General features: G+C 39.0%; 1 protein-coding gene across 2 annotated transcripts; it reads left to right on the top strand.

The window, feature by feature from the left end:
- Nucleotides 1-44,403: 44,403 nt before the first annotated feature.
- Nucleotides 44,404-57,995, top strand: LOC307162141 (uncharacterized protein). Of its 2 annotated transcripts, none has more exons than XM_079877242.1 (3): nt 44,404-44,459; nt 53,116-53,320; nt 55,578-57,995. In XM_079877242.1, exons 2-3 carry the CDS (start codon nt 53,236-53,238, stop codon nt 57,203-57,205), a joined length of 1,713 nt encoding a protein of 570 aa, XP_079733368.1. In that variant the 5' UTR covers nt 44,404-44,459; nt 53,116-53,235; the 3' UTR covers nt 57,206-57,995. The 2 variants fall into 2 exon arrangements, with proteins under 2 accessions (XP_079733368.1, XP_079733369.1); XM_079877243.1 differs by having other exon boundaries at nt 44,426-44,459; nt 53,119-53,320.
- The last annotated feature ends 2,953 nt before the right edge of the window (nt 57,996-60,948 follow it).

Below are 60,948 nucleotides of genomic sequence, written 5' to 3' on the forward strand. Positions count from 1 at the left end.
GGGTACTGCTTTAAATACAGGTGATTTATTTAATAAATAATTGCATTTAAATTATGTAAAAAATACATTTGATTGTTATTTGAAGCAATAATTATTTTCTTTTTTTTTGTGCCCTTCTTGGTCTTGGGGGTCTGTGCACGCCACTGATTAATATATATGTATTTACCTGTGTAAACAAACCTGGAAAGAAACGTGAGGATCTGAGGAGAAAACGAGAGATTCTTCGTGCAGTCCAGTGAATTTTAATGGAATATATAATAAATTAAATTGGGAGAATAGACCTCAAATGTGCAGTATATGTTGTCATTTTTCATACTGTTACAGCGGAATGCAAAAGAAAAAAGAAAATCACAAGGAAAAGAATACAGCGACTGAAAATAGCTCTTGCATAGATATTCTTGTTATAACATGTCACGTTAAAATACCAAGTGTTACATTATTCTCGTGATGTCTGAAAATAAAACATGAAGGAACATTGACAGCTCATTCAGTCAAACTGACGGATCAGCTTTATTTGTAGGGCAACCTTATGATTTGAAATGATTATTTTCAGTCTTTTTGAATGGAAGATTCCCAAATCGGAAGTGCCACCCATAATTCAAAACGTAGTAAACTTGTCAGGAATAAGGTGGATAAGGGCGATTTCGGACACAGCCATGGTCAAGACGATCTGCTGAAGTTCAACCGAGATCAGAACGGGGAAGAATGGTGATTTAAGTGACTTTGAACGTGTCATGATTGTTGGTGCAGACGGACTGGTCTGAGTATTTCAGAAACTGCTGATTTACTGGGATTTTCACACACAAACATCTTCTCAGTGCAGTCTCAACATGTCTGTTTATTTTCTCTGAACCCTTCAACCAGTGTTGCCAGATTGGGACGGTGATTTCCAGCCCAAAAGCTCACCAAAACCCGCCCACTACAAGAAAAAACCGCCCAAAATTTTACTGCCAAAATAATATGATATAATTTCATATCATTACCGTCATTCAAGGTTGATAAGCACAACTTGTATCTCCTTAAAACAAAATAACAATGATAAAATAAAAAAATAAAAAAATTCCAGGAAAACAGATCAAAACAGGGCAATAATTAAGAAGAATTAGCCAATATGACTAAAATGTCCAGGTGGACAGTCAAAACGGCAATCAAGAAATGAACCGATGACTTTAACCCTCGGAAGTACACATTGCAGAACATAACGCAGAATAGTAGTCAAAACGGATTCATCATTGATTCAAACCTTTTTCAGCAGCTGTCACGGTCTAGTATAGTGCAGTCTGGACGGTGTAAAAGTTGCCGATATCTGGTAAGGTTAGGCTAGTGTGCACATGACCATGGACATATTTCACGTCCCATATTTGATTTCATTTCAAGTCATTCAACTGTGCTCTCCTCCTCTCAGAGTTATAGTATAGTCACCATCGATATCTCCCACCAGGTGTACGTTTTTAGAGTTGCTCACTACTGTATCTCACTCTTTACTTTACTGCGTAGATACAACTTACTGTTTAGTAGACTATATCACTTTGGCATTAGCGATCACTTGAGTATACAGCTACAACTTATCGCGCTCAATCGCATCTGCCTGCTGATCGCTGATTGGCTAAAAGTGCGTGCTCGTCGGTGATGTCAACACCAATGCCAGCTGACTCTGCATGGGCGTGTGTGTACAGTAATGTCATGATGACTGATTTTATGGACTACATGCACACTTTAGTTTAGTTTTTTAACCAATAGGCTTTATGCCCAGCTCCACTACTTCCTGAACTTCAGCCAGCTCCTTTGTTTCCTGTCTGCCATTATTGGACAAACTGATTAATCCAGGTGTGCCTGACCTCAGTAACAATAATCAGACACACCTGGATTAATCAGTTTGTCCAATAATGGCAGACAGGAAACAAAGGAGCTGGCTGAAGTTCAGGAAGTAGTGGAGCTGGGCATAAGGCCTATTAGACTTTAAAATGTAGATGTTTGAAAACCGCCGAACTGACCCCAAACCAGCCCAAATTTTGTCCACCCGCCCAAACCCTTTTTTACCCGCACAATCAAATTCAAAACCGCCCAATTGGGCGGGAACCCACCCAATCTGGCAACACTGCCTTCAACATGTGGTTTTATTCTTCGTTACTCATTCCATAGTAGGCTATTCGTCACATAATACTGAACACAGCGCTATCTAGTGACTTTCTTGAGTAACACACACAGTCACTGGATCTCATTACAGAGACTGAGGTAATAACCATAGACAGTAAAAGAAATGGACACAGCGACCCCATTGGATTCAACGGAGACAAAGTGAAGCCAATTAGAAAACCTTACTTCCTGGGGGTCCAGCGTACTGCGCAGACTCAAACTGAGCTCGACGACGTAGATGTGACGTGAGCAAACCGTCTGTCTTCTAGTAGCTGTGCCAAGATCAATCTGAATCATTACCTTCCGAAACTCGCAGAGACAGAGAGCGTGAGTAGGAGCTGTCCATGATCTTGGAGCAGGAGAAACTTTTTGTAGGTGTTCTGATTAATTATTTTGTCATTTTGCCTCGACGTCCCCCCGATTGCCCGCGAGCTTCTCCTCCTGTCCATACGGTAATTCTCTACTGTGAGACAGAGAGTCGAGTGGCTGTGACGCAATCGTTAGCCTACTTTTACAAAAACTGCTTCTACAGGGCCATAACGTAAGCTACAAGGTAATGGAGCGTTTTATACATTTTCGTGTTTCTTTAGAAATAAATAATGGACAAATGGAGTCTTTAAACGCCTCAGATGTAAAGTTATTCGCTGTCAAAGTGACGCCAAAATGAATGGGAGTCAATGGGATGCTAACAGCAGGTGGGGTTCCGCTAGCCAATGGCGGCGCCCGGGGGTACCTTCAAAATAATACAAATCCCTGCCCCCCTGGTAATAACTCTTGATAACATGTCAGTTCAGGGTGAGCCACTAGATGGAGGTGTTGCTCCTCAGACGAGACCACAGAGACAAATCACAGAGATTTAAAGACTATATCGTTCCCTGTTGGAGGAAATGGAGCATTGATATGTTGTGTTTATGTATTTCACTGTGATCTCAAAGTAAATTATAATGTGTCCCAAATCAGTGATTTCTCAGGTAAAACGACAAGATGGGGGAAGTTGTTTGTTTATTATTGTAGATAGACAAATAGTATCAGTATAGTTAAATAATATTTTAATAATGTAAAGCTTTATATGTTCCACACTTCTGAAACCTTTAAACTATATATAAAGTCTGTATTCCTCCAGGAGTCGCTCGACATAATAAATATAAAACATGGAGAGACTCTTACCTCAGAGTGAGAAACTTTATTGATAAAGGCAAGAAAATACATACAGCAAATATACAGCAGTAGTAAAGTGAGATCTGTGTGAGATCTTTATTCATTTTTGTTGTATCTGAGAGAAATATAAACAATAAAGCCTCACGTATAAGATTTTTCAAAAATCTCAAAATAATCAAGCTCAAATATTCAGTATTTATTATGAAAAAAAAAACTAGAACAAAAAAACACACTTGAAGAACCTTTAAAGTTCAGCGTTCTGCTTTAGATTTCGATACTTCCTGAAAAAGAAAAACATAAAAAGCCATACATTAATAAATCTCACAGATAATTATAAATGAAATCAGTTTGTGAGAAATGACATCATCAATCATGTACCTGATGTGTGAATATGTGCTTGATCTTGTTCAGCTCTTCTGGATCTGATGTCATAAACCACAATAATGACAGTAGCCACGCCCACCAGAGCAGAGAGGACCAATCGGATCACAGCTTCAGTAGGACCACAACAGTGGACAGAGTCTGAGGAATAAAAACATCAAACTGAGATCAAATCAATCAATAAACGCTAATATCAGCGCTGACATCAACTATATATAATACCTAATATCACCTATAGTATAATAAAATAATATATATAATATACCTATTAACATGATGTCCAGATGTTGAGTCTGGTTGCTGATAGGATTGGGATGAGTTGATGATGATGATGATGAAGGCCAGGCTGTGCTGATGACAGGAACAGGCAGACAAGCTGAAAAACATGAAAGATAAATATGAGCAAATCTAATAAACCATTTTATTTTTGGTTCAATCAGTGTGTTGTATCATCTCAAACTATAAAATTATTCAACAATTAATAAGTATGTAAATAGTTGGTAAAAATACGAATATTTGATGGACGGGACAAATGATCTCAACTCACCAGAGACAGAAACGCTGAATGATTTTGATGAAAATCTGTTTGAAAACACCTGTAGTTTATAATGTCCAGCATGTTCAGTTCTGATGTTTGTGATGGTCAGAGATCCAGTTTGTTTGTCCAGCTTCAGTCTGTCTCTGAATCTCCCATCAAGAACATCATCATATACAGTGATTCTGTCGGCCTGTTTAGTGATTTCAGCTATTAAAATGTTTTCATTCCCAAACCTCCACCGAATCACATCATTCTTCATTTCAGTAAGATCAGAGTTTAGAGTGACTGAATCTCCCTCCATCACTGACATTTCATCTGGATCACCAAACACACATGGAGAACAAACAGAAAAAGGGTTTGCAGCAGAGAGAGACTTTTAAATAACTTTTTGATTGTTTATAAAAGTAAATAATTTTATATTTAAATTTAAAATAAATGGACTTGACTAGTTAACTAAGGTTTGGGAGCGGGACCATGCCTCAACCAGTCTCCCGACTCAAAACCTTCTTACATCGGGCCGCCCCTTACAGTGCTGTTTGTCTCATTCTCTTGAAGTTCACTCACTACAGATTCAGAGATACAGATTAAGTCACCCGATTCAGATGACAATCATTGGATTTCAATTCCACCTCTTCAAGGGTTATCTGAAATTCTCTCCCCAAGCTTTTTCGTCCAAAACCACCTCAAAAAAACTCTCCAACTCTGACTCGTTCCCAGGCTCCCTCTTCTCCATCTCATCTTTCTCTAATAATTCATCATTCTTTTCTTCTCTGTGCTCACAGTTTGCTCAGAAACACCTATCACATACATCATTTCATCCCAAAATCCATCCATCCGTCCCTCCTTCCATTCAGGAAATCAATGGAAAGAGAAGTGTAGTGTGACCGCTGCTTAACTCTTCAGTCCAGATACCTCATCCAGGGCCCCAAGGAATTCTACTTCACGGGGGCCAATATGGATCCCTTTCAACCTCCGTTTCTATTTAACCGGTCAATCCCTTTCCCCCTCACTCCCTTCTTCACCCCAACCCCTCCCTCCCTCCCTCCCACCCACAATATCCTACATTCTGTCATCTAGCATCTAGCATCTACCCATCACATTCTCCAGTCTCAGCAGCTACGCTAGCAAATTTTAGCCGGTAATTTATAGATCTAGCCCAGCTCATCCAGACATCTGATCTTTCTTGAATAATTTCATCATTCTTCTCCATGCTCACAATTTGCTCAAAACCCCAATCACACACATCCTTTCATCCCAACCTCCATTCCTCTACCCTTCCTTCAGCCATTGACAGCAATATGGCTCCTGTTTACTCTGATATTTCAGCTTACTCTTCATTCCAGATACTCTCCAGTGCCCAAGAAAGTATACCTTGTCTGGGCCAATCTGGACTCCTTCAACCTCCATTTCTATGTTCAATCTTTTCCCCCTCCCTCCCCCAACACCCTTACATCCTACCATCCAGCAACATCCCATACTTCACAGCAGAGCCACCTATCCAGTCAGCTTCAGCAGTCCATCGCCCTTCTTTCTTTTCGTAAGCTACGCTCAAATTAAGCCGCCGTTCACAGCAATACTGCTCCTGTTTACTTTCGTATTTCTCAAACAGCTAACTCTTCAGTCCAGATACCTTCCAGTGCCCAAGCAATTCTACCTCATACGTGCCAATCTGGTCCCCTTAAACCTCTATTTCTATTTTCAATCAGTCCAAACTTACCCCTCCCTCCCCCATCACCCTTACATCCTACCATCCAGCAACACCCCATACTTCAGCCACAGCAGAGCCACCTACCCGGCAAGCTTCAGCGGTCCATCGCCCTTCTTTTCAGCAGCTACACTCACAAATTTATCCGCCGTTTAATAATAATAATAATAATAATAATAATAATAATAATAATTTTGATACATTTAAATAATGCTTTTTATGGGTACTAAAAGCACTTTACATGGAAGGGGGAATCTCCTCAACCACCGCCAATGTGCAGCTCCACTTGGATGATGCGACGGCAGCCATATTGCGCCAGAACGCCCACCACACACCAGCTTACTGGTGGAGAGGAGACAGAGTGATGAAGCCAATCAGTGTATATGGGGATGATTAGAAGGCCATGATGGACAGAGGCCAAGGGGCAAATTTGGCCAGGATGTCAGGGTTAAACCCCTACTCTTTTTCGAAGGACATCCTGGGATTTTTAGTGACCACAGAGAGTCAGGACCTCGGTTTAACGTCTCATCCGAAGGACGGACAGGTTTACAGCAATACGGCTCCTGGTTACTCTGATATCTTAAACATGCCTATCCACCCAGATTTCTGGTGCTTCTTTGAAGTCCTCTGGAAGAGCACCTTTTACTTTCCCGTACACCTCACCTTCAGTTGCATTGTAATTTTCAACAATGACTATATCACTCATCCCGGTGATTCTAAATTATACACTGACACAGCACCCTCCAGAGGTTTCAGCGGTTCTTACACTGCACTGTAAAAAAAAAAAGTGTAATTTTACAGGTAATTGTCTGTATTTTTTTACAGAATTTTACCGTTTTGTCATTATACAGCAAATATCTGTAAAATAAAAGGCATTTGCTGTAATTTAAAGGTCCACTATTAAATTTACAGGTAATTGCTTGTATTTTGGTTTTACATCAATTTTACTTTTTTTTAAAGGAACTTGTCTGTATTTTTACAGAGTTATGTGTAATTTTACAGAAATTATAAGTAATATTTTACAGATTTTTTCTGTGAAATTAGAAAACAAAGAAAAGAAGGTATAACTGCGGAAATCTGCATCTATTCAATATGTTTTCCTTACAGATTAAGCATGTGGGGGTTAAAGAGAGCTTTTTAAAGGTTAAATAATAGTATTTGTACATACAGTACCCTACATAGGCTACAGTAGGCCTGTATTGAATTATTTTTTATTTCACATTTTATTTTATACTCATTTTGATCATTATTTCATTGTCTTATTCTCCCATAATTTCCTGTATATTTTATGAATATTTTTCCAAATCTCCGTTGCTGCACATTCAGGGCTTTGTGTGTGTGAGTGCGCGCGCGCGATGACGCAGATTCAAATTCGCCGCTATTACTTTTCCGCTGTTGTTTACTCCCGCCCACAACGGTTAACGTTAGCTGAGATCAGTCGATTTTGGGCAAGCGGGAGATTTGAATTCAGTCTACTCTCGTGAAGTGGATTGTGAGATCAACAGTGGTTCAAAGCAATCGTATTCGTCAAGAGGCGAGCAGCCGTGAGCAGGAGCTGTTGTCAGTCAGTCCGTTTGGATTCTTCGGAAATAACGTCCTTTTCAGTGAGCCTTGTTCGTCACGGCGGACATCATGCCAACCGATCACCGGCTGAGGTAAGAGTCTCATTATACTAAGTAACATGTGAACGATATTTTATATTACATTTGTGTTACGTGTACAGTTTTCAAGCTAACGTTAGCATTCTTAAATTATGTTCAGTCATAACTGGCAAGAGCTGGAGGGCAAAATACTGAAAATGTAGCATGCGTCTTTACATTTTCCATCTGTTTTAAGAAAGATCAGCTGAACCCACATCTCAAAAAACATCTCGTAGACTTGTTATACATATCAAATTCTGTTTAATTGTGTATAAAATCTTCCTTAATACGCGATAGTAGGCTATCTGTCAGTAACGTTAAATCAATCTCTTAAATGGCGGGACATTTTGAAATAGGCCTACCATGTTTGTTTTTTTGTTTTTGTTTTTTTCTTTGTGGTTAAACCATAGTTAATTTTCGTAAGGGTTAACGTGGCAATCAAGACTGTTAAGAAAACGAGACTAGAATATGAACACAGCATGATAAATTGCATATTCTGGCTGCATCTGCTTGTTAACACATAACGTTAGCTATAGAATATGTGCATATATTAGGCTTATAAAATGAAAGTTGATAGAATGTTTGTGTTCTGATGAAGAAATTAACTTATCTACATTTTGGATGACCTGGGGTCATCATAGTAGCCTTTTTCATAGGATACTTTTGATCATTGGTTATGAAAATTGCATTGATCCAGATGAACAGACAGTTACACCCCTAACGTTAACGTTAGGTGTCTCCGCTCAAAACTTCACTGTTAGCCTTTCCTGCTCAGCTTCCAGATCATAGTCAGTTGAGGTTTTGCATTGTCTCAGTGGAACATATTCTTACATGTGTAAATGTAATACTGAGTTGTTAAAAAATATTTTTTTGTGATTTCAGGTCAAGTGGAAAGCAGAATGATCATGGCAAACAAGGTATGGGAAGAAGTAATTTAAAATATCATAATGGCCGAGTCTTCTGATTCCATATGATTGCACTAAAAGTGGCAGAAAATTGTATTTGTTTTATACTGTATTTTCCCATGTGAATATTCATTTGATCCTTGTGAGGCCACTGGAGCTGCACAAGGTTTGGTTTTACTACAGTAAGACCACGATTGTGTTAGATTCCACCCATCTATTTTTTTATTTTTTATTTTTTTTAGTGTAACTAGGCTCTCTCATTTAGAAACATGACTTTTCCTATCACTTAATGACACATATCTCTACCTTTCATTCCAGCTAAAGGATCTGACGGTTGCTGCTCGCATCTCAGCCTACCTGATGGAAAATTTTTGCTGGATGAAGGACCTTCACCTTTAACTCAACCTTGCCAAGGCATAACTGCTTATGGTTTCAGCCAAACCATCCTTGCTGTGTGATCCTGCTGATTTGCCTTATACAACATCAGAAAGATCCGGCCCTTCCTATCGGAGTGACACAACTCCTTGTCTAAGCTCTTGTTCTATCCAGACTGGACTATTGTAATGCTCTCCTGGCAGCTCTTCCAGCATCAGTCAAACCTCTGCAACTGATCCAGATGCTGCAGCAAGACCTAAACTCACTGCTTCAGATCTATGTGTCTCCAGAAGCTTGTGTTCTGCAAGTGAACGGCGCCTTGTGGTGCCATCATCCCAAAGAGACACAAAATCACTTTCACTGACCTTACCCTGGACTGTTCCCTGCTGGTGGAATGACCTGCCCAACTCAACACATTTTCAAGAAACTGCTAAAGATCCATATTTTCATAAACACTTGACCCAATAATACTACATTTTTGTTTTAATAAAAAAAAAAAAAAATTGTGCACTGTGCTACACTAACTGGGACTTGTTGTCACTGCACTTGTTGCTTCTATTGTTCTCTTAATTTTAAGTCACTTTGGATAAAATGTAATTGTAAATGTTTAAAATAAGTTATATTAGAGTATAAAGGTATACAGCAATTGTCTTTTAATGTGGATATTTTTACATGTTCTAAATTATATACTAAGCTTGTATTTCCTATCATTCACGTATCTTGATGTTCAGTGTTTGTTTAATGAGTAATACTGTAAATGTGCAGGTATTCCGTACTTGTACGTTTAGTTAATTTAACAGAAATTGACTGTACATTTGCTATTATTAAGTACTTAATTAGAGATTGGTCAAAGTTGTGAAACTGGATCTGCAAAAAATAAAACTGTAAATATACAAACTTTGTATTTGAATTTATGAACTTATTGCATTTTTATACATAACTTCATAGTTATTTTACACAGAAAAACTATATATTAAAAGATAATTACTGTAGATAGACAGAGCATTATTATAAAATAACTTTATAAAACCCTAAATTTACAGTTTAACCTTAAAGTTAAATGTTCTTTTTATGTAATTTGACATAATTTATCCGTTTTTCCACGGTTTAATAAGCCATTATCAACAGTAAAGTACTGTAATTTAAATAATTTTGACCGTAAAGTCAATTCTGTATTTTTACGGTTTTTGCCTGTAATTTTGTGAAATGGTTATTTGCTGTAATTTAACGGAATCCGTCTGGAAACTTTGCTGCCAGAGATTTACCGTTTTTTTACGGGATTTTTTTTTACAGTGTGGGCACCGATTTGCCCCCAAATGGCCCCCAAAGTTCAGTTCTCTCAACTCGCAGTCAGCGTGTTCTCCTCAGCACTTTGCAAAATATACTCCATAATCATAGCCACCATCCTTTAGGGGGTCATAAATGGTCTAGAAATTGAAATTCAGACTCTTGGCTCCAGAATCAGACATTTATCCAACACTGGTCCCGTCGTATTCATCATCCGACCTACTTAGCCTCTGCATCCTCTCTCTATGCTCAGACTATTTGAACCCCGCCATCGCCTGAGCATAGAGTCCATGTTCCTGGTTGCCTTTTTGGCTTCCAGTCATATTCACTTTTTGGAGAAGCAATACAGACCAATTTGGAGCTTTAAACCCTATTTACATCTTCTGTTTAAACTCCTTCCTCAGCCCATTCAAACCTAATTATGAATACGTTCACTCCAGGCATATTGCCAGAAACCGAAACCGAAAATTGGCCACAATACTCTGGTTCAGCAAGTACTTTTATCATTCCACCGTATCACCGTATCTCCAGAACACTACTCAATACATTCCTTCCACATCGGAGCAGTGACCTCAGTGGCCAGTCGAGGTCTCTCAAACGAGACGATCTGACTCATTGGCTGTTGATCTTCAGAAGCTCTTACATTCATAACAATCTCAACGACCTCCGTCAAGCCAAGCTTACCTCAGCTCTTTCCAATCTTTGGGGGTCCTAATCACTTGGCCTACATTTAACTGAGATGACGCCCCCACTCTGAGTCTCCGGGCCACCAACACCAGACACCCAGATCAACCTGACTACCATCCCATTCCCCCTTCCACTTCATCCTTTCCCTATTCATCTCCAACTCTCTTCAAAAATAATTTACAACATTCATGGTTGTGGCATGGCCCTTGCTCGTGAAATAATAACGTAAAACAAAAACAGACAGAAAAGAAGCAAAATGGTGTTTAGATAAATAATTGTATCTGGTGATTAAAACATAAAATGGTGAAACAAATATTTAACTCACCAAAGACAGAGAGGAAGAACTCAGTGTTCATAATGTTGATCTTTCGTTCGTAACGTCCAGCATGTTCAGTTCTGATGTTTGTGATGGTCAGAGATCCAGTTTGTTTGTCCAGCTTCAGTCTGTCTCTGAATCTCCCATCAAGAACATCATCATATACAGTGATGCTGCCGGCCTGTTTATTGATTTCAGCTAGTACAGTTTTTACAGACGACCACTCATCATCACCATCCGATAACCTCCACTGAATCAGATCATCATCCTTTATTTCAGCACGATCAGAGTTTAGAGTGACTGAATCTCCCTCCATCACTGATACTGACTTCACTCCTTTAACACCAAAAACACACACATAGAACAAACACAAACAGGGTCACAGATTAATACTGTAAAATTACTTTATAGTGTTTTACTAAATTAAATAGTTTAAAATATCAGTTTGAAATAAACTATCATAAAACAAAAGAAAGAAAATGGTTTATGAATTCATTTCAATTTTTGTAATTAAAAAACAGGTGAAACATTTTTTTAACCTCACCATAGAAAAGGAGACGGATCTGTCTCTTTCTCTCACTGTTGATTTGTAGTGTATAAAGTCCCATCTCTTCAGTTCTGATGTTTGTGATGGTCAGAGATCCAGTTTGTTTGTCCAGCTTCAGTCTGTCTCTGAATCTCCCATCAAGAACATCATCATATACAGTGATGCTGTCGGCCCGTTTATTGATTTCAGCTATTAAAATGTTTTCATATCCAAACTTCCACTGAATCACATCATTCTTCATTTCAGTAAGATCAGAGTTTAGAGTGACTGAATCTCCCTCAATCACATACTTTGATTCATCTACATGATAAAACCCACCTGAGGAACATAGTTTTTCATAGATTAAAGCTTTAAAATCACTTGATGTTGGTTTGATGAAGACAAATGTGATAAATGTGATAGTACTGTCATGATCCCACCCGTCTTTTGTGTGGACTTTTGTTATTTCCTGTCCGGTGATTTGTAGTTTTTCATGTTGATAAGTCTTCCCAGGTGTGTCTTGTTAGTTCCCTTGGTTACCCTTGTGTGTTTCCAAAGACAATTTTATTTTAATGTAACAAACTCTAGGGTGAATTTACTGTTGCCAGTTGTGGAGCGCTTGGGAACGGCCAAATAACGCTGGAGAGTGTTTTTTGTAATGTGGAATTCATGAATGCGGATAGAAGGTTACATCGGTCATTTATACGATGCACTATTTTAATCATAAACTACATCTACTCTAGTGGTTGTTCATGTGTTATCGACTGAGAGTGAAATTCTTTTTCACTTTTGTTTGTGATCTAATTTACAAGTTCATCAGAAAGCCCACAACAGCGGTGCATTACAAGGGTCAGAAGCTAAAACATTTCGTGGATCAGAAGCTAAAGCGTCTCTTGGATCAGTGGTGGATCTAGACACAGTCTGTGTTACTCCTTTCAGAGGTGTATAGTCCAGGGGTCGGAAAGTAAAAGTCCTGCCGTATGTTTATTTTACCCATGAACTCAGCCAGCTGATTTCACAAATTAGTTCTATCTTCAAGCTGAAAAACTGTGCTAATTAGCAAATCCAGGTGATTGGAACAAAATACTGAGGAGAATGTCACGGTGTGACAAATGAGGGCGGAACTAAAGTTCGCCGCAATTGTGTCCCCTCCGGTACAATAATAAGGAAACACTACCCCCCCCCCGTGTAAGTGTATATCTGTTGCCCTGCCAACCGGGATGAGGAAATTGACACCAGGTGTGAGCAATTAATTTGGAGCCATGACAAAGCCATGTGGGCATTGAGAAGGATATAAAAAGCCAGTGAAGAGAGACTGTTGGGTGGTTCTCTCCCGTGAGAAGTCGTTCTATTTGAGTGTTGCAGAGAAGAATTGAGGTGTGCAAAGGGAAGTGCTGCTGGAGGGGACTCGAGGAGTGTGGAAGAATTGTGAAAACACACCGTTTGCCTGGAAGGGAGAGAGATAAGTAATCGACCATCGTATCTCGTACCTGCATGTTTCAACACTGAATTTGAGGTGGATTGGAGTGCTTTGATTGTGCTATCTAAACGTCACTGAGTGAATTATACTGATTCATGTTCGATCTCTTACCCTCTTCCCCCGTGTTGGAACGATGATGTGAATCCTGTCTATGTCTATGGAGGAAAACCCCGAAACCTCTTTTTCCCAGCATTGAAGCTCGTTGCTTGTGGCATGGAGACCCCTGGGTGAGTGCTGGCCTTATCTGCACTTATTTGAAGTGGATTGCAGTGCCTAAATTGACGTTTCCCTCCCTCACGTTGTATGTTTGGAGTGAAATTGCCGTGTGTGTGTGGAAGATTTATTTTCTCTTGCCGTGCACTCTCCTCGTGCCATGCTGGTCTACTGTCAGTAACTGGAGCTTAATAATGTTGATCGGTTCCATCTGTTGAGGACTAGAAGGAACAGCAGCTGTAAGTCAAACTAACCCCTCCGTTTTGAAGTAGTGTTTCTGACTGTCTTAGAAGAAGCTCCGCTCCGCCTGTTGACTGGGAGTCTGCTGCAGCCCTAAGCCCACCTGTACGGTGTGAAGTTATCTGCCCCCTGCAACACACGTGAGAATTGTATACTGCTGTTGAAGTTGATTCTGTTTGTCTTCGTAGAAGCTCCACTCAGCCTGTTGATTTTGAGTCTGCTGCAGCCCTAAGCCCACCTGCACGGTGTGAAGTTATCTGTCTCCTGCAACACATATGAGAACTGTATACTGCTGTTGAAGTTGATTCTGTCTGTTCTAGAGAAGCTCCGCTCAGCCTGCGACTTTGAGTCTGTTACGGCCCCAAGCCCATCTGCATGGTGTGAAGTTATCTGTCCCCTGCAACACACGTGAGAACTGTATACTGTTGTCGAAGTTGATTCTGTCTGTTCTAGAGAAGCTCTGCTCAGCTGCGACTTTGAGTCTGCTACAACCCCAAGTCCATCTGCATGGTGTGAAGTTAGCTGTCCCCTGCAACACACGTGAGTTGTATATTGCTGTTGAAGTTGATTCTGTCTGTCCAGGAGAAGCTCCGTTTAGCCTGTCGACTCGAGTCTGCTGCAGCCCCAGAGTCCCAACTGTCTACTCACCTGTGGAAACTCACCTGTCCGTCGTAGGCCTCTGCGAACCTTGTATCAGTGTGGGAAGGGGACCAGCCCCGACTGTATACCCACCTGTGGAAACTCACCTGTCCGTCGTTGGTCCCTGTGGACTCTGCATCGGTGTGAGAAGAGGAAGAGCCCTGACCATTTACTCACTGGTGGAAACTCACCTGCCCATCGCATCCCATTGTGAACCCTGCATCAGTGTGAGAAGAGGACCAGCCCTGACTGTATACTCACCTGTGGAAACTCACCTGTCCGTCGTTGGTCCCTGTGAACTCTGCCTCGGTGTGAGAAGAGGAAGAGCCCTGACCATTTACTCACTGGTGGAAACTCACCTGCCTACCGCATCCCATTGTGAACCCTACAGCAGCGTGGGAAGAGGAAGGGCCCCGACTGTCTACTCACCTGTGGAAACTCACCTGTCTGTCGTCGGCCCCTGTGGACCCTGCATCAGTGTGGGAAGAGGAACACCCCCGACTGTCTACTCACCTGTGGAAACTCACCTGTCTGTCGTCGGCCCCTGTGGACCCTGCATCAGTGTGGGAAGAGGAACAGCCCCGACTGTCTACTCACCTGTGGAAACTCACCTGTCCGTCGTAGGTCCCTGCGGACCCTGCATCAGTGTGGGAAGAGGGACAGCCCCGACCGCATACTCATCTGTGGAAATCCATCGATCCACCACAGGCCATTGCGAACCTTGTACCGGCGTGGGAGTGGGCCCCGGAGACTGCTGCATTGCCTCGATTCCGGGGAAGAAGAGGAAAGGAAGATTTTAGCTTAGGTTATTCAAATTACTTTTAACTTTAATAAAAAGAACTGTTATTCCCTTTAATTCTGTTTCCGTCTCGTCTCTGACACGTTCCTCAGGGTGGTCCTGGTTCAGGGGTGGGCGCAGTCCGGCTTGGCCCATCCCGACCTGTGACAAGAACTTTTAATTTCTGAACCTGGACTTTACACCTCTGCTCTGAAGTCCCTGGGAGATATACGTTCGTTGTTGGTGGACGTAGGTAATGATCAAGCTCATAGCACAGACATTCGTGTTGAGGCTACTGGACTGGTGAGATCAGTGACAGAAACTATCTCCATCTTCATTGCAGTTATGGTACATAAGATACTGAAACTTCTTGAACCAGCAAACAAAAATGAACACAGTGACGGGACTGAACTTTGTTGTCTTTATCTCAGTGCGGCTGATGCTGTGAGCGAAGAAATGGCTGCACGGTTTGGAGACTGTAACAGCAAACTTATGCTGATGAGTGGACTGATGAGTGTTTTCTGAACAAAACTACACTAAAAACAGTTGTTTCAAGGATTACATTTTGCAGGATTTTCATGCATAAACAGCATATGTAAATAAGTTTGTCACCTGCTGAGTTTGGATTTTTCTGTCAGTTTGCATTTGCCCACCCTAATAATTTGATTTCCCCTTTATCAATACTGGCCTGTAACAGTGAATGTTGATCCTCTCTGACTAAATTAACCAGTCATTTATTACATGGTACCAGAACAGAAGCAACTGAAGCCATAAAAACACATTAAAACTCACCATCCAGACGCCAGAAACACAAGCAGAGCAAAACAGGGAGAAACATCTTCAACGATTTCAGTCCACAAATATGAAAAGACAAAGTCTTCAAAACTGGTTCAGTAATAAAATGACAGATGCGCCGATGTGAAGCTGCTCTGTAGTAAAGAGAAGGGAAACTCTACAATCAGTTAAAATAACTGCCTATTTATTCAGTGTTAATGCATGTGGCCATCTAACTCTACTTTGGATGATTAAGTCACACTCTGAACATTGTAAGTTTGACACTTTGAGCTCCAGTAGGCCTCCAATTCCTGTAAGTCAATGGTGTGATTTTCAATAGAAATAAACTGACCCATAACGTTTTAAAAGTGTCTTAACCCTTGTGTGGTGTTCATATTTTTGTTACTCAGCCAGTGTTCGTGGGTCTGGTGGACCCGCTGCATTTTTGGGTTTTTAATTCAACACAATCAAAAATGTTATGCTAAAATACTCAACAGATGTTTACTTCATCCCAATTACAAGCAATATAAACAGCATATATGGTTAATATTTTCTCTTTACCTTTGTTAGATCACATTTAAGAATTGCAACCTCGTGTGGGAATGGCAGGAGTAGAAGCACAAAACTCACTCTTGCACTCTTTCACACTTACACACAATCTCTCTCTCACACCCACGCACACACACACTCATGCACACACATACACACACCCACAACACACACGCCCACAATACACACACAGTCACACACACACACACACACACACACACACACACATACACACGCACACACATACACACGCACACACACACACACACACACTCACTTGGATATGTGGTGTACGGTCACTCTCCATAGGCATAATGGTTTTTGTAATGTACAAACTGTATAATATATCCCCCTACACTAACCCTACTCCTAAACCTACCAATCACAGACAACTTTTGGCATTTTTTGAATTTCAAAAAACACCATTTAGTATGTTTTAGTATGAGGACACAGATGTCGTCATAAACCATGTTTACGTTGTAATACCCATGTCATTATACACATTTGTGTCCTCATAAACCATATACAAGAACATACACACACTAACAGCAGGCCCTGACAGGAGGAGGACAGAGTAAAGGTACACAGGACCTACAATTTCCACACTTTTATTAGCCCCGGGTCCAGTGGACCCGAACATCCTGTGTGTAATATAAATGTGTAGGGGGGGTGTACAGTGTGTTTTCATTGAAAATGTGTTCTGATATATATTCCTCACAGAAAATGAGCCAAGGCCAATGAGTCTCAGTTTGAAAAAATAATTAATTGTATAATTTTTCTTTTGATAAAAAATGAAAACGGGTCCAACAGACCCGAACACCATACAAGGGTTAAAGCAACAGTTTGATCTTGTCATGAGATCCTGCGAGTGTTTGGCTTTTACACTTGGCATTAAAGGAGAACTGTCGTGGAAATTCTTTCTCAATTTTAAATAATAATTGGAAGACAGCTGGAAATTTAAAAAGTTATAAAGATCTTTATTTCTTGCAAGAAAGGCTGTTCACACATCAGTCAGAGTCTGATATGAGAAGGCAAAGGTTAGTTCCCTTTTGCCCAGCTATATACCCTTAACACATCCTGGTCTGTCTCAAAAGATCGCCTTGGTTTACCTTAAAAGGCAACACATCTTTGTTCGAGATCTCTTGTCTAACATAAATTCTATCTAGACAGAACAATACTGTCACGGTGTGACATGAGGGCGGAACTAAAGTTCGCCGCAATTGTGTCCCCTCCGGTACAATAATAAGGAAACACTACCCCCCCGTGTAAGTGTATATCTGTTGCCCTGCCAACCGGGATGAGGAAATTGACACCAGGTGTGAGCAATTAATTTGGAGCCATGACAAAGCCATGTGGGCATTGAGAAGGATATAAAAAGCCAGTGAAGAGAGACTGTTGTGTGGTTCTCTCCCGTGAGAAGTCGTTCTATTTGAGTGTTGCAGAGAAGAATTGTGGTGTGCAAAGGGAAGTGCTGCTGGAGGGGACTCGAGGAGTGTGGAAGAGTTGTGAAAACACACCGTTTGCCTGGAAGGGAGAGAGATAAGTAATCGACCATCGTATCTCGTACCTGCATGTTTCAACACTGAATTTGAGATGGATTGGAGTGCTTTGATTGTGCTATCTAAACGTCACTGAGTGAATTATACTGATTCATGTTCGATCTCTTACCCTCTTCCCCCGTGTTGGAACGGTGATGTGAATCCTGTCTATGTCTGTGGAGGAAAACCCCGAAACCTCTTTTTCCCAGCATTGAAGCTCGTTGCTTGTGGCACGGAGACCCCTGGGTGAGTGCTGGCCTTATCTGCACTTATTTGAAGTGGATTGCAGTGCCTAAATTGACGTTTCCCTCCCTCACGTTGCATGTTTGGAGTGAAATTGCCGTGTGTGTGTGGAAGATTTATTTTCTCTTGCCGTGCACTCTCCTCGTGCCATGCTGGTCTACTGTCAGTAACTGGAGCTTAATAATGTCGATTGGTTCCATCTGTTGAGGACTAGAAGGAACAGCATCTGTAAGTCAAACTAACTTTCTGTTTCGAAGTAGTGGTTCTGACTGTCTTAGAAGAAGCCCCGCTCAGCCTGTTGACTTGGAGTCTGCTGCAGCCCTAAGCCCACCTGTACGGTGTGAAGTTATCTGCCCCCTGCAACACCCGTGAGAATTGTATACTGCTGTTGAAGTTGATTCTGTTTGTCTTCGTAGAAGTTCCACTCAGCCTGTTGATTTTGAGTCTGCTGCAGCACTAAGCCCACCTGCACGGTGTGAAGTTATCTGCTCCCTGCAACACACGTGAGAATTGTTTACTGCTGTTGAAGTTGATTCTGTCTGTTCTAGAGAAGCGCCGCTCAGCCTGCGACTTTGAGTCTGCTACGGCCCCAAGTCCATCTGCATGGTGTGAAGTTATCTGTCCCCTGCAACACACGTGAGAGCTGTATACCGCTGTCGAAGTTGATTCTGTCTGTTCTAGAGAAGCTCCGCTCAGCCTGCGACTTTGAGTCTGCTATAGCCCCCGGCCCATCTGTATGGTGTGAAGTTATCTGTTCACGGCAACACACGTGAGAACTGTATACTGCTGTTGAAGTTGATTCTGTCTGTTCTAGAGAAGCTCCACTCAGCCTGCGACTTGAATCTGCTATAGCCCCAGGCCCATCTGCATGGTGCGAAGTTATCTGTCCCCTGCAACACATGTAAGAACTGTATACTGTGGTGAAGTGGATTTTGTCTGTCTTAGAGCAGCTCTGCTCAGCTGCGACTTTGAGTCTGCTACAACCCCAAGCCCATCTGCATGGTGTGAAGTTAGCTGTCCCCTGCAACACACGTGAGTTGTATATTGCTGTTGAAGTTGATTCTGTCTGTCCAGGAGAAGCTCCGCTCGGCCTGCGCCTTTGAGTCTGCTATAGCCCCCGGCCCATCTGCATGGGGTGAAGTCACCTGTCCCCGGCAACACACGTGAGGCCTATATACTGCTTTTGAAGCTGACTCTGTCTGTCCTAACTGTCTGTCCTAGAGAAGCTCCGTTCAGCCTGTTGACTCGAGTTTGCTGCAGCCCCAGAGTCCCAACTGTCTACTCACCTGTGGAAACTCACCTGTCCGTCGTTGGTCCCTGTGAACTCTGCATCGGTGCGAGAAGAGGAAGAGTCCTGACCATCTACTCACGGGTGGAAACTCACCTGCCTACCGCATCCCATTGTGAACCCTACAGCGGCGTGGGAAGAGGAAGGGCCCCGACCGTCTACTCACCTGTGGAAACTCACCTGTCTGTTGTCGGTCCCTGTGAACCCTGCATCGGTGTGGGGAGAGGAACAGCCCCGACTGTCTACTCACCTGTGGAAACTCACCTGTCCGTCGTAGGTCCCTGTGGACCCTGCATCAGTGTGGGAAGAGGAACAGCCCCGACCGCATACTCATCTGTGGAAATCCATCGATCCATCACAGGCCATTGCGAACCTTGTACCGGCGTGGGAGTGGGCCCCGGAGACTGCTGCATTGCCTCGATTCCGGGGAAGAAGAGGAAAGGAAGATTTTAGCTTAGGTTATTCAAATTACTTTTAACTTTAATAAAAAGAACCGTTATTCCCTTTAATTCGGCTTCCGTCTCGTCTCTGACACGTTCCTCAGGGTGGTCCTGGTTCAGGGGTGGGCGCAGTCTGGCTTGGCCCATCCCGACCTGTGACAATACCATGTCTGCAAAAGTTTCCTGTTATTAGCTGCTGCTCTTATTCACACATTTTGCTTATCTCTATTTTCATCAAAGCTGCGCACATACTTTTCACACTTGAAGTACACAATAGGTCACTTTGAGTACTCATAGTCTCTTTGCTACCCAGAACATTTTGTTCCTGCAAGCTTATATGATTATATTTCTTTAAATGCTTATGAGTAAAAATAAATGTTCAACGTTAACACAAGTTGCACACATCTGAAAGTAAAAAACACATCTAAATGTAAAATTTCCATTACAGAACTCCAGTCAATTTTAACATTGAGCTCATTTTTTTGTAAATTTGGAGTGCTGTCAATACAGAGAACAACGACAAAAATCGGTGTTGCCTACACCGTGTTATCCTCTTTTTAAAATGTGCACCCTTTTGACTTCAATGGGGCAAGTTTTAAACCTGCTTTTAGCCTCTTAACATCCTTGATGTGTCATTACAAGTGCACAGCCAATGTGAGTGATTCCTTCTGAGTGAACACGAGTGAATCTGACTGCAGTAGATGTGAAAGATATGAATAAAAATGATAATATTTCAGCCAGCCCTTACGAAAAAGAAGTTTATTCAAGGGTGCTATTAGTATACTTATTTTAAACTAAAAATAAGAAAGTATACTTTCAGTCTACTTTTTATGTACTTCTCAGAAATATACTTCAAATTCCACTTAAGTATACTTGACTTATACTGACAGAAAAGTCTAAGTATATTTGGCCTATACTTGTTGATCGAGATATACTTAAAAGTATAATTAAGTATTCTAAGTATTCTTGGCTTGTGCTTGTGTTTACTATTTTGATTGAGTAGCTTATTAAATACTTTTTTAAAAACATAATATTACATACCGTCTTATAAACTAGCCTAACATGTTCAGCTTTATATAGTAACAAACTTTCGGGTGGAAGAGCTTATAGAGCAAATAAAATAAGCATGGAAAATAAGTTTATTCAATTGTTCTATTAGTATACTTTTCAACTAAAAAGAAGAAAGCATACTTTCAGTCTACATTTTATATACTTCTCAAAAATATACTTGATTACACTTACTTTAAGTGTACTTGACTTATACTGAGAGAAAAGTCCAAATTTGGCCTATACTTGTACTCAATCTTTTGATCGAGATATACTTAAAAGTTTAATTATTCAAAGTATACTTGGCTTGTAGTTGTGTTAACTCTTTTGATCGAGTAGCCTATTAAATATACTTTTTTTACATTGTTTTTCATATACAGTCTTATGAAACTTTGTTTGAAAATATTGATATAAAACAGATATGTTTCTAATTCTGCGTATCTGGATTTTAGTCCACTGGTGTACATATTACTTTAATTCAACTTTTCCCCACCATTGACTGAATTTTCCAGCTACCCATGTTTTCACTGGTATACGTTAGGGGGCGCTATGACACATCTTCTAGTACAGAATCTCTGGATCAAAACACAGGAGAAGAAGAAGCTGAAACAAGTGATAGAAGATTGCTCACTCAAATGTAAAATAATGTGATCATCAAACATTAAACAGCTTGTAAATCAAAACTGCTTAATGTTTCCAAATGAAATGAAGCGTAGGCCTAACCCATGAAGAGAAAACGACTGAAGCTGTGGGGGTGTCGGACTCGATCTACTCCATCTGTGTTTTGATCACGTTTCTGAATCTGATCAAGGCGTAGTCTTTGACAAAAATGTGATTTTCTCAACTATTTTGTTTAAAATGTTGCCTTTCTTTATGAAACTTACCGACATTCAATTGTTGATAAAAAGGATGCAAGCTAATAAAATGTTTTTAAAATTAAAGTAGAGTTAAAGGTATTTTTCAAGTATAAAAAATAACATTTGAACATAGTAGTATAGGCCTACTGCAACTGCAAAAATTGTATATAAATAGTAAACTATAAGTATAATGTTAAGTTCATTTAAAGAAAACTTGTAGTATAAAACTACTAAACTAGTAGTTTACTGAAGCAAAAATAATATATAAATGGTAAACTATAAGTATGATGTTAAAGGGGGGGTGAAATGCTCATTTTCACTCAATCTCCTGTTAATCTTGAGTACCTATAGAGTAGTATTGCATCGTTCATATCTCCAAAAAGTCTTTAGTTTTATTATAATAAAGATAGACTGTACCGAGTCTTTCCGGAAAAAAACGAGCGGCTGGGGGCGGGCCGTGTGGGCGATGTGCTAAAGCTGTGCTAACGCGCCGAGCTAGTAACGTTAACAACACACAGAGACATTTGTTCAACAGTTTTACTCACCGCCTGCGGTTCCAACGCACGACTGCGGACCTTTATCATTGTGACTGCTCGATCCTTAAGCATTAGACGATCTGCAAATCCGTGATCTGGGCTTTGTTTATAAAACAATCATCGTCGAAATGCAGGGAAACAGTCTTGCTCAACTCGTTTTTGCCCCGGAAAAACAAACTGCATCCACTATTCCCTTAACGCTGGGTTCTTTGGGAATCTGTACAGGTTTGTCTTGCCCTGGCAACCAAAAACCCACTTCTTTGGTGACACTGACTTCCCTAAAGCCGAGCAGAGCGCTTAGATGAGGTACTGCTTTCGCTCTCTTGCTCTGGTGTACGAGTGCGCGCGCGCCCGCGATCTTACCGGAGAAGTGCCCTTAGGACCCGTATAAGGAAATTCCGTTACATCTGACGTCACACAGGCCCATACTCGAAAAAAACTTTCCGAAACTTGTGACAAACCGGAAGGACAATTTTTGGCACAGAAATACTCCTTCAAACGTACAATTTAATTTTTGAAACTTTGTCCATGTTTAGCATGGGAATCCAACTCTTTAACAGTGTAAAAAACTCAGTATGCATGAAATAGCATTTCACCCCCCCTTTAAGTTCACTTAAAGAAAACTTGTAGTATAAAACTACTAGTAGTTTACTGAGAGTACATTAAAAGAAAACTACTAGTTTAGTAGTTTTATACTACAAGTTTTCTTTAAGTGAACTTAACATCATACTAATAGTTTACCATTTATATATTATTTTTGCTCTTTTAGTGTACTCTCAGTAAACTACTAGTTTAGTAGTTTTATACCGCAAGTATACTAGAAAGTTTTCTTTTAGTGTACTCTAAGTAAACTTGTAGTATAAACCTACTAAACTAGTAGTTTACTGAGAGTATACTTCAAAGTTGCTACAAGTATTACAATAGTGAACTACTAGTATACCCATAAGTTCACTTGCAGTACAAATGAGAAACATAATTATGAACTAGTTGTGCACTTAAAGTTTACTACTGTTACACTTATAGTACACTTAAACATATACTTTTATATACTTCAAGTGGGCCAATTTAGTCCCAAGCGGTATTAAAATAGTACACTTACAAGTTTACTACTAGTACATATTGACATTAGTATACTTACTACATAAAGTATACTTAAAAATATACTTGAACATTACTCAAGTATACTTCATGAAAATGAACTTGAAGTATACTTTTTTTTCGTAAGGGAGCGCACATACCTGTATTTACATCCTGTTTTCGGTCGAAGGCCATAGTAATCGATTGTCGAGTTCACGCGCGTGAACCAATCAGGACATGGTGCATTTACATTTGTTCACATTAAGTAGCATCTGTATCTGTATCCTGCATAATATTTAAATTAGGTCTGCAGCACGACACCAGATTAAGAGTACCCTTACGAAAAAAAAGTATACTTCAAGTTCATTTTCATGAAGTATACTTGAGTAATGTTCAAGTATATTTTTAAGTATACTTTATGTAGTAAGTATTATTTTATTCTTTCAGTCTTAACTAAATGTTACACTGGTTCAGTTCTATACAGAAGAGAACATGACATTTTTCACATTGGTCTGCATTGTATTTTGCCAACATACAAGCTAGTAGCTATAGTTGTAATGTGTTATAAATATGAAAAAATACATTTGAATAATGCAGATCTTCACATATACCTGTAGGCCTAATGCAGAATTTTATATATAATGTTACCATTTTATATAAAAAATATTAAATAAATAAAAATCTGAATAACGTTGAGGCAAATTAATAAAAAAGAACATCCCTCCAAAACTACTTAACCAAAAATTAGTAATATTACATGTGTTGTTTAAAACAAATATTTTCGAAAATGTGTTCTTCTGTATGGGGTCGAACAGCTGTCAGGGGGTTAAAGGGGGTGTTTTACTACACACTTATTTTATATTATATTTTTATCACATATTTTATTTTTGCAATGGTATCGTAAATGGGGCGCATTTTTGTCAATTTTTTTACCAGAGTGTTAGGGGATGGAATGACAAAATGGCAACTGCAAATCCACATTTGGGTGCCTGGATTTCAGTTGTCTCTGTGTTTTGCACTGATTTAAGATCAGCCAAAGTTTGCAATTGACAGACTGGTTTAATGGCTGACAGCAACATGTGTACTATAGTAAGAGGTTTTACCGGTTGTAGCGACAATGAGAAGGAACCAACCACAAACTAATCTTCTTCCAGAATATTAATTCAAACTCGCTGCTTCTCGATTAATGAGGAGAAAAGATTCGTTCAGAACATCTCATGATCATCACCGGTCTGACTAATTACAAGAGCCCCCAGCACTAAAACATAACTAGTCAATGCTAGCTTTGTTGCCAAAATACTGATTGGTTAAGAGAAAGACAGAGACCAAGGTCTCACACAAGAGTCCTCACATTCCAGATTCAAATTACCCAAACCAGAGCCATGAATCATTCACAGTCTCCAGAAAGTCTGCTAACCAAAGACTTTTATTGGTTAACTGAAGGAAGAACTGGTCAACGTTTGATAGTTTTGCAAGACGGATCAGTTCAGAAAATGGTACTGCTGACCCCTGCGGCTAACAGACCCCATCTTGGTCCCATGAGAGATGAACAAAACCTCTCTTCAGCAGGAACTATCCATGACTTCAGATTGGAATGTCTAAACTTTACACACCAAAAAGACTTTACCTATCAAAATCCATAAAACTCATTCAAGAACAATTTTCAACGGACTTATAAACATCAGACATCTTTCTATGTGTTTCTACGATATATGTGTCCATTTAATATGCTTTAATCCCATATAATTCATGTAATTGTATAACTATTAGGTGTGTGAATGAAAGTGTGTACTGTTTCATATCAATGCTATCTTACGAACACAACTAGCAAGATGGCTGGAATTAAATCGGTGTAAAATGTTTCATATTCTGATAATAAGAAATCATGCCTAAACTGTTGCATCTGGTCTCCACTTACAATTAGAGCTAGAGAACCCCAGGGAAGACATGATTTACGACTTTGCAAACAAAGCAGCAGTCAGGACTCCATATTTGTAGGAGTAACAAAACCTTTTTTGTTTTAAAAAGAAAACCCTTTAAAAACCCAGCTCAGAGCGGCAGAAGTTGGGCAGAAGTTGGGCAGAGAAGTGAGCAGAACTTGAGCAGAACCAAGATGAAGAAGAGCAGACGATGGTTATAGCCTAACCATGTAACAGACGAGCAGATCAACCCAAATTAAGATCAGATGGGTTAGATTCATTTCCAGTCATCTAGCTCCTTTCCGTATCTCATTTTCTTTCTTTCTTAGTGTTATTCTTCTTTTCCGATTGAAAGTCTCGGTTTTAAGTTAAGTTTTGCTGCAAAGTTTCGGTCCACGATTCACGGCTGCAACGCACCGCTTTCAACTTCAAAGACTTTTCAACCATCCGCCATCCACGCCACAGACATCTATCCAGGCACGAGACCACAGCCAACGAACGGGAAACCCAAAAGCAAAGACGCAAGTACCTCCAGACTAAAACTGAACTGGTGCATTGATATAAATTTAATAACCTGCCTAAAAGAAGGGTTGAATTAATGCTTGATGGTTCGTTCAGGTTATGTCTTCTAACTGCATAGAATCTTGAGATCTCATCATCTCACTCATTTTTTTCAAACTCTTTCTTTCTCACTCTCTTTCTTCAGCAACCTGTATGAATGTGTGTGTATGCGTGCGCGTGTGTTTGTGTTAGATCTTAGCTTTATGTGTTAGTATATAATCAATAAAGTATTGTTTGTATTTTAAAGAGATTACTTGTGTTATCTGCTTATAATTTTATTGTCTTGAACTTCGATCTAAGTTACCTATGCTTTTACCCTTGATTATTTCTTAATTTATTGTTAGCTGGGGATTATTCTTTCTTGGCCAGGAAGATATTATATTTCCTAGAGTTAATGATTGTTTATGCTTTCTGTTCATTGGATGAACTGATAAAATAGTCATACTATTGATTCTGCTACAGTCAATTCTGAAAATAATTAAGTTATTAATTATTGATCATAATTCGTTATGAATAATAATTAATGATATTTATACGGGCGTATAAACGCTACACGGTCAAACATCATTCATCAATATTTTTGTAATTTCATCAAATATTTGTCTTGATTATGCGTTGATTTTGTCTTTCATTTCGCAATATTTAAAGTTAAAATGTTTAATTAATTTTGCTTTGCAAACGAAAAACCTGAAACTGCAGTCTAAATTTAGATTAGTCAGTGTTTTCCGTCAGTGTTAAATATTATGACCAGTCATTGTTTCATTTAGATTTACATTTAAAAAAGATGTATTTAGATTTGTTTAAGATTAAAATAAAACAGAACTCAACACCTACAGTTAAGTACAACACATGTTTGAATGGCTTGATCTAAATAGACGATTAAAAATTACAAACATGAAACTTGTAAATAAAATTACTTTATGTCTATAATTGAAATATATAGTTTTGTTTCAATCGTATGAGGAATTAATTCTGCCTTGAATCTTTGAACCTTTTTTTGCTGTTACACGACTTTAACCAGCAGATGTCCTCAGCTCAGCGTGCGGAGCATAGACTGTAAAAAAAGATGGATGACGCCTCTTTGCTCTCTTCCATTGATGAGAACTGAAGGCGCCAGTGTCCCGATATAGACCCTTTGCAAACACGTGACCACGACCACGTGACGACGCCATACTGGACGGCAAAATCACTGGACACGCAGGCTGAGCAGTAGTAGACGAGCGGGAAATTTGATTCGTTTTAAACAGATTAAAATAGATAACGTTACCACTAAACTTCATGGCTTCTTCTATTGAAGAAGTTGTAGTGCCGTTATTGGCCGAGGTAGGGCATCTGGTAGGTGCTCACAAAGAGCGATATTTGGAGAAGTTGGAGATAGCAGGTTTGGATACCGACCCTTACCTTCTTCCTCCCTCAGTTTTCACGGACCTCATTAAATCGGCGAGTCTGCCTGACTTCGGCCCACACGATTTGTACCACTATGTGGTAAACGGGGTATCCCCATACACTGGTGCTGATCTCAAAGCTTTTAAAAGTCTGGATGCTTACCAGTTCTTTGTAGCTGGCTGGGTTACAGGAATGCGATGCTACGCTAACGGCGGGGGGAGGTACCTCATAATGGCAAAGGTAAGACATCGATCTATGGTTTATTTTGTATTATTACATGGCTTGGTTGAATTCTAATGTAGAATGCGGTCTGTTATTTCTTGATAAATATTTATATAACACGTAGCCTATGATTTTAGAGGACATGGTCGGCTGTGGCTTTTTAATGGATGCCTGGATGCATCCCAGCTCTGGGAAGTGCAGTCATTAATTATCGGCCACACGTTAATCCATGCAGACAGTAAATCACGGTGTGTCTGTGATCCGTAGTCACCACATATAATTGTAACATCTAGACTTCTTATCTGTGATTATATTCGCTGCAGCCTATGTTAAGATTTGACTATCATAGTGATTAAGATGTATTCACAAGGGGCATTTATGGTGTCACTGCAGCAGTAAATAATAATATCACAATAACATTCATGTAAGAATAATGTATTTATGCCACTTTCTGTAATTGTAGGTGCATCACAGTCAGTCACTGTCTGAAACCCAACTACAACCATGGGTATCTTTGAAGAAGGATGGGACAGTCTTGTGCGGCCACTGTACATGTAAAGCGGGCCTGGGAGAGGTGTGCTCCCACGTGACAGCTCTGCTATACGCAATAGACTCTGATGGGCCCAGACAGTGGGGACTTCCTCCTTTGAAAGCAGGCAAGGCTTTGTACGAAGAGGGATCAGGAATTCATTTCTCAAATCCTGCCAAAAAGCGTTGTGGTGTAAACAACCAAAGCCATTCAGGTTGTCCATCTGTGAAAAAAGTGGGTGTGTCTGCAGCAGCTATAGAACAATTCTACAAGGCTCTGGATAATGCAACTCCAAACCCTTCAGAGAAGAGTGGTATCCTACACATATTGCCACACTACTGTAAACAGTTTCAACCAAAGGTGGTGTCTCTGGGTCTACCACAGCCCCTGACTGAGTTATACAGTGCTCAGAACCGGAAGCTGTCTGCCTCGGACCTTGAGAAAAAATGTGATGCGGTATTCAATGATATGGAAGTCACACCAGAGCAGGTATAGTCATCCCTTTTAATCTCATATGACTAAAATGTGCTTGAAGGTGTCACGTCATTAATTTCATCTTCTATAATTTACAATGTTGTAGGCAGTAAAAGTTGAGGAAGAGACACGACAACAGGGAAAGTCAAGGCTATGGTTTGACATGAGGGCTGGTAGGGTGACAGCATCTAGGTTCAAGTCAGCTGCAAGGACAGACCCTACAAATCCTTCCAAATCCCTAATTAGGCAGATCTGTTACCCTGACTTATGCAGATTTTCAACAGTTGCAACCAGGCATGTGTGACATGACACAAACATACAGTTACTGTTTTTAATTTCACCATAGTGTAAGTGAGTAAAGAAATTAGATGTTCTTTGAACTGTTATGTTTCAACTATGGAAATGTATGCAATACATGTTGTGTTCTAATGTAGAGGGCCCCTGCTTAAAAAAAAACATCAAAGAAACAAACACAAGACAAAAATGCATTTATCATTGTGTGGCGAGGCAGAGAGCCAAACAGTACTGAGGAGGTTATAGTCTAGGTGGAACCTGCCCCAAAAACACCGACTACGCCACCCTGGGAATTTCACCCAGAGAATGATTTTCTTTATTTCCTAATTGCAATACTATTGATTCACTTAAGGACACACAGGTAAGTAAACAATTCAGCCAGAGACGAGGTTCAATTTTTAAAAGAGATAACAAATTTTATTCAATAATTTAAAACAATTCAGAACACATTCATACTTGCTGCTGAGGCTTACCAGTGGAGGAGAAGGGAGTCACAAGGCACAAAGGAATCCCAGGAAAGGTCACCACGTGAACACACACAAACACTGAAAAACACAGTGAACACAGCAAAGAAAACAGGGTAGACAACACAGCACGCAGGAAGGGGATACCACCACCCGGACACCAACACCACCACCTTCGGCTCTCAGCAACTGAAACAGACAAACACACACACGATCAAAGGGGATTCACTCAACAGAAAGAAAAATCAATGTAATATTTAAATGAAAAAAACAAAAACAAATTGAAATAATCTTAATCACAAAATAACCAAACTGCCAGAACCAGCAATGGTTCCAGAAGGCAGTACACTAGAAAAAAAAAATAAGATATCAATTCTAAGACACTTCTCAATAAACAAAGAAAAACAAAATAAACATGGATTAAAGTACAATGAAACCTTGGCCAAGGAAAACGAATTCAGTAATAAGACGGAATAAGACAAAATATAAATAAATCTATTAACTGGATTAGTTTATCTAACGAGATAAACTAGAATCACTGATAAAGAAACAAACTGGAAGTACAAATTAACTAAATTGAAAACAAAATAATAGAAAGGACATATAAACACTTAACCCAAATTATAACTGTAAAGAGCCAACCCCTTCAACTGCATTCAAACAGTTAAAATACTGGCCCACGTCAAACTAGAGGCTCGCACATTCAAACGTATGGCTGTGATTGTCCAGTGGCCGTGAAGGCAGAACGGGCAGGCAGTGATCAAGTAGAGTTGCTGATATAAATGTTCAAAACGTACACATTAACGGCTGTCCAGGGCGGGCAAGCAGCGATCGAGTAGAGTTGGTGATACAATGTTCAAAATCTGCATTAACCCCTTGCCCGTCATAGGGCCACTGGTGATCCCAACTTCAAGTTCAAGTTCAAGTTCAAGTCTTTATTTTGCCAGAACGACCCACATCGCCTGGAATTCATTTTGGTGAATTGGCTCACACAAGACAGTACAACATAACATATACAATAAAAACATGAAATCTAAACAGAAAACAAATACTTAGATTACTGCTAATAAATAATATTAAAACTAATCAGACAAAGTGCTAGTGCATTTAGTGACCCTAAGAAGAAGGAGGGCATAGCTGTGTCTGCATAAGTAAAGTAGATAGAGATTGTTGTTGTGAGTTGAGAGCCCTCACAGCCTGCGGGTAAGTGCTATTAGAAAAACAGGTGGTTCTGGATCTTATGCTTCCTAACCTTCTGCCTGATGGTAGAGGGATGAAAAGGGAATTAGCAGGGTGTGATGAATCCTTGAGTATTTTCAGGCCAGTTTTGAGTAGACGGTTGTTATAAATGTCACAGATCTTAGGGAGGTCTAACCTAAGAACAACTTAACGTTGTTCAAAATGCATTACTCTTTAAAACATCACACTCTTACTTGATCTGGACAAACTCAGCATTATAAGAAAGATTTACGACTCCAGCTTCGATATTTGACCACTGTTTATGATTTAAGTGGTTTGCAGCGACATTAATTTCTTAATTTATGCCAGGAGTGCAAAATAATTCATCTGTAACGATCGTTATTTTTAATAGAAATAATCACTCACACAACATTCATTCTCGTCTTCTCCGGTTTATTTGTGTTCAAATACATATACTATACAGCATACGACAGGTCTATTAGTCCAATAGTGCATATTTTGAGAAATAAATATGAATTATCACATGTTAGTAAATTATTTTGCCATACAGAAAAAACATTTCTTTTCATTTTCCACTGAATTATGCGATCTGAAAAGCTCAAACAGCGAACACAGCGAGATGTGTGTCTCTTCTTCCTGAATCGCGTCAGATTTGACCTCAGACATTTATTATACGCTGTACCAGCTGTCAATCATCTAACGTGGTTCATCGTGACCTCTTCTGTATGACGCGTCATGTCCACAGACTCCACACTTCCTCATTCTGGACATCCGTGATAACAAAGCGAAAGTGACATCTCTTCACCTGAAACTAGAAGCTAATAAACGCAAGATTTAAGTATGTGTGTTTTTAGTCTGATTTTCGTGTGATTTGGGGTGTTTTTATATGAATAAAGAATAAAGGTATAGGTAAACATAGCCCATAGCTTCACATAAAATGCGAAATATAACATATTTCAAAATCGTTTTTTTAATTGAAACCATAATAAACCGCGACCGGAATATGATACAAATACTCGATGGTGTTTTAAAGTGAGCTCTTAGTAAAAGTGTAATATTAAAGGTCCCTTTCCATGGATTATTTTTATTATTTTATAATGTTTCCAGGGGTGCCCTTATAATGTTAGTATGTTTTTTAGATCAAAAATTGTTATAATTTAGAAATAAAAGGCATATTTCCTAGCCTGATTTCATTCCCTGGTTTGAACACTCTGTTTGAAGGGGCGTGTCTGCTGTGAGACTTCAGTGTAAACGCCCTCTGCTGTGATTGGCTGACATGCTTGCATATGAAATATCTGGCATTACATGTGGAACTATCTGGAAAACTTTTACTATTACAGCTATTATACGTTTTTACTATTACAGCTATCTGGATTAACGAATCTTGAGAAGTTTTTTAAGTATTTAGATCTATTTCAATCACATAAAAGGTTGCAGTGATGAGCATTGAGCAGATGACAGTCTGTTGATCGCGTGAAAGATCTTATCATTGCAACGCAGTTTCTGCACTCTCACTAATGATTTCACCAATGCAAACATGAGGCATATAAATACAGTAAGAGCTTCGTTGTGCAGTGTAACAGCTTCATTGATTTCATAACGAGTTTTGGCAAGTGTCCAGATAAACTCGCGCTGTGTGATTGACAGCTTGGGCGATTGGAAAGGGATTGTTCTTTGATCGCTTTCTGTATATTAATCACAGTTTAAGTAAGATTATTTTCATCCTACTAAGAGAAACGAACGATGTGAAGAGTGATCGCTACTTCCATATTAAATCACTACTTACCGCTTGCTGGAATATAGTTGAAATAGTCCCCTTCGTCAGTATGAAACGCTGAGAGAAGTCTGCTTGATATTATCCCAGGTTAGAAAAACAGTCCGTGGTGAAATGGACAGAGCAAACTAACAACTTCGAATTAAACTTTTGCGGTATCCGATTATAGATAAACATCAACCACGTCTGTTGACATTTCACCATCAATACGCCTGTGTTCCTGTGGGCGGAGGTTAGTCAAAACACGGTTCTAGTGACATCATTAAAGAAGGAAGTAGAGGGATGTAGTCCAAACGAGCCGTTTTTTGTAGTCAACTTCTGTTAAATAAAATATCTCGCTTGGCATTGAACTTTGAGCTTTATAATTTTACAGATATTATTTATACTCTAACAACAACATTACACACTAACTAAAGTTTGAAACATGGGATCACATAGAACGGGACCTTTAATAAATTAAATTGTGTCATGTAGCTTGAGGCTACCTGTTGTGCTAATGCACCTGTGCCAATGCACCTGCTGCAGGAGCTTTCTAATATTCCATACAATCATTTTTTTTAAATAATTCGCATTTAAAGTTTCAATAATAGTTTCTTATTGTTTGTTTTCTTATAAGACTTAAGATAATAAGTGGATTATTCATGTGTAGTGGGATTTACATAGCTGTCGATGGCAAAGCATTATGCCAGAAGAAAGGCTGTAATGGCTGAATTCAAACAAAAGAATAAGGATAAAAGAATAATGAAGGTGTGAAAGGTTAGTCGATTTAAATGAATAGAACAGGAATGGGGCAATTCTACTCGCCAGACATTAGGCTAGTCAGAGAATGTAAATTGGTGTTTAGAGGCCAATTAACTATTTGATGAGAATCTTGTAGCCTTCTAAAAAACTTCTCTGAAATCCTCCCCTGACATAGTCACACAATAGGCATCATAAAATGCATAATTTTCCGAGATATCATCCTCAGAATTGAAATGTAGCATGACCACAGTTGTGGCTACACTTTAGTTGTGGTTATAAGTTGCTAACCTAAATTCAAATAATATTTTTATACATTTAATAAATATATTCTTAATATTTGTTGTTTTTGTTTTTATGTTTGAGCTTATATATCTCAATATTAATAACAGTCTGGTTAATTTTGAGTCTTGAACTATAAACTCTCAAGGGTTGGCTTTCTAAATATATGTGTGTTATGTGTCTATTCAGAATGATTTGAATGAGCAGCAACCTTTTTATTTTGGGTATGTCATGTATGCATCACTTGCCAAAATTGGGGGGTTACTGGTAGGGCTGTCGCGGTGAAGGATTTTCCCTTGCGGTAATTATGAGTGGCTCAATAGCGCGATATGCGGTTTTACCGCATTTATTAATTTATTTTGATTTATTTGTTGCTATATAAATAAGTGTTACGATGTGGTCAGCATGCACAAAAACGAGTACATTTTCAGTAACCAATAAACCGAAACTAAACAGCGTATCTGCGCATTGAAAGCCTGTCACTCAGCGCGCAGTTGTTACGGCAACGGACTGTCTTTGAGTGAGTCATTAAACCATTCATTCAACAACACGTTCAAAAACGATTCATTAAAAGATAGTAATGAAACAAGGTTAATTATTTTTAACTTTGAGCTCCACTTTTCAAGGCTCAGCTGACCAGCAATGCGTTGCATAGGTAACGCTGAAGCTTCACTTAATAGAGACAAATGGCATTGATTCAATGCGTGACTCACTGAGTTTTGTTTCCCGCGACCGCGAGTTCCTCGCGCTGTGAATGCCGACCAGCGCTGTCGCTGATGCCTTTATTTTAAACGTTAAAAGGATGACAGGACAAATATTTAACTTTCCTTGGACACGGCAACCTTTTCGCGGATATGACTTGACCTCAAAGACAGACGCAGGTAATCGCACGCGCTCAGTCGATCTCTCTCATTCACTGTCTGTTTAGGCTTAAGTGCAAATCCACGAAGCCTAAACGCTGATATTCAATGAAAACAACAAACACAATGTCGTCAAACAAACAAAAGAACGTAACATTTATCAGTGGAATATTTATTACAGTCAGTATTACAAATTATCAACATTAAATTACAAACATGAAGACAGATTACATCCCTCAATCTCTTTGAGTGCCCTTATCTATTTTTAATCCCAGGTGTATGGTGTAGGTCATTTGCCTATTTATTCCTAATGTTCCTTTTAAATGGTTCCTGTTTTCATTTACACCTTTTTAAACTACTCTGTGATATCTGTGATAGAATATGATACAAGAGAAAATTATGTGCTATTAAGATTAGGCCAATTTTGGGTACTGACATCTATAGTACTTATAGTTCTTGGGAAATGAGAGAACAAATCCAATGAAAAGGGCACTCAAAGAGCTACGATGACTTAATAACATTATTTTTCTAATTTTCAGATGGGGATGTGAACATGAACAAAAAGCCAGAGAGACATATGAGGCTTACGCTGCACAACATCATCAGGACCTAAGTGTTTGTGATGCCGGTCTCCACATTGATACCTCCCGTCCCTACCTTGGAGCATCCCCAGATGCCTTGCTGTCCTGCTCCTGCTGTGGCGATGGTATTTTGGAAATCAAGTGCCCACACTGTGCCAAAGACACCGGAGTCCTCAGTGCCACTGAAAAGAAACATTTCTGCATTGAGAACATAGATGGTACACATGCACTTAACAGAGATCATCAATACCACTACCAGGTGCAAGCCCAGTTGTTTGTGACGAAGCGGAAGTTTTGTGACTTCATGGTGTGGTCTACATCCAATTTTTTTATACTGAGAATTTTGCCTGATGCTGACTTTTTTACAGAAGCAGTGCAGAATGTTGAGGCCTTCTATAGGTCAGCCATTTTATCTGAGTTATTGGCCAAGACGTATACATGCCCAGATAGACTGCTGTCAGACAAAACACAGTCCACAGACTCATGAAGTGAATTACTAGAATTGTTGGGTCTATGTAAATTATATTGTGGTCTAGACCTACTCCATTTGTAATGTTTTTCTTTTAATTTCTTATGATTTGATACTATAAATAAAATGTAATTGAATTATTAGTAAGATTTGCCAGTGTGTAATTCTACATACATTTAATATCTTTTTATAAAGGACAACAGCATAGTCAAAAGTTTGGCTGGCTTATTTTACAAAAACATCTTTCAACACGTTTATAAAAGCCAACCTAAATTACATAATGTACACTCATATACAACTTATTTTATAACGTTTGTCCTGCATGTTTCAATTTAATACAAAGTGTGAATGTGTTAAGGGAACTGACACATGACAATTTTAAGAGGTTTATAAAACAGCAGAGTGATACAGTAGCCACTGTACACACCATCTTAGATTATGCAGCCACTAGCCTGACATAACTTCAATAATAGTATATAATAGATGATCTTAAAAGAGCTCTCATCCACAAATATGGGTTCTATGCAACTACTAACTAATAACTCTGTTACATTTCAGCTGATTTTAATGGATAAGTAAACAATTGATTGTTAAAGGGATACTCCACTTTATAATGAAAATTCTGTCACCATATACTCGCCCTCATGTTGTTTCAATCCTTTATGAATTTCTTTCTTCTGCTGAACAGAAAGGAAGATATTTAGAAGAATGTCAGTAACCAGACAGTTTCTGGTCCCATTGACTTCCATAGTATATATTTTTCCTACTGTAGCGGGTCAGGTGGTTGAGTTGGGAAGTGTACCTTTAAGGCCGGCTGATTATTTGGATCAGGTGGCGTAAGTGACGCATCCCTTTAAAGGTGTTGAGAGGAACAGGAAAATGGTGTGGCGTGAGTGAAGAGTGAGTCTCTTGGTGTATCGACTGTGCGAAGGGGAGAATGTGAGTCTTTTTGGGTTATGTCTATTTGTTGTTAACATTGAACCGCTCATCACGGCTCTTTGTTTGTTTGTAGCTCGGTTGGGCGTCTGCGTTTATGGTGTACAGTAAATGGTACCAGCAGTGACGAGCCTATAGAAACTTGCTTTCATAATAGTGAGTAGTGATCCAATACAGGTTTTGCGGCAACGTAAGTAACGCAGGTCTTTTTGGAGGTTCATGCCTAGTTGTTGTTGATAGTAAATTCATTGAACCGCTTAACACGGCTCATTGTGTGTTTGTTTGTAGCTCGGTCTGGCGTCTGCGTTTCTGGTGTCCAGTAAATGGTACCGGCAGTGACGAGCCTACAGAAACTTGTTTTCATAATAGCGAGTAGTGATCTTACATAGGTCTTGCAGCAACGTAAGTAACGCAAGTCTTTTTGGAAGTCCATGCCTATTTGTTTTTAAAGGTCCCGTATTATGCCCCTTTTCACAAGATGTAAAATAAGTCTCTGATGTCCCCAGAGTGTGTATGTGAAGTTTCAGCTCAAAATACCCAACAGATCATTTTTTACAGCATGTTTAAATTGACATTTTTTGGGGCTCAGAAAAACGCGCTGTTTCAGTGTGTGCCCTTTAAATGCAAATAAGCTGCTGCTGGACGACCCAGGGGGCGGAGCTTCATGAGCTCGCGCTCAGTCTCTCAGGACAATTTCATCTCACCGAATGATGATAATATCAGAAACTCTCAGTAACGGCGTTCATTTCGAGTCGGACAATAATGCCTACAGAGTCAGAGTGCTGTATAGAGATGAAACAGGTATAGTTTAGTAGTTTAATTACGGTTATTATAACGTATTTGTCATCTGCTTGTATGTATCCATTATTTATTAATAGCCTACAAGTCTGCTGTCTGAATGATGATCAAACATATACTGATGAGTTTAATAAAGTTTATTGTACATCACACAAAAGATGAAGCGTCAGTTTTACTTCAGAAAATCACCGTAAGAGCTGAGTAAACAGTATGTTATAAGAAGTGCGCAAGTAGCCAGTAGAGTTGAGGGAGCATTCCTGTGGGCGGAGGTTAGTAAAAAAACGGTTCTACTGACGTCATTAAAGAAGGAAGTAGAGGGGTGTAGTCCAAACGAGCCGTTCACTGTAGTCAACTTCTGTTAAATAAAATATCTCGCTTGGCATTGAACTTTGAGCTTTATAATTTTACAGATATTATTTATGCTCTAACAGCAACATTACACACTAACTAAAGTTTGAAACATGGGATCACGAAGAACGGGACCTTTAATATTGAACCGCTCATCACGGCTCTTTGTTTGTTTGTAGCTCGGTTGGGCGTCTGCGTTTATGGTGTCCAGTCAATGGTACCAGCAGTGACGAGCCTATAGAAACTTGCTTTCATAATAGTGAGTAGTGATCCTATAAGAGTTGCAGTAATGTAAGTTCACTGACTCTGTTTCTTTTAGATATAATGTATAAGGTTTAGCGCTGATTATTCTCTTGTTAATTTCACCTATGAATAGAAACAACACTGATGAGAGTGTGCACAGTTATAGTCATCCACACCACTTAATTGTATTGCTACGGGGCATACGGCGTTGATTTGATCCTTTTCCTGTTTTAATCTTCCAATTAGAGATTGGTTATTGTTTTAAATTGTCATAGCATCATAAACCACTTATGCTTGTGATTTTACAGGAGGATTGTCTACGTCGGTCACTAGCCACTGTTTTTCCTGAGCTTAATCATTCTGTTTTATATTGTATCTCTTTGTGTGTGTGTGTGTGTGCCCCTTGGGAGCGGCTACCTGAATCTCCATAAACTATGCAACAAGCTATCAGTTACACTCATGTCATTATGTTCTAAGGATTTTTGACTGTACGAACTCCCAGCTCAGTCCTACTGCCAGAATAGTTTAGTTTGTCCCTATATGAATGAAATAGTGTACATCACACTTTTTAATCTTTTTCTGACTTTTAATATTTCAGTGTTCCTGTTCAACCTACACTTCACTTTCTAAGCAAATTGCTGTAGAATTTCATTAAAAAACATGAGAGGCAACAATGTGGTAGTGTCCCAATGGGGGACCATTTCTTAAATTTTTCCAGTCCCTTTGACCAGGATAAATTCTTGCCCATTCATCCACCAGTTTGGTGAACCACTTCTTTAACAGATGTTGTTGGACAGAGTTTCTCACCTCTGGCCCTCAAGGTTTGCTTTCCTCCAGAGTTTTGCTCCAACACTAATCAAACACTCAAATGGAAGGCTGTGTCCTTGTAAAGCTGCATCATCAGGCGCCACCAAAGGCCATCTCAATTTGAAGGATTCTTGGAAAGCAGCTTTCATTTCGCGTCCTTCGTTCAGCTTTTGAAGGATACATTAGCTGCGTCCCAAGTCAGAGGCTGCATTCGAAGGCCGATTGCATCACCGTGGCGTGATGAAGGCTTTCCCAATTCGAAGGCTCTTTCGAATGCGACCTATAAATGCGTCCTTATCTGTATCCCAATTTGAAGGCCGCATCCCTCTAAGGCTGCATTTGAAGGCCGATTGCGTCACACCAGCACAATAAAGGCTGTCCCAATTCGAAGTCACCTTCAAATGCGTCCTTCTTTCCCCGGGCCGCAAAGGATATAATTCATTATTACAGGATTCTTTTCAAAGCAAATGGCGGGTGAAAGTTCTCTGGCAGCCGAAGAATACACTTATAAATGTAAGTATTGTGTTTTAATTAACTCAAATAGCTAGTGAAACAAGTGTTACAAGCCTGTGGTCTTTCTTTCTTAAAAACATGAACTTAAATTAAAAATGTTACCACTGCGTGACTTAACTTGTGAGCTGGTCTGAGGCTAAACTTGTTCTAATATTTCGTTTTGTTTTAGGGAGCAAGGAGCAGACAGCTCAATTTATTAAAATGAGGGCCGAAAATGATGATTTATTTACCGGGGCCAAAAACTCAGCCAGCGTGGCTTGGAGGTAAGGCCTGTTTCCACTAGGCTCTCTTGTGTATTATAACAAGAAGCCCTCACCCTATTCAAAGCTCACAACAATAAGACAACCAGTAGATAAGGCAATAGTCTTTCACTTTGTTGTTTTTTTGTACTGTCATGCAATACATGTCTACAAATGTTTTAACCAAACTTGAGGATCCAGAAATATGATTATGTCCTGCCGTTATGTTCATCTGTTTAAGATTACACCCCTGTCTTAATATTTTTCACAAGTGTTTCCTTTTTCTCTTATTTTAGGACAATACTGGAGAAAATGGGCCTGCTGGGGAAGGTCACTTTCTTTCAGGCCAAAAAGAAATGGGAGAACCTAAAAAGAAAATACAAAGTATGCAAATTAATAGACACATCTCTGCTGAAATTTGTTGTGCTGTAGTTGTTAACAGGTGTGGTTTATTTGCTCTACCTTAGGATTGCAAGTGTCCTGGGACAGTTGAGGGAGTGAGTGGGAAACCCACTGCTGAAACGTGGCCATGGTTTGTCCTCATGGATGAGGTTTTGGGACAGAGGAATCCCAAAAACCCCCCTGTCCTCATTGCCTCTATCCCTGAGGCCACATCAGGGCCAAGTTCAGTAATGGATGACCAATATGAGGAGGAGCCAGAGCCAGCACCAACACCAGCCAAGAGGAGAAGAGACCGAGAGGATGAGCTGATCGAGCTAATCAGGGAGGACATGAAGTTTCAGAGAGAGACAGAGGAGAGGAGATCACAGGAGCACAGGGAGAGAATGGACAGACTGTTTTCTCTTCTTGAGAGAATGGTTGAGAAATAACAATTTTGTTATGCAAGTTACAATTTGTAAATTACAAATTGTTCTATACAACGGTTTTACAACTATTTACAATGTAGCTTGCGTTTAAGGTCATAAAAACTAAATAAATTTTAAATGAACAGTACGGAAGAAAACAACATACAGTATCTGTACACTTTTATAAAGCTGAGCAGGGAGAATCTGGTGGTGCTGCTGGACATGGATGGGCTCAGGGTGCCAGTGTGACATCTGGGATGAGTGCATATTTCCACTGTGTTGTCTACCAACAGGTTTGCTTCTTGCTGAAGCTCAAACGTGCTGCGTAACACGAGAATGAACCTCATTGGTTCTTGCGGAAGCTCAAACGTGCTGCGTAACACGAGAATGAACCTCATTGGTTCTTGCTAAAGCTCAAACGTGCTGCGTAACACGAGAATGAACCTCAATGGTTCTTGCTGAAGCTCAAACGTGCTGCGTAACTCGAGAATGAATCTCATTGGTTCTTGCTAAAGCTCAAACGTGCTGCGTAACACGAGAATGAACCTCATTGGTTCTTGCTGAAGCTCAAACGTGCTGCGTAACACGAGAATGAACCTCATTGGTTCTTGCTGAAGCTCAAACGTGCTGCGTAACACGAGAATGAACCTCATTGGTTCTTGTGGAAGCTCAAACGTGCTGCGTAACACGAGAATGAACCTCATTGGTTCTTGCTAAAGCTCAAACGTGCTGCGTAACACGAGAATGAACCTCATTGGTTCTTGCTGAAGCTCAAACGTGCTGCGTAACACGAGAATGAACCTCATTGGTTCTTGCTGAAGCTCAAACGCGCTGCGAAACGCTTATTCATTTGTGGATGTTAACTGAATCTGTAAGTCAGCTATGCTGTTTACTTCTGAATATTATATTTCATTCTGGTGCGCTTAACGTTATCGCTACTGTGTAATAGTAGCCTATGCTATTCACCAACTAAACATATCCTATTCAATGCGTTCACAGTCTCTTTCACGGCCATCATTTGTAGTAGCCTATTCACAAACTGTTTGCTCAAGCATAGCGTGCACAAATAAAAATGTCACTGAACTTTTGCTGTGTAATTGTAACAATGAGCACTCAAACACACCAAACCAACAATTACTAAAAACACACACAAAAACTGATTTTGCACGGGCATTTTGCATAATACACCGACCAATTGTCATCTGGCACAACAAAGTTCAAATTTCATTGGATCATTCAATTTTCCAGTCATTCAGAAATCGTTTGAAAATTACAGACGAATTTACATTTATGAAGCGATCTGAATCTGCGTCGTTGAAACAATGGATGTTAATTGACTACAAAGCACTGCACAAAACCTGCACCAAAAGTCGCTTTAATCGTAAGTAGTATTCAAGTCACTTGTATTTAGCCTATGTTATATATATTGATCCACCGTTTACCATTTGAAAACTATCATAGTTGGTTAAATGAAGCCCAGCGCCACCTACAGGCCTATTATGTGAAGTGTAGGCTGACAACAGCACGCGAAATGGTTATGTGAAGGGACCTTATTATATTAACATTTTTGATAATTATGCAGAAAAATACAGAAAACAATTATTATATATTTATATTTATTTCTGTGATGCAAAGCTGAATTTTCAGCATCATTACTCCAGTCTTCAGTGTCACATGATCCTTCAGAAATCAGTCTAATATGCTGATTTATTATCAAGAAACAGTTCTGCTGTTTAATGTTGTTGTGATACTTGTTCAGGATTCATTGATGAATACAAAGTTAAAAAGAACAGCATTTAATTAAAATAGAAATTCTTTTTAAAGACTTTACTATCACTTTTTATCAATTTTACACATCCTTGCTGAATAAAAGTATTACTTTCTTTTTTTTTTTTAAATAAATAAATAAAGAAAGAAAATTACTGACCCCAAACTTTTGAACAGTAGTGGATATTGGTACAAAACATTTCTATTTGAAATAAATGCTGTTCTTTTTGTAACTTTTTAAACTCAGAATCCTGAAAAAAGTATCAAAGATTATAAGTATATTAAAATAGAAAACCATTATTTTAGATTGTAGTAATATTTCACAATATTACTGTTTTCTTCTGTATTTTTTATAAAAAAAAATGCAGCCTTGATGAGCATACTTTCAAAAACATTAAAAATAGTAATGTTTCCTAACTTTTGAACTTATATGCCCCTTTTTTACATCTGAGCCCCTGGCCTTGAGGATCTCTCTGCACGTCCCTGACGAACATGCAATGCAAGAGTGGCTGTCTCTTTATCACAGGCATAGCCCTGTTTCATCGTGACTTTAACAATATAATTATCAATCTGAGTGAAATCTAAGAGTGTGATTTGCAATGTTAACTGGACCCAACCTATTGATATACTAATATAAATGTTTTCAATCAATATTCATTAGGATAATCGCTTGAAACCCTCTGGGAATAAACAAGCTGATCCAGTTGGATGTGTTTATGAAAAACAGTCCAGTGGTTTGGCCAGGCTTTGTGGACAATGTCAAAGTTAGCCAGAACTGATTGCTGGGATTTCTTTCCTTTTACACTTTTGCAGTCATTAATATACACACCTTCATAAATGAATCTCCTGGACTTGTAGAGAGTCCAGTCCATGGTAAATGAACTTCTTTTTTTCTTGTTTTTAAGGGCACACCAAGATGTTTCATGTACTTTTTTTATTCATGGAGATGATGGTTTAAATTTTTTTTATTTTTTTTTTTTTTATTTTTTTTATGATACTACATTCAAAACTACTGTATTAATGAGAATAATCAGGGGAAAACGGCATACCTTAATGCTAAAATGCAAATCTTAATTTTCTTAGAGTTATAGGCTTTAAAATGACATTTAGAGATTCAGAGCTTGCATCAAATGTTTTGGCGTAAGGTTTTCACTTTGATTTTTGTTTTCTTTTTTTACAAAATGAAATGAGCAATCACACATCTGGCAGGACTACTGAATTGTTATTGTTATATTGCTTGTCATTTGTAAAAATGATTTTTTTTTTATTTGATTACTTGCATTATTGTCTCTAGCTAATCAAGCTATTCAAAAGCCCAGTCACAATTAACAATATACAAATAATAATAGAGAAATTAATGAAACACATAAATAAGAAATAACACAGGATATCTGTGTATTTTCCTTCCCTTCTCTCTGAGCTCATTCCATTGTAACTTCATTGCATTGTTTAGTAAATCTGACAGAGTGTGGGTGAAATTCAGATAACAATCATTTTGCATTTCACCAAAACAGATTGTAATTGATTTTTATATTATATATTTATTTTTATAGATGTTTTGTTTTAATGTTTTGATTTGAGTCACTGATAGTTTATATATGTTTATATCAAATGTTTGAGGACACGGACTTTTATTTCGCCTCTGTACGCGTTTAGGTCATGGCGTGACGTCACGGTCACGTGGCTGCGCCTCGGCTGCGATAAGGTTTGTATTTATTTCATTTAAATGTCTATTGACAAATATAACGCGTTCATAAACCGTTAGAAGTCGTTTAAATGATATCATATTACTGACTTAATACTGTCATTGAAAACATTTAGCGTTGAATGATGACATGAATGGACATTATTTTCATTGGCTGTAATACAGCAATGCTTCTTTCGAAGAGCTGCCTGCTCAGAAATTGCACATTTATGAATTGTACGTTCCTTTCTTTATTGCTGATCATATTGATGCATTCCTGTTTTTACATGAAGGTTGATATGATGAATTGGTGCATCTCTGTCATCACATTACGTCAAAATCTTGGGTGGAAAAAGACATGAAATCTGTAATATGATCACTGAATGATAAGCTGCTTGTCATCAAGTCCAACGTTAATGTATGATCTCGTTTCAGTTCATAATTCAAAAGTATTTAATTTAAATCTATTTAATTTAAGCTTTAGTAAAGTTTTATTATATTAATAGTTATTTCTATTTGGGGTTGATTTTCCCCATGAAACAAACAGTTTCGGATGGATTGTCCTTTATATATACAGATGCTGGTCATATAATTAGAATATCATCAAAAAGTTGATTTATTTCAAGAATTCAACTTAACAGGTGAAACTAATATATTATATAGACTCATTACATGCAAAGTGAGATATTTCAAGCCTTTATTTGTTATAATTTTGATGATTATGGCTTACAGCTTATGAAACCCACAAAATCAAAATCTCAGAAAATTAGAATATTACATGAAATCACACAGTAATTACACAGTGATACCATGGTCATTGAACCAGGTTTTGGTTCTTTTGGCAGTGTGGGCAGGTGCAAATCCTGCTGGAAAATGAATAGGCTATATTATGTGGTTTTACTCATTGTGATGGATGATTAAGGGAATTTGGCCTTTGTGTTTCCTCATATTTATACTCCTTTGAAACAAATGTTCCTAGTCACCCTGGTGTGCTAAAACATGTATGTCAATTCTACTCTAATTTGGCATTTTGGACACTTGATACAGAGTTTCACACTCTATTGCTCTGTGTAGTGACTATGCTTGGTTTGAAACTACATTCTGCTCCCTTACTTTATCAAATAAGTATAACAAAATATCTGTGTTTATTCGCATCAGTTTCCACCATGATATCGAGGAGTTCCACTGCGATATCTGGAGATATGGTGTATTGTGAGTATGAGTATTTTCTCCTTATTTCTTCTCGTGCCATGTTTCCAAAGTTGCGCATGTATCTCTCTAGACATACGTACATCCTTAGTTGCAAATGTTACTTGTGCGCAAAATTGTAATATTGCATAAGACATTTTGCGAAGAGAACAAAATCATCACTTCCTGATAAACTGTCGATAAATATCACTAAGAAAAAGTTGATGCAGTAGGAGAAGCCACTGTAGCCTATATAATACTTTTCATATTTAATATATTACTCCTCAGAGCGCCCAGACGAAATGCAATAAACACGGTCATGCTAACTTGCTCTCTGAGGCGGATGGCTGATTGGGAACTAGGGATGCATCTAACGATTATTTTTGTTGTCGATTAATCTATTGATTATTTCTTTGATTAGTCGACTAATCTAACGATTATTTTTCCGATTAATCTACTGATTATTTTTGGATTAGCTGATTTATCCATTGGCAAACTTCACAAAAAATAATACGCACAACTTCTACCATAAGTATTTCAAACTTTTATTAATTCATTTTCTGAAAAATACTTTGAAATTTCCCAGTATAAAAAATAAAGTGCCAGAATTAAAATGCAACCAACACTTTAGTGCATCATGTAACAATGCCACATAAATTCTGCCAAACACTGTGCAAAAAATACATTAATATGAAGGCAATGAGTAGTTTAAAGGAGCAAAGTCCAACATAAACACTGCCTAATACAGTGCAAAGAACACCTGAAATGTTTCCTTTAGTTTAAAGGGGCAAAGTCCAACATAAACACTGCACAAAAAAAGTTGGGGGACTGTGTTACTAATTTGAATAACTTCACTTCACTCAGTTCAAGTAACAGAACAGATCAAAAAAATATGGAGCCTGGGAAGTCACCTGTGGGAGAAAAAAAAACAATCCATGGTGATGGTTTTGCAATCCGTCCACTCAGTTTATAAACCATACTCACGAATTATCAAACTGTTCCCTTGTTAACAGATCGTGTCCATGAGTTTCTAATCCGCACTCTCAGATTTGTAAACCATGCCTTCAGTTTTTGCAATTTGTACCCACAAATTCATAAACCGTGCCTACACTTTCGCAATCCGTTCCCACGGGTTTGTGGCTCGCCCTCATTTTAGAAGAACACCAGGAGCTACGTTGTTAACGAATCTAATTGTTTTATTGTGTATTAAGTGGAATACAAATTGTCTTAACTGCATCTGCATGCTGAAAGTGATTCTCAATTATAGCGGGTATGGGGTGGAATATATGATTTAATATGAATGACGTGCATCAAAAATTGTATATTCCACCCCATACCCGCCACACTTTAAGCATGCAGATGCAGTTAAGACAATTTGATGTATTCCACTTAATACACAATAAAACAATATACAATAAGATTAGTTAACAACGTAGCTCCTGGTGTTCTTCTAAAATGAGGGCGAGCCACAAATCTGTGAACGGATTGCGAAAGTGTGGGCATGGTTTATGAATTTGTGGGGACAGATTGCAAAAACTGAAGGCATGGTTTACAAATCTGAGGGCGCGGATTAGAAACTTGTGGGCACGATCTGTTAAACCAAGGGAACAGTTTGAGAATTTGTGAGTACGGTTTATAAACGGAGCAGACAAATTGCAAAACCGTCGCCACGGATTGTTTTTTTTTTCTCCCACAGGTGACTTCCCGGGCTCCGTAAAAAAAAAAAAGGCAGATAATCTAACAAAAATTCTGCATATCAATATACATCAGCAAGATCTCAAATAGCATTGCAATGGAGGAATGTTAGCATGTTCTGAAGTCAGGCTTGCTCTTTTTTTAGTCACAATGTTGCCAGCAACTGAGAAAAGGCGTTCAGATGGGGTTGAAGTTGCAGGCATAGACAAGTAACACTTTGCCAGCATGGCCAAGGTGGGAAATCTTGCTTCATTTTCTTTCCACCATTTTAATGGATTTTCATCTTTTGGGATGGCCTGCTCACCAAAGTACACAAGTGTCTCATTCCTCACAAGTATCTCATTCCTCACTGCTTCGCTGTGAGAATCTTGATCTTGGACGTGAGTCACGTGACCAGTGTCTTCTTCACCGTTACTGTGCTCATCTGAATCCGAACAAAGCAAAGTATCCAGCAGAGAAACTGGCCTCCTCTCTGCACTGACTGAGTCATCCTGTTCCCCACCTTGATGTTCAGGTGTTTGCTCCCTCTCTCTTCTTTTCTCTTCCAGTGCAAGACCTTGAACTTTGAGGTGAACTTTTACAATGTCCTCTGCTTGCAGGAATTTTAGTTTGCGGAATCTGGGGTCAAGGGCTGCTGCAATAATACATACATTTTCTCCATCATCTCTGAATTTAGTTTCCCACTCCCATCTTGATGTCATCTCCTGTGCAGCAACGCCTTGGAAAGCTTTGACAGCTGCGTTCTCAAATAAGGTGCTCTTTATGGACTTCTGTAGGCCCTTCACCAGCGGAGGTAGAGCGGAAACAGTCACATACTGTAGGACTCTCCACTCAGGAAGACAGTGGCACACTCAAAAGGCCTCAGGACTTGTTCTACTTCCTCAAGTAGGCTCCACTGATCACTTTTTAAATCCAGGAAGCGCTTCCCTTGTGGTGTGACATCAGGATCTGAAAGCGTTGCCGTCACAGGCCACCCCTGTTCAAGCAGGCGGCTGATCATGTGCTGTACTGTTCCATCTTACGAATACATCTTGTATTAACGTATGCTCAGGGGTACCCATTTGTTGCTGCTTTGCTTTCAGCCTTGTGCTGGCCAGCTCACTTTTTTTTTAAATGTTCCACAAGGCTCTTCACAGCCCTCAGTGCCCTGCTGATCTGGGGATCCTTTAGAGCATGGTTGACAACCAACTGTAATGTATGACCAGCACACCTGAGAGAAGCAATCCCATGCTTTTCTTCCAAAATGCGTAAAGCAGCAACCACATTCGCAGCATTATCATGTACAACCACGATTACATTGGTCATGGATATCTCAAACTTCTCAGCTGCTTTTTCCACCCAGGTAGCAATATTTTCAGCTGTATGCCGATCTTCAAGTGGCATGGTGGTCAAGTTGAATGAAGTAAGCTCCCAGTCTTCATTAATGAAGTGGCAGGTGACACCCAAGTATGCCTCTGTGGCAATACTGGTCCATGCATCTGTGGTGAGAGTGATTTTGGTTTTTACTTCTTTGAGTGAAGCTTTCACTCTCTCAAAATTCTCCTCATATTTCTTCTCCATCAACTTAGTGAAGTGGAACCTGGAGGGAAGTGTGTATCCTGGGTGGAACGCATTTATCATCTCACGAAAGCCCTGACCCTCTACAATAGAAAAAGGTCTCATATCCTTTACAATGATGTTCAGAATGCTATCAGTAAGTCCGGCGGCCATGTGGGGCGTGCAAACAGTTACGTCCTTTTTATGGAAGAAATCTTGCACGCAACTTTGCCTCTTCCTGAGAAATAAAACAAGCACAACAATAACATCATTAACATTTTTAAACATGAAGTCTATGAATGCTAACAATATATCAGCTGTATTTTGAAGAGGGTATTGTATCTGTATATTATTTTAACATAAAATCTATGAATGATGACAAAAAAAATTGTATTTCAGAAAGGGTAATTATGTCATTTTATTATGAAATATGCAAACAGGAAGCATTTTAAACTTTATTTTGAACTAATGGTACTATTTCATAAAATGTAAGATGTATACAGTAACAGGCCTATTTAGGAAATGTGATGTTTACTATAGTCTGTTATTACCGTAGTGGGAGTATGATTTACTCAATTAACTTGTCCAGTAACTTGTCCGAAAATGCACTTGTGTTTATCTGCAAAAAGGTTCACATACAATAGATTGCAGCCTAGGCTACTAGACTACTATATGTAAATATAACGTTAGTCGTTTGTTTTTAAAGTCTACATTAGAGACCTGCGCGGGACGGATTTCTCCCTTAATAATTCCTAAAAAGCTGACATCTCAGTTCATCACGAGCTCACAAATCTGTTATTATCAATGAAACTGGCTGCACAATGAATCTTTCATAATATCTACACTTTGTTTGCTATAATCAGATGATTTGCCAGTATGCAGAATTCAGCACTGAACAAAACGTCCATTTTGAGCGGTGAGGGGATTCTATCTTAAATGCATCTGATTGGCCATTGCGTTCAAGAAATCAACACAAATGTCTGTGATTGGCTAAATTGTTCAACGCTGCAAAAATGTTATAAATAGATAGAGACTCTGGCCTGTAAAGTGTTTCTATTTTGTTTTAGTTGTTCTTGTTGCTTTTGTGCAACAGATGAATGACAATTTATTCGTTCTTAGATGTTCAATTAGTAGATATTTACATTTTGCGGGAGTCCCGCGAATCGTTTTATTCTCCCGCAACCACCACACACACGAGTGCATTACCGCCCGCGCCCGCGCCCACACTCGGCCCTCAGAACTTTATTCCCGCGCCGCACCCTTGACAGCTTCAGCTCTAACGTCGATCCGTGACCGCAACAACAACTCCAAAAACTAACTGTAATAATTAGGCCTACTACTTACCCAGCTGGCTCGTCATTTTGAGTTCGCAGAGTCACAGGATGTTTCCTTTTAAGATGCTCGTTCATAGCAGTTGTGCTGCCATGGTATGCCATTTCAGCTTTACATAGTGAACAAAGCACCTTTCTGTTTGGGCGTAGTTTGAAGTATTCCCATACTTTGGATGATCGTGGTCTTGATTTATGTGATAAAGCCAGATTGTCGTTTTCACCATGAGCGGGAGCAGAAGCCGCCATTACTCAAAATATCTCGTAATTAATGTGACGCGTCGACGCATTTCATGCGTGTCGGCGTAATCGATGACGTCGACGCGTCGTTGCAGCTCTATTGGGAACGCAGTCGTGTAAGACAGTTCTAGGAGGGATCTTATACCGAACTACTTTGACGAGGCATTTCAGATGCTGTGCAATGAGATCGGCCCGCTAGTTGGTCCAGTTTTGCCTTCCCATTGCAAAGTCGCATGTCTTTTTTGATGCGCATCGAGGAATTTATTCGGTAAATGTGTTTCCATCGTAGTTTATGTGCATGTTTTCTTATCGGTTAAAACATTTTGTTTTTTATGCACAATTTTATAATGTATGCACATCTTGGCGTATTCATCCAGCTTTTTTTTAATGCAATATTCCAAAATGCGCATAAAAATAGGGGGATGGAAACATAGCTTTGTCTAAGAGATTGGTTGAAGTGTTTGTGAGGATATTTGTGCTGTTTTGAGTTTTTTAATAAGTAGCCATACAGATGTTTTGTTCTGTTTTTAATGACCAGTGTCGATATCACATCATTTTATTAAAAAAACTATACATTATATTTACTAAAATAATTCATGCAAATTTATCAATTTTGAAAAAAATAAAATAAAAATGACATGATAAAATCTGTAAATAAACAAATGTATAGCCCTACTTCAGATACTTCTCCTTGATTATGTTGAGTTTTTAATTCAGAGTGCAAACAGCCCATCTTGTTGGCTAAGGCAATTTACAGCAACTCTGCCCACCACTGTTTAGTTGAGCCAGACTTTTTAAATCTCATTCTTCGCTGTAGTTACATCTCATATCAGCTCTGAGAGGCCTTTCTTTAAGTAAGTTGAAATGCTGAGGTGCTTAACAGTTATTTAATAAGCCTTTAACAAACTGCCAAAACGAACTGCTGGTTCGTGTTTAGCTTTAGAGCAGGGGTCGGCAAGTACGTTTGGCATTGGGCCAAAAAAAATTTCGACACTAGATAGCGGGACAGAACATAGTCAAAGGATAATTTAAGAAATTACTTTTGTAACTGGTAGTCAGCTGTTACTCTGTGTTAAATCCTGTAGTAGGACAGTCATTAACAAAAAGCCACATGTGTGTGGCGGTAAATGCAGTAGTGACACGTAACCTGGCAAGTATCTTCATTCACCAACTTGCAACACAGACCGCCTTGCTAAAACACACATACAGTGAGGAAAATAAGTATTTGAACACCCTGCTATTTTGCAAGTTCTCCCACTTAGAAATCATGGAGGGGTCTGAAATTGTCATCGTAGGTGCATGTCCACTGTGAGAGACATAAAAATCCAGAAATCACAATATATTGATTTTTTAACTATTTATTTGTATGATACAGCTGCAAATAAGTATTTGAACACCTGAGAAAATCAATGTTAATATTTGGAACAGTAGCCTTTGTTTGCAATTACAGAGGTCAAACGTTTCCTGTAGTTTTTCACCAGGTTTGCACACACTGCAGGAGGGATTTTGGCCCACTCCTCCACACAGATCTTCTCTAGATCAGTCAGGTTTCTGGGCTGTCGCTGAGAAACACGGAGTTTGAGCTCCCTCCAAAGATTCTCTATTGGGTTTAGGTCTGGAGACTGGCTAGGCCACGCCAGAACCTTGATATGCTTCTTACAGAGCCACTCCTTGGTTATCCTGGCTGTGTGCTTCGGGTCATTGTCATGTTGGAAGACCCAGCCTCGACCCATCTTCAATGCTCTAACTGAGGGAAGGAGGTTGTTCCCCAAAATCTCGCAATACATGGCCCCGGTCATCCTCTCCTTAATACAGTGCAGTCGCCCTGTCCCATGTGCAGAAAAACACCTACAAAGCATGATGCTACCACCCCCATGCTTCACAGTAGGGATGGTGTTCTTGGGATGGTACTCATCATTCTTCTTCCTCCAAACACGTTTAGTGGAATTATGACCAAAAAGTTATATTTTGGTCTCATCTGACCACATGACTTTCTCCCATGACTCCTCTGGATCATCCAAATGGTCATTGGCAAACTTAAGACGGGCCTTGACATGTGCTGGTTTAAGCAGGGGAACCTTCCGTGCCATGCATGATTTCAAACCATGACGTCTTAGTGTATTACCAACAGTAACCTTGGAAACGGTGGTCCCAGCTCTTTTCAGGTCATTGACCAGCTCCTCCCGTGTAGTTCTGGGCTGATTTCTCACCTTTCTTAGGATCATTGAGACCCCACGAGGTGAGATCTTGCATGGAGCCCCAGTCCGAGGGAGATTGACAGTCATGTTTAGCTTCTTCCATTTTCTAATGATTGCTCCAACAGTGGACCTTTTTTTCACCAAGCTGCTTGGCAATTTCCCCGTAGCCCTTTCCAGCCTTGTAGAGGTGTACAATTTTGTCTCTAGTGTCTTTGGACAGCTCTTTGGTCTTGGCCATGTTAGTAGTTGGATTCTTACTGATTGTATGGGGTGGACAGGTGTCTTTATAATGCAGCTAACGACCTCAAACAGGATAAATGGATAAAAATGGATAAAATGGAATGGATAAAAATAACTCAAAAAAATAAAAGAGGACTTGAATAAGCCCATTAATGGCATGTTTGAGTCATGCTCTTATTTCCTCTTTCCATATTGTGAATAATAAATGTGTATTATTTTAATTAGCTTGTTACACAATGGAGCCTAACTTATTGAAATAATTAGTTGACGTAGCTACTTTTACTCTCAGAATTAATCCTTGGCATCCTCACGTACTAAACATTTTATTTGATTTATTTTTCGTGCTGGAGGTACGCTATTACGCAGGTTTATAAGACTGCTGCCCCTTTAAGACCGAACGCACGGGCCCCATTTAAATATACTGACTAAGTTCACTTGAATTCGTCAGTACAAGCAAGAGACGTGAAGACAATTCAATTCAGTATTCGTGCGCTGAGACACTGGTTTTCGGGGCGCGCTTTGGATGTTTGCGTTCATCGAACTTCTTAACTTGCAGGCGTCCTGTAATAATGTAGGGAACCACTCATTATACATAAATCAGGTAACAGTTCATGTTTTACTTACATATACGATTTAAGTTTTAATCCAAATAACACGTTCTGAGTGAACGATCAGCAATCAAGAGCATTCAACAGAAGTGCTCTCTCTCTCTCTCTAGTCAGTTAACGTAAATAATAAACTACATCATGCCTCGTTTTACTTTCTTTGCCATTGACATCCGACTGAACTACAAACTTTCCACTGATGTCTGTTTAAAGGGATGCACTCGACCAGCTCACCTCTCCTGCCACTAATAAGATCCATTTACTTCATAGACAGCCTTCTTTTTTTAATCCTCATTATACTCTCTGTTGTCAGTGTTTCTTTGTCTGGACACAAGTGTACAAACGCTGCCTGGTATCGGTTGTTGGTATCGGAGCATTTTTACAAGTACGAGTACATGAGCTCAGTATTGGGCCGATACCTGTGCATCCCTAGTTAATATGTGGCCTTGTTAGGAAATAATCAATGATATTCGCTTCATCTGTGACTGGTCATAATGTTCTGGCTCATCAGTGTGTTATTATGTACAGTGGAGAAAATAATGATTTGATCCCCTGCTGATCTTGTACATTTGCCCTCTTACAAAGAAATAAAGGGTCAATAATTTTTATGGTAGGTTTATTTTAACGGATAGAGACAGAATATCAACGAATCATCAGGGGATCTAATAATTATTTTCTCCACTGTATTTTTAACTAAAATCTGTGAAAATGTTAACTGTTGTGATACAAGAGGCTTTAAGAGATGAATTTGGTACCTGGGATTTTTGAAACCTTTTCTTTATCAGTGTGCACAATGTTTAAATAAGAATGTATGAATAGTTTTTTCTTTTCTTCACAGCAGTTCACTGATAAATGCTTGGAAGTATTCCGTCATTCTACAAGTAAAATGCATATAAAGAAGCGGTAGGAATTACCTCAGATGTAACTATAGGAATCTACATGACATGCTGTTGTAATCATGGAGTTTATTAAAGTGGAAATTGAGGACATGAGTGATCAAGAACCATCCAGAGTGGAAAATGAAAATATTGAGGAACAAAGAGGTTGGTATCCATTCTTGATTCTTCTTTAAAGTTGTCATATCATGGAGAATCCAATTGTCTTTCATCTTTTGAGATGAAAGTTAATTGTACACTATGCTATCTTATGGTGGAACATTTTTTAATCAATCATTGATTATTATTATTTAATCCATTAATTGAATAGTCCACATCTTCCCCAGTGCTGCCCTTCAAACTACTATATGTCAGTAGCCTCGTTTCTATTACCCTTCAAATTGAAATTGCGAATTGAAAATACGGCCAATGAAAACAAATCAATTTCTCCCATATATCGCAAAAACGTTTTTAAGTTCGTATGAGGTGGTTTTTCAGGCGGTTCGAAAAAGGAGACAGTAAAACTGCAAAACTGTTTTTTCACATTTACAGGTCACCTGGCGTACGTAATAGTTTATCATTCTTTAAAGAAGGCACAGTATGTTTGGACAGAAGACGAGACAGAGTTCTTTATTAAATTCATAAAAGCTAAAAGTATTACTGGAATACTGGACTCTAAACAACAAAGAAATGCCACATTTATCATAGAGATCTTGAAGCAGATATGAGGGAGAAACTCCCAGAAACTCCTCATATGTGCCGCTCCCAGTATAAGGGGTTTTCCTTGCCATTAATGCTTGGATACACGCCTATGTCTCCTTCCATTAATAATAATGGCTAGTTGCTGGGATATATGTGAACCTACCAACATCAGTTGCCATGATTTTTGGAATGACTTATCGCGAGAGGAATAAATAACGTTTTAGTCGCATATAGGGCTGGGAGAAAAAAATCGATTCACCTAGCTATCGTTTTTTTTTTACGATTCTAAAATCGATTTGTTTTATTACAGAATTTTATTTTTGTCCTTGCTTGTTGACAGAAGTTGACCACTTTCGTTTCAACAGAGGATGAAATATGTCGTTATCTATGAGTGTTGAGTGACGTAATATCCCAAGTGGACGCGTGGAAGAGACGTGAGACTGAACGCACTGAAAAGCCCTCGCGCTGCTCATATACTGAGAGAGATAAGACAATAGAGCTGCACAATTCATCTTTTAAAGACTGATCTCGATTCAAACACTCACTCGATCTTTCAATTCGTCTGTCTATTAAACTGACAAAATGATATCGCAACATTCAAAGCTGTGTTGGCGCTGCCGCTGACCCGGAGAGAGTCGTCATGAAACAGCTTCACAAAGTCTTTTCAACCTCATAGTATCATTATTTCTGTGATACAATAGTTGAAAGGTCAAATATGAACACTGATGTCTACGATAGTGATCAAAATCAGCTTTTGATAGAAACTTGGTGCTTAAAATAACGCATTTATCTATTACATTGTTTCGCCACTAAGTGGCGACAAGTGACTGTTAAAAAATGTATTTGTTATTGAATCATTTATTCAAGAGAATGTTGTATTGTATGATGCTTCTGAAATAAAAGTCAGAATGATGTGATGAATTGTTTTTGTAAATATGACTCATCTTATACATCATGTACAGTCTGTATAAGTGTATGATTAAAAAAATTGCAATATATTGCAATATTGAATCACAATACTTGTAGAATCGCAATTCTTAAAAAAATCAATACATATTGTATCGGCACCCAAGTATAGTGATAGTATCGAATCGGGAGATAGGTGTATCATCCCAGCAGTAGTCGCATAACATCGGTTAATGGAAACGCAGTCATTTCGCTATAGTTTTTTTTTATTGACGTTTAGAAAATCTCGCAAAAGTTTTGCGCAAATCTGTAATGGAAGCCCAGCTACTGGCTCTCAACCTGGTGTTTTTATTGTACAATTTTACAAATCTGAAAACATTTGTGCATACGCAAACTATTCTTTTGTTGCATATACACTTTTTTTTATTTGATAAAATCTACTCAAAGGTTTACATGAGGCCCCTGGTCTGAACAAACAAATTACATCTTGGTCAAATTTTCATGTATTGTAACTTTTTTTTAAATGTTGCAAACGACTGAGCCTAACTGTAGTCTGCAACCAAACTCTTGGTGTAGAGGGCCAAGGTTTTAAGTTCTTACCCTGATCTTACACAACTGACCTGTAATTTTCAGATCTTGATGACCTTGAGTTCTGGTCTGTTTGATTAATTAAACTGAAGGCTGAAGAGTCCTGACTTAAAAAATCACACATGATTAGAAACTTGACTACTGTTGCTTTCTGAATTTTTTTTTTAACTTGATTTCACGGTTGTCCCTCTTTAACTGAATATATAACAGTTTAATATGTTCATTTTAGATCTGATGGGAGTGAAAGAGGAAAGGAAATATCAGAATGAAGCGGAGGAGGATCATCAGTTTCAAAAAACACTTAATTTTATAACCGGAGAAAACTCTAGTTGCTCAGTGTTTGCCAACAGTCTCTCACAAAAAAGAATAGAAGCCACAACGTCTTTCACGTGCCATCAGTGTGGAAGTACGTTCACACAAAAAGGAAGCCTCAAGATTCATTTAAGAATTCACACCGGTGAGAAGCCTTTCACATGCCTTCAGTGTGGCAAGAGTTTCACGCGGAAAGGAAATCTTAAGGATCACATGCGAGTTCACTCTGGAGAGAAGCCTTTCACATGCCCTCAATGTGGAAAGAGTTTCACACGTGAGAGATACTGTAAGGATCACATGAGAGTTCACACCGGAGAGAGTCGTTTTGCATGCCCTCAGTGTGGAAAGAGCTTCACGTGTAAAGACCATCTTAAAGACCACTTACGGATTCACACAGGAGAGAAGCCTTACGTGTGCCATCAGTGTGGAAAGAGGTTCTCACGTATAGGAAACCTTAAGGATCACATGAAAATTCATGCTGGAGAGAAACCTTTCATATGCCCTCAATGTGGTAAAAGTTTCAGGCGTAAAGGAAATCTCAAAGGTCACATACAAGTTCACTCTGGAGAGAAGCCTTTCACATGCCCTCAATGTGGAAAGAGCTTCACACGTGAAGGATACTGTAAGGATCACATGAGAGTTCACACCGGAGAGAGTCGTTTTGCATGCCCCCAGTGTGGAAAGAGCTTCACGTGTAAGGAAAATCTCAAAGACCACATGAGAATTCACACAGGAGAGAAGCCCTACTCGTGCCATCAGTGTGGAAAGAGGTTCTCACGTAAAGGAAACCTTAAGTATCACATGAGAATTCATGCTGGAGAAATGGCTTTCACGTGCCCTCAGGATGGAAAGACCTTTACTCATGAGGGATACGTTAAAGATCACATGAAAGTTAACTTTGGAAAGAAGCCTTTTGCATGTCTTCAATGTGGAAAGAGTTTCACACGTAAAGGATATTTTAAAGATCACATGAGAGTTCACTCCGGCGCGAGCCCTTTCACATGCTCTCAGTGTGGAAAGAGCTTCACACAGAAAGGACACCTTAATGCTCACACACGGAGTCACACTGGAGAGAAACCCTTTACATGCCGTCAGTGTGGGAAGGGTTTTACCCGGGCAGCGTATCTCAGAAATCATCTGCGTTCTCACTCGGGAGAAAAGCCGTTTAACTGTGATCAGTGCAGTCAAAAGTTTATTCTGCCAAGACATTTGAAAACCCACCTTAAAATTCATACAAAAGAGAGGCCCTACTTGTGTTCTTTTTGTGGCAAGACATTTTTATGGCTTAGTAATTTTACTCATCATCAGAAAATGCATACTGGTGTGAAAGCTCATTTGTGCACTGTGTGTGGTAAAGCTTTTACTAGAGCTGGAGGCTTGAAAATACACAAAAGAATCCATACTGGAGAAAAACCATATACATGTACACATTGTGGAAAGGGTTTTACTGAGTCTGGAAAGCTGAAACAACATGAGAAAGTGCATACTGGAGATACACCTCTCCTCCATGTGGAGAGAGTTTTGCACAGTCACTTACTCTGCTGACGTATAAATATATATAAAAATCATTGCTCCAAGTGTTCACTGCAACACAAGTTTATTCGTCTTTGGTTTGTTTCAATTCCACCGTCACTCCTTAGATTTACTTTTTAGATGTTCACTTCTTGTAAAAAAAAGTTTCAGTTTATGTGATGTTGAGGTATATAAGAAAATAGCTGTTTCTGTGAAATGCTACACAAGGTAAATGTTGAAATGTTGAATTCTGGTACAGGTCCAGGTACAGAAGCCACTTGATGTGGACAGGTGTAAACGCACCATGTTCTGATTGATTTATGATCCGACCTGCTTGATCGGATCACTGTGATCGCATGTTAATGCCAAGTGTAAACGCAGCCTTGGTCTGCACATTTACGATTAGATTTGAATCTGTTCATTAAAAACAGCTTTATTGGGCATATAGAAGTGACATAGAATACTTTTTAAGTGTTTATGTAAATGTACTCTTGGCCAATTCCCTAATACTTTTAATACTAATACCTAATACTTACTCACAGGAAGTGCTGTCATTTTTGTGGGTGTGGCAGTGTGTCACATGTCCATCTGGACACTTTTTCACTCATAAATTAACTGTAATCAATAGAAAAGGCTCAGAACGGCACAATTTTTTCCATCCAACGGCCATTGATCATTTGCCCCATCATAGGACTTGGATTTAAAAGGTTGGATTACCTTGTCACTTCTTGGCATCTTTTAAGGTCAGGTTGCCTCTCCCCTAGGGGATCCAAATACAGAGCCTGCTGTTCCTTTGGGATCATAACCTTAATAACTGGAAAAAAAAAAAAAGTCCCACCTACTCACACACGTCACATATTAAACATATTGTGTGTCTATTATAAGCAAAAGTATTATTTAAACTGTATATATATATATATATATATATATATAATATAAAGTTACTAAAACGACCCACATGGATTTTATAAGTATAAAATATTACAGACAGAGTCCAGTGATGAGCATCGATGATCCCAAAGATATATTTGTACAGCATTGGATCCATCTAAATTTTCAACAGTTGTAATCTTACATGCAGTTCTCAAATATGTAAAGGTGCTATATGTATATTTCAGTGTCATTAAAAAATAAAATAAAAAAAAACATCCACCAACCATGCTCATTTCAAATGAATCCATTACTTTAGACCTTTCTGTTGGATAGTACATATAGGCATCCATGACCTTACAGGCAGGTTATCCTTTTCAGGTAAAATATGATAACACATAGTAATAGACAGTAAATAAATAGTAGATAAGTTTTACATGAAATGGTTTGTAGCAATGCAACAAGGACTTTGCACTAAGTACAAATATTAATACCAGACGCAGCAATCATGAACGTGCTAAGACTAACCTAACTTTTGTTGTTTATTGAGTTCAATAAATGTCAGCAAAGAAAAGTTTAAATTAGTTTTGAGACGAGGACATAAATATCCTTTCCTCTTCCCAGGCTTCTCTCACACCTGTAAAATGAAAAATAAAGGGAAGCACTGTCTTCCTCTGTATATTTTGTATTTGTGATATTAAATATGGAAGGCGATAAAAAACAAATGTTGGTGTAACATCATTTAGTTTGTCACTTAATGTGAAACAGTGCCATAATGACTTCAGCATGTACTTTCAACAAAAATGAAGCTGATCTCTTGTTTCACTATATACATACATTAGTCTGAGTTGATTGTGGAGTCTGAGGATGCTGGGGCTGGTGTGGAGGGTCCTGCCAGGGTGGAGCTGAATGGAGAGTCTGTGGTGACAGGAACTGCAGATGGACTTTAACTTTAAAGGAACTCTGGGTAGGTCATCAACATGGTGATCAATATTAATTTTGGGCATAGTCACACCCCTCGCATCCTCAAGATCTGCACTCTTGCCTTCCAAGCAAGTAATTGTAAATGGCCCAAGGTAGTTTGCTTCAAGTTTTCCCCCTTTTCGTTGATCAGCTCTGATGTTTCTCCACCACACCTTGTCCCCAACTTTTTAAAGTTGTGAGAGGTGACTTCAGTCTTTTTTGTACATTTTCTTGGCTTTTTCTGATGTTCCCCTTAACATCCGTTAAACTTTTATTAAGACTCAGAGCTGACTCTGTCACCTCCTCAATGAATACTGTGTCCTCCACAGTCTTGTCAATCTGAAAAGAAATGTATTATTTTGCTTAGTATTTAGACAGATGTTTAGGTGATAGTTAACATCCCTGTTTGAAAACTGAAAGAATCTGCAGTTACCCTGTAGTGCTCGGAAATTTGAGAGGGATAACAGGCCTCTCTCCCAAACATAAAAAAAAATGGAGATGACTTCGTGGTCATTTGAACTTTCGTTCGTAATCCAAACATGACTGCGTCCAGGTGCCTTTCCCAGTCTTTCGGCTGATCGTTCACCAGTTTGCAGAGGGCTCTGAAGATGTAGTTCAATTCAGTGTATTATTGAATATGACAACCTTTAAATCTTGAAACATTTAACTATTGCGCCATGTTCTTTGATTTTATAAATTATGAATGCATTCCATTATAAATACATACATCTTAAACATTATAAATACATTAATTGACTGAGAATGAGTCTTAGGCACGCCATTCCATGTTAGAAGTAAAGCTGTGTCCCAATGTGAAGGCTGCATCCTTCGAAGGACACACCATGTAGCCTTCGTAGGATTTCCTAATTGTGCAACCAGGTGTTCCCGATTACTGCTCCTGGCGAGAGGACTGCTGCCATCCTGATAATTCATTTGATATACTTTAATTTTCGGAACTGCATACTTCGTTAAGTATTCACGTACAAATGTGAAGTAACCTACTGAAGTACTTTTTTCCCTCACTCACATCACAATATGATTTTACATGAAACTACACAAAAGTATATAATGTAACAACCTTGAAAATATGCAGAAGTAAAATGCAATATAGCCTACACTGTAATGCAGTAGTAGCCTAATATAAATGCAAAACCATCATAAAAACCCTGACAAGGAGTTTTTCCCCCCTGCAGAATACATACCTTTAGTTTTACTCTTGATACTTTAAGTACATTAGAGTATGCAAGCTAATTTTGCTTGACTAAGGTTTTAGTAGTTTTTCCCCAATGCAGTAGTTATTAAAAGTACTTTTTTCAGAAAGCCGTCGATTGAATCAGCCCTGCAAACCTGTTGGTAGACAACTTAGTGGAGAGTGGAAATATGCACTTAAACACTCTGGAGACCATCCCAGATGATGTCCCACCAGCAGGAGGCGTTACCAGGGGCAGCCCATCCCGGTCCAGCGGCTCCACCAGGGTCTCCCTGCTCAGCTCAATATGAGTCTACATCATTTTTTTTGTCTTATTTTACTGTATGTACTGTAAATTTAAATGTTTATGTTGATTTTGATATGTTTAACGTATGTTGTAAATAGTTGGAAAAAGTACTTTAATGTAGCCTATAGAACAAATGATTTTCATTTACCAATTTTATTTGAAAAAAAAAAAAAAGGTATAGAAGAATGTTTCATGTAGAAATTATGACTGTCATTACAAAAATAAACAATGTCCAGAACAATTCATTCTCTTTTATTTGCACATTTAAAGTTGCATAAAATTAATGTACAGAATTTTTCTTTTAAAAAATAAAAGTGAAAAAAAAGACAAAAATATGTAGAATATATATATTTTTTTCAATCATTCTCTCAAGAAGAGAAAACAGCCTGTCCATCCTCTCCCTACTCTCCTGTGCTCTCCTTGCCTCTGCCTCCCTCTCTAGTTGCA

This window comes from Squalius cephalus, assembly GCF_949319135.1.
Source record: "Squalius cephalus genome assembly, chromosome: 7".
NCBI lineage: Eukaryota > Metazoa > Chordata > Actinopteri > Cypriniformes > Leuciscidae > Squalius > Squalius cephalus.

Coding starts and splice junctions, on each gene's coding strand:
- LOC307162141 (XM_079877242.1), top strand. CDS start 53,236: ATGGAGTTTATTAAAGTGGAAATTGAGGACATGAGTGATCAAGAACCA. Junction 53,321..55,577: donor AAATATTGAGGAACAAAGAG/GTTGGTATCCAT, acceptor TGTTCATTTTAG/ATCTGATGGGAGTGAAAGAG.